At 37.8% G+C, this 61153-nt stretch overlaps 1 protein-coding gene across 1 annotated transcript; it reads right to left on the reverse strand.

Annotated features, from left to right (window-relative positions):
• Positions 1 to 36787: 36787 nt before the first annotated feature.
• LOC113949655 (sodium channel protein type 5 subunit alpha-like) lies at positions 36788 to 60261 on the reverse strand. The gene is made up of 17 exons (XM_027648519.1): positions 60072 to 60261; positions 58490 to 58592; positions 57333 to 57562; positions 57058 to 57210; positions 55546 to 55899; positions 54351 to 54803; positions 52894 to 53013; positions 51245 to 51359; positions 50450 to 50604; positions 47975 to 48148; positions 45383 to 45520; positions 45021 to 45275; positions 44032 to 44085; positions 42930 to 43067; positions 41401 to 41505; positions 40377 to 40641; positions 36788 to 38600 (listed from the first exon to the last, which is right to left on the reverse strand). The coding sequence occupies exons 1-17, from the start codon at positions 60213 to 60215 to the stop codon at positions 37501 to 37503; spliced, it is 4056 nt and encodes a 1351-aa protein (XP_027504320.1). The 5' UTR covers positions 60216 to 60261; the 3' UTR covers positions 36788 to 37500.
• Positions 60262 to 61153: the final 892 nt, after the last annotated feature.

Consider the following 61153-nt stretch of genomic DNA (forward strand, 5'->3'; position numbering starts at 1 on the left):
CAGTTCACATCACTGTTTGACATTGCAATGAAACTCCTAAGACAAGAAACCCCTCCCACTGATCAATAAACAATAACATGGAGTATATATTTAAAATAATATGTTTTTCCTTACCAGATCTCCCTTTCCAGAGTCTTCCATTACTGGTGGAAGCACTAATCCTTCAGAAGACTCTGGATCTTGACTGTGAACCCTGCTGCTTCCTCCTCCCAGCCCCGAAACCACACCATGGTAGTCATCCATGCTAGCCCACTTGCTCTGCACACAGTTCAGAGTAGCGGGGTGAGTACTGTGGCTCATTTGGCTTTGCCAGCTGGAGCGTCTTCCAATCTGTGTGCTCGACAGGGAATGGCACCGGATTTTGTGTCCCCCAGCACTGTGGGTTTCCTTAGCACCGAAATCCATCCTGGAATCAGCTTCTACAGCGGGTGTTTGGAAATTGAACACGCTCCCGTGGCTAAATCTGCGTCTCCCCTGGCTTGCATTGGGACCATACACCAGGCCAAGGAGAGACTAAAAGCCCAGGAAAAGCAATATAGAGAGAACACCATAATATCATACAGAAAATTTGGGGAAGCAGTAAATGTATAGAGATTCATAACATTAACTATCAATCACTGCAAGTTCAAAACTCTTATTTGATTTAGATTTTCTGGAAAGGATTATATTTATATTTTAAAAGGCAGATAATGAAATCCTATCAGCTATAGCAGTTATTTTTGTGGTAAGCTTTATATTTATATTTTAAGCAAGACATTTTAACAGACAATGAGGGTATAAAAACTAGCTTCTAGTAATCATTCACTTTTTTTTGTTTCTCAGTGTTATAGAAAATGTTTTAACTATTACAGTTCTTCTTTCATCCTTCATTTATAACATTTCCTTTCCAAATTAATTTTTGCATCTAATTCTGCTTTATCCCAAAAAATTTTTTATTTTAAAGACCTAAGAGTGATCTGTGCTTGTAATGATATTTGGTTTATGCTTTCAAGCAATTAATTTTAGTATTAAAATTGGAAAAGCTGTAAGAATCTCAGATTCAGACAATAGATTACCAACTTTCGTTGATTGTCTCTGAACTGTGACTTGGGGAATTGTTCTTCTTCTTCATTATCTTCTATCCCCAAGGACTCATTTCTCTTTTTCCTGTTGTTTCTTTCTTTGATTTCTTTGGTAGGCAGAGAAGGGTCTTCAAAGGAGCTAAGTGACAGGATATCAATTCCTTTAATACCCAATGACTGAAATTAAAACAAAAACATGGATGATATTTTTGCTGGGTTCTTTGAATAAAAGCAGAAAGAAAACAATTCTGTGCTCAATATTATTATTTCCTGTTAACAACCTGTGTTTCACAAAGCTCATTAAAAATCTTCCAATATGTGATAAGACTAAAAGAAAGAGCAGAGAATTCCCCCAACATATGGAGCACTGAACAATTTGCTGTTTGCAGTATGTTACATGATCGCATGTACTGGGCCTGCCAGAGGCAAAGTAATCACATTATAGCTCCTATTCCTCCATATGGCAGATTTACTTACAATAAAAATACTCAGTTTGAAAATAGTGTTGTGGAATATACCCCTTCCACAAAAGAAATGCTCAAACAGTATTAAAATTCCATCTTTTCACTGGGGATCCTTCAGACTGTATTCACACCATGGTTGACTTTCCTTCCCATCCTGAACTTAGGACAATGTTTTCAAAACACAGGACTGCCTTGTTCCAGAAGCTTCTAAGCCGTTTAAGTTACCAAGAGACTTTTCATTCAACTACAATAGGTTTTGGCTTAGATGTTAACGCAGTTGATTGGCAGAATTACTGTATAATTCTTTGCTCAGCCATCCACAATGGTGAAATAGAAGAAAAAAAAATTAAAACCAACTGCATTTTCTTTTGGAAGCTGCTGGTTGATGGAATTTTACATTTTCCAGATTTTAAAACACCGTTTTTCTAAAAGTAGCATCAGGCTTTAATGCTCTTTGTCTACAACAAAAGTCATTGTTTCACAGGAAAAATACACAGCTGAACAAGGAATTGTTCTGTAACTGTAGGATTTACTACTTTCAATAAGTTACCACTTGCTCCTGTTTCCATGAAGGATTACTATATACAGCTGTACACAGGGAGCGCTTTTTTTTATGTCTGGAGGGGGCTCTGAGCATCCTGGTCTAGTGGAAAGTTCCCTGTCCAAGGCAGGGGTTTGGAACAAGATGATCTTTAAGGTCCCTTCCAGCCCAAACCACTCTGTGAGTCCATGTTCCCATGTGACCAACAACAGAACACAGAGACTAATGCTCACAAGAGAATAATTTACATACCTCTTGCTCCTTCTGTAATAACTCCATGGCTTCCCGAAATTTCCTTTCCTTTGCCTCTGTTTCAGCAATGGTGGCCTTGTTCTGGTCTTCATATGCCATTGTTACTACAGCCAGAATCAAGTTGACTAGATAGAATGAGCCCAGAAAGATGACCATCATGAAGAAGACTATATACACCTTCCCAGAAGCTCTGAGGGTCTGTAAGTAACACACCCCAGGGATAAACATTATCATAAAAATACCAAATAGTCTTTCAGTGTGTCTCTGAAATTCTTTAGAAGCACTGAGCTTCCTAGACACATGCTTTAGGCAGCTTAACTGGAATTAGACCTTCTTTGGCCCTCCTTCCCCGGCCCTCCTTCCCCCTCTTTCTCCCTTTTCCTGTACCCTCACCTGTGAATCATTGATCCTACACCCCATGACAACAATCAACAAGGCATTTTTATATTTCTGAAGGGGAGTACAAGACCCTTTTAGTGTCTTTTTTTAAGTCCTAAGCCAACAGGGTGACAGAGCTGGGAACACTTCAGCATCACTTTTCTAGGAGTCACAGCTTGTGGGAAGGTAGAGCGAAAGATGTGGGCTCAATGACTTGCAGATACTGCTTTTGTTTGAGGCTTCTTGTCCTCTCTACACATCTTCTGCTTCAACTATTGAAGATCAGTCCTGAACCATGCACAAAGCTGGTACCTGTTGGTACAGACGCTCCCAGTAGTCCTGGGTCATCAGGCGGAATAAGGAAAGAAAAGCCCAACCAAATGTATCAAAGCTGGTGAAACCATAATCAGGATTTGGACCAATTTTACAGCATTTGTAGCCTGGAGGACAGACCCTAGAAGTAATAATAAAAAATTGAGCTCTTTTAGCCATGCAGATTTCAAGAAAAACTTCAACTCATATATGAATTCTGATTATGATTCAGTTCTGCATTTTCATTAGATTGCAAACTACTTTTCTTTTCCAGGTAGTATTGGCTGGAACGTGGGATGGAAAAAATTAGAGTTAGATCACCATCCCAGGACAGATTCCTCATAACCACTCCTCATCCCCTGCCCCTCACTGCAAAGTAGTCACATGTCCCTCCTTGACCAAATCTGCCCTCCAAAATTCGTGTTTTGTTTTTCCAGTTTAACACTCATGAGCCTTCACAGAGAAGAGAGTGCCTGTCCTGTGCCATACCCCAGATCTTTCACATTTTCAGTTCTCTCATACATCCATGGAGAAGGGAAAGGCAGCACTTCTGGAAAGTTTAAAAGGAATTTAGACCTGAAAAAGCCAGTTGCAGGTTCATACTTCCTTTCCTACAAGTATTACATTATCTGACAGTTTACTATACTTTGTTTTCTGTGTTCCTGTTTCTGCATTCAAGGAAAGCTTGGAATTTCTGCTTTGGTTTCACATGACTGAGTAAACATAGAAGCATTGAGGCAGAGAAAACTTCCAAAGAATAAATATTCTTAAGTGCACTTACCCAGCACCAGAACCACACAGCAAAATATCTAAGGGGCCATTTTTCTTGGCAAAATCATCTATAAGAAAAAAAGGGAAAAAATTTAAACGCAAAGCGCTTTCTAGGCTGAATCCTCCATCACTGAATACATAGTGATGAGTAACCAGTGACCTGTAAATGTGTGTGCACACACATAGAGGTTTCCCATGCTCACATTAACTGCACCAGATTGCAGGATGTCCTGGCCTCATTTATAAACATTCATATGGTTATGTACAAATTTCAGACTGGATGCAGTCCTTAAATAGAGAATTTGAAAACACGTTATCATTTTGGTTACATCTCCATGAAGGAAACGGAGAATTGGAGGCATAGGCTCAATTGGTTTGGCTTGGAAGCTCATCTTGTTCCAATCCCCCTGCCATGATCAGAGAGACCTTCTACCAGACCAGGTTACTCCAAGCCCATCCAACCTGGCCTTGAACACTTCCAGGGATGGGGCCTCCACAGCTTCTCTGGGCAACATGTTCCAGTGCCTCACCACTCTTCCTAACATCTAATTTAAATGTTAAACCAATCCATGGTTTGGTAACCATTAACACAAACTCTGGCACAGTTCTGGCCCACAGTGTTTAGTCTTCTCCAGTGCAAACATCACTCAGAGTAGCACAGACCACTTCTGTTTCCAGTGAGCAATAAAAAACAAAGCCCTGTTTTGAGGAGAAACAAAAAGTATTTGGTTGTGTGGATATCCACCACTGCTGAGCCAAACGGCATCTCCTAACCCTGCTCAGCTGAGAAATTAAGATTTCTCCATTAGGATGCTGGAGCTGTGCCATTTGAACTCTTACCCTATTTCTCTTAACATTAGCTACTCTGGTGCCTGAGCTATCCACAGACTCAAAGTAAAAGCTTTAGTGCTAATAGCTAATTATCTCCATTAAGATGTGGGTTTCTTATCCCACATGTAAGGGAGCTCTCATATATTCCTGGTGCTTCTCAAACCTCAGCTGTGCTCATCAGGTAAGTCAGTATGATTCAGAGCCAACAGGAACCATTAGTATCAGCTGAACTCTAGTATGTAAATACTCTACAAAGGAATGAGTCACTATCTAGGATACTTTCCACCCAAATTTTGCTCAGCTATGCTCCTGCCAACTGATAAAAAGGTTTTTAAAGAAGTCAATGATTGAACTTCAGGGAATCATAGCAGCATGTGGAGATGGGAACTTCCCTCAAAATTAGGACTAAAGCAGCCCATAAATATATATATATAAAATTTCATAGAAAACTGGGCTTATAGTGCTGTGCCTCCTAAATCCTATAGGAAAGTCATCTAGCTTGCACTAAACCTGTCTGGGCCTTCCTATTCCTTTTGTTTCATATTCCTTTTGGCATAGAATTTTTGCAAGACAAAGCTTGTGAAGCAATGAGGATTTTTAATTTCTCGAGCTCAACATTCTCCAGGCCATTGCCTCTATACAGCTGCAATAAACTGCATTAAATAAATAATAAAATGTAGATACTTTTGTTGTCTGTTTCTTCAGCATGGAAAATCAGCTTTTTTAGCCAAATTGTCACATCCATGGTCTCTTGTGTGGTGGTCTAGTCACTGCCTGTTTTCTTTTCAAGTTTGCTTTCAATTACGATTTTTACAAAATTCTGTACATGTAAATAACTTTCTTCTTATGTGTGATCTTTTGGTAGGTACAAGAAAAAAGTTTTTCCTCAAAAGTCTTGTCTACAAACACTTTCTTCCCCTGGACTATGAAGTTATTGAAGAAACCCTGTCTGAACAAAACTCCCACACAAAGTGTGTACAAACAGCAATCTTGGGTGGCTTCTCATGTATTTCAACAGTTCCCCTGGGAGAATTCTCATCTCCCTGTGTAACTGCTGCTATGTCTGAACTCGCTTGGGGAGATTTTCTTCAGTGATGAAGCTTTCTTCATATTTCTGGCACAGACATTCATCATTTTGAGTCTATTTTTTTGAATATATTGAGGCTTCTCCTTTAGCACAAGACTCTTCCTTTCTGAATTGCCTCTTACAGTTGTTCCTCTTGAGAATGCTTTGATGTATTTTCAGATCTCTGCTCTACGGTTCCATCACCAGCCTCAGTCAAGGTGTAACCATGAATGATGTATTTGGTATATATCTTGTATAAGACACAAAATAAGATACATATGATGTCAAGAAGAAAGTAATATAACTTTTTAACAAATTCCTCTGTTTCAGGCTGAAGAGTTATTCTCACTGGGCAGGAAAATGAAGACGGACTCTTCAGCATGTAGTAAAAGGTGAACTTTAGGGAATTACAACAGAGAATGAGCTAATGAGTGTTTCAGTTATTGTTATATATTCAGGGAAACAGAGCTGGATGTTACTGGAAAACTTGGGAGTGCTTTTTCCTATAATGAAGGGAAGGAGAGCATTCCTGGATGCCTGCAAGCTGCTCTGGCAATAAAAAAGCCATTACCAGGTAGTTACTCATCAAAATATCAACCAAAACACCAACATAATTCTCAGCAGTGGTTATGCATGCATGCATAGGTGTCTATATTATCATCTAAAAAAGAACTAAGGAAAAAAATTACCTGAATCATTAACAAACATTTCATAGGTTTCCCATGTTTTGTTACCACACTCTGTAGTGTTCTTGATACACTTTTGTCTGAGGTTTCCCTTGAAAAGCTGGAGGCCAATGAGGGCAAAGACACTCAGGCAGAAAACAGTCAGGATCATCACATTAGCAAGTTTCTTAACAGACTGGATAAGTGCCCCTACAATGATCTTGAGTCCTAAAAGGGCAATATAAAAGGGAAAAACAGGATAAAAAACTCACATTTAGATATCATACTTGATTAGAGTTAAGACAATGTATAAAAACCAAAGTACAAAAATTACAGGATAATATGTGGTAAACATATTTACAATAGAAGTATAGTTTGGATGAGAGTGACTAATATGAGAAAAATATTTTTTCCTCATTTCATTGACCCTACAAATTTTCAGAAGTTCGCTTAATCCCTACAAAATATTCATGCAAGGATGAGGAAACAGAGATAGTATAGTTTTCCTTATCCATAAAAAGTGATATGCGTAATTCAATCGCAACACCGGTAGTTTGTGAAGATACTGTAAACTATAATGATTATGACAGAAAGAGAAGACAGAGGCAACTCACTCTGAATTTGTATTTCACTATGAGAAAGAATCCACTGGCTTTATAACTAAGGGAAGTCTGAAAAGGAAGCTGTTTTCCCTGGGATAGAATCACAGAATCGTTAAGGTTGGAAAAGACCTCTAAGATTGAGTTCAACCATTAACTCAGCACTGCCATTTCACCATTAAACCCCGTCCCCAAATGCCACATCCACATGTTTTTTGAACACTTTCAGGGATGGTGATTACACCACTTCCCTGAGAAGCCCATTCCAATGTCTGACTACCTTTTCAGAGAAGAAATTTTTCCTAATATCCAATCTAACCCCCCCTGCCACAGACTGATGATGTGAGATGATTAGCAGTAAAGTCCCTTCAATCTCCAAAGTTACTTCTGTTGAACCATAGCACACAGACCAGCTGAGACAACATTCTGTAAAACTGACATTATAAAGTGTTAACAGTATCTTTAAAAGCATAATGAAAATAAACTACATGCAAGATCATTTCTGATACTTGATTTGTCCTGACTGGGACAGATGAACTGAGACACACTTTGTGTCCAAAAATTCAGCTTTCATGTCTGAAATCCATGAAAGATATAGAGGGGGAAAAAAAAAGAGGGGGAAAAGCCAACATTTTGAATGAAACAAAGAATGAATTGTAACTAGCAGAAAGTAAGATTTCTTACCTGGGACTACTGAAATGGTTTTTAAAGCTCTCAGAACCCTGAAAGTCCGAAGGACTGACACACTTCCCAAGGTACTAAATGCTCCTACATACCTGTAAAGTCCGGATGTGATATGTCAAGTGGTTGAACAGGGTAAACAGGGCAACTATGTTACAGTGGTCATTCTTGAATGTCAATCCTTCCACGTTTCTTCTAAGTTCAAAAAAAACTACATATCCAGGATTTGTCTGAAGATTTATACAATAGAAACCCATTTCTTGATTTTTAGTTTTCATCCAAGTTGGCTCTTGGCTTGTGCACAGCAGGTTTTTTTGCCAGCATCTTAAATCATCCTTCATTTAATATATAAACAAAGATTACTCTCAAAAATATTAATTTCAGGCTTAAGCACTGGCTGAACTGATTTCATCTCCCTTCTGTAGCTGCATTTTACCATTATAAAGACTTGCTAATCACCAGAAAATGAAGCTCAAACTATGATTTTTGGAGATAGAGCTCAAATTTAACCCACTGTCCTGATGTCTATATCCATCATTCTAATTGCAAAGTTATACTTTCATTCATAGGAACAGTACATCTGTATTTATGCCCAGCTATCACATTTCACTGGTCTAAACACATCCTTTCATATCCACTGACCAGCTGGCTTAACTTGCTCTCCCCAGCTCTATTCCCTTCTTGAAAGACTAAAATTTTGTTGTAAAACAGTGAGTGATAAACACGGGGAAAAGTCAATGTTCTAGACAGTTTCAGGTGCAATTCAGAGCCACGGATTGGGTTTTGTACCACAGACAAAGCCCTTTGCACCACAGCAATGAGAACTTCAAACACAGAGAGCCAAGGCACATAATCCATATTTTATATGTTCCCACTTACGCCATAACAATAACGCTGAAGTCCAACCAGTTCCAGGGATCTCGAAGGAAAGTGAATTCATTTAGACAGAATCCTCTTGCCAATATTTTTATCAATGATTCAAAAGTGTAAATGCCAGTGAAAGTAAATCTAGGGAAGGGAGAAAAGGAAAAGAGCAATACTAGCACCTAGCACGGAAGAGACACAGTCAGAATATTTAACGCCTAGGCCAGCAAACTGAGCCAATGCTGGAGAGAAGTAACTCAGTCTGCTGTTGATTTCAGTGTATTCCATCAGTATCTGGCTCATATGGAGTTGGAGACAGTAGCTGACTGCAACCTGGACATATGGAGTTGGAGACAGTAGCTGACTGCAACCTGGATATGGTTTAACCTGCAAGCTTTTAGGCACTCAACAATTTTTTTCCAAACTCTTTCATGTGAGCCTCTGTAATTTCAGAAACACAAAGCTCCCAGCTACTAGCTAAAATGAAGATCAAAAATTTGTATCTTCCTCTGGTTTCAAGCAGCCAAGTGAACGTGTGATACGCGGTGTGTTATTTACTTCAGGCACGCAGCATCCCCTTCTGTGCAGAATATTTGAAACACTTAGAGGAATACAGGAGTAGAGGATTTTCAATTTAAGATGGCAATTATTCTTATTAATGGAAAATTATCAGTAAAAGCTCTTCTGGACTTAACTGAGTGCACTTACAATTTCAAGAAGGCAGTGATCTCCCTACAGGATTCAAAAGGCATTCATTTGGTAGTCAGCAAATGCACTAAGAAATTATATGGATGTAGTGCTTCCCTTTTCATTTGGAAAGAAGTATTCAGAAATTATTGAAATGCTTTTGAATCGTAGTTGATGCCAACAACTTCAACTCTGATTGTAATTCTTCAACTCTGATGTAATCTTTAATTCTCTTATAGGTAAAGAAGTATCTCAGTATCTTCTGGAGATATGTATATCAATACCATGCAAAGTCTTGTTCCTGCTTGCATGAGAATTTGCCATTCCCAGCTGTTTCAGTGTCATGTAACATGAGATAGTAAAAAATAAATTTAGACCTCTTTTTAAAACTAAGTCTTTGGGAATCTTTCTCTTTGTGTTAGGTGTTAGAATTACCAGTGTTCATATTTTAGAAGTTTTTGACAAAGTAAAAAAGTGAGATCTGAAATATTCTTTTTTTTTTAAATTAAAAACATGGGATAATACATTTTAAGAAGGACTACAGAGGTACATATTTTTTGTGTTTTAACACTGCAAGTGTTGGTAACACTCAAGAACTTTGCTTTCTAACAGAGTCCTACAGGCCAAGACCTTCTGATAGAACATTTTATTAGAGAAAACTCAGCATTTCAACATTATTAGAAAGAATTTTTAAAACCAGCAGATTTCCATGTGCTTCATCAGCATCAGTAACAGTGGGAAATGCATCTCGATAGAGAGAAAATAATTACTGAGTAACTTCAGAAAGTGGCATAACAAACTGGAGCAGTAGAACAGATATGAAGCCAGTTCAACAGTGGAACTTAATCTACACTTATTCTCTCCTATAACACCAAAATTATCATAGATATTGAGTTTAAAGACAAAAATGGTCACTCAAATATAATAAAATAAAAATACATACATATAAAGTCCTAACACAAGCGACTTTCCTTTTAATTCTCCCACAAGCTACTTTGAGTGAAGGAGGCAAGACACGTCTCAGTAATTCCATCTAACTATAGAATTAAAAAATATGCATATACATACCCACAGATACTTACTCAACAAACTTGAGTAATTTCGATGGAGATGTAGTCTTTGAGGACTCAGTCAGAGCCATGAATACACAATTGGTTAGAATGGTGCACATGATAAACAAAGTGAATAATGTAAGTCACAGGAGTGAAGGCAAAGAATAAGACATTAGTTCAGAAATGTAACTAGATATTCTATCAGTCTTAGATGTAGTATCCAGGTTTTTCCTTAAAGCACATGTAAGAACAGCATAGAGGGGTATTTGTTAATTTTGAGTTACTACTGTTGCTATTCACGGACTTCTGTACGCTGCTCTAAGCATTGCAAACCTGGTAAAAGGATCCTCAATCACTCCAAGAGTGGGAGGAAGGATGCAATTTTAACCTCATTTTATAGCATAGAAGTTAAAAAACTTGCCCAAGGTCACATAGGTGGAGCCCAAACCTACCCCATGTGTAGACTCCTAAGCTCAAGCACCTGCTTTTGGACCTCTGGAGCTGGACCTCATGCCTTGAGTCCTTTTGGAAATCTGGGAGGTAGAAGCACAAGGGAAAGACCTCTGGCTTTTCCATTATCCATCCTCTCCATCCCCCCCCCAAAAAAATAAAATTCCTGACTTTAGCACTAGGTATGGTTAAACTGTCCCAAGGATCTGGACCCACTGGTGTTGAAATGCCAACATCATCCTATTTCTGGGCAGGGAAAGCCTCAGAGGCATCAATCTTCCAAGGATGTCTGTACACTGCTGCAACAACAACTTCAGACCCATTGCAGCTACCTCAGCACCACAGAGCCAGGAGATTGCTGGAAACCTGAAATCCACACAGCTCCAGGAAACAGCATTTTTGCTCAGGTCTCATTCCCCACTGCCAAACTGGAGCAATGCACTACTGATTTCCATCCTTTAAATTTGATGTCTGAGGTGGGATCTGTATTACCTTTATATCCCAAAGGCATTCCCTACAATAGTATCCATGGAAATATTTAGTTTTACATACCAAAGGTGTACTTTTTGAGTCTTATTTCCCAAAGAAAGTGAGTTTGCATGATTTTTCTTTCTGTGTGTTTTCCTATGACTGCCTGCCTGTCTCAGCCATTTCTCTTAAAACTGATCAATGGCTGATCAGCTTTTGCATATGAGTTGAATTTAATTCCTACATTTGGGTAACCAGTAGATAAGAAAGGGGATAGAGATCTTATTAATCTTCTCTCTGGGAAAGGATCCAGCATAAGATACTTGTTTCTGAGACACCAGGAAATCAATATCAGAGCTCATTCTCAAAACACAAATCTGTAGAAAATCAGGATCATAAGCCAAATATTCACAAAACTATGTGTTTCTAAGTAGCACAAGGGCACCAAACCACTAATAGTATCAGAGGTAATTCATAATTAGAATCAATCTGTAGTGGAGAAAAGGTCAGATTCATTCAATGCTCTAAAATACAGAGGCATAGGATTACGTAGAGTTTTATAATCAAAAAAAAAAACAAAAAAGAGTGAACAAAGCCAATGAAAGGATATGAGTGTACTAAAATTTTAATTGCTGTTCTTCGTATTGGATGGAAGGGACTGAGGATCCACAGGGCACGTGTAGCAGTAAATCTGAAGATTGTTTTCTTTTTGTTTAGCACTATGAAAACCTTTCAAAAAATAAACAAACAATAATTTTTCAATAAGTTGAACAGAGAGCATATTTTTGTGCTATATCCTGTTGTATCAGTCATGAGTAAGAGCTTGAATGCCACTCTAGTATGTTTGGTTAATTGGAAAGACTCTGTACTACTTTGCTATCCTTTCATCAGAAATTGCTGGAAGAGTTAATATCCATTAACTCTCAGGCTGCAAAATATTCCTTACCATGAACTTCTTTTTTACACCTTGGAATTTGCAAAGACCTGTGCACAGAACTAATCTTGCTTATGAGTATTGTCTTGAAATAGAATGAACCTCTCGTTGCGTCAGGATATACAAAGGTGGAAGGAAGAACTGCAGCCTATTTACCATTGTTGACAGTGATCCTCTGGCTTAGACTGTAGAAATCAGTTCAAAGTTTTAAACATTTCTCAAGAAATAAGCAGAATTTCCAATGGATTGGTTCCTATTTCTTTGTTCATTGTTAAAAATTATATTCTCCGATATATCGTGACTAGAATATAGAGTTTGACTAAGTAGTTTTTAAGGATTAATCAGCAATAGTTTGAAAATAATTTTTATATTTAGTTATCATTCATTATACATGTAAATTGAGCATAACCATTGAGATAGAGTGAAACATATTCTTTCAAACTATGGAATTTAAGAAAATGTAAAAAATTAGTATAGTTTCTTGTGGATCTGACTCAAAAGCCACTTTCCTTTCTTTATCCATTTTATTCTTTCTGCTTCCATTCTGATTCAAATGTGAATCAATTTCATATTATTGAATTCTTATAATTCAGAATTAAGCTTTCCCTTTAGAGGTTGCAGCATGTCACTCAGCTGAGCCAGCTGCATGTATTATTTAAGCTAGAAAGGAATGATAGTTTTTCTAAAGGGGTGTAAGCAAAACTTTTTGATAAATCATTTGGATAAACTTTTCTTTTACAATAAATTAAATTAAATTAAATTAAATTAAATTTAATTTAATTTAATTTAATTTATTAGGATTAAAATCCAAGCATTTTGGCTGGCTCTAACCTTATGATCTTTGTAGTAGGGGTCAAGATCTTCCAGTGGTTCCCCAATGAGCTCTGGAGGAGGATTTCCATAGAGAGCTGGTAACTTCTGGAAAGCTTTCAGGTCAAGCTGGGGACGTGGTTTCTCCTCAGGTTTCTGCTCTATAGTGTTTCTTCGACAATTCTTCTTGGCAGCAATTCTCTTTCTGATGGCAGCCAATGATTCCTGAGTGAACTTGCGGAAGTTGTTGGTACCAGGTAGTAAGAATTCAGCCATTTTTCGTTCCTCTCTTCCTGTCACTAATTCTGTCCAAATAACAGAGACAAGTAGAAAGGAAGTAACTTATTAAACAGTCGATTGTCCATGCATGGCTAATAACATCAACTTTCTGAGCCATCAGCTCCTAAAAATAATTTAAAAAAAGATGATCAATATCTTTTTCAGGGAGAAGTCTGTTCATTTTTTTTTTTAATTATATGTAGTGATAGAATGTAAGCAGATTTCTAGAAACTTAAGAGTGTATTTAGAGCACTTCGTTTGAAATACCTGTTCTCCTAAATGTTCTTGAGCTGTTGTTCAGGGAAAAAAACAACAACAAGCAACCCCCCCCCCCCCAAAAAAAAAATATTGGTTTCATCAAATATTTGGAAATGGGATAGTAACCCCCATCAATCTGCCACAACGTCAAATATGTGGAAGCTGTTGGCAACAGGAGGACCAAGGATTACATTAACTAGTGCAGATGTAAATACTCAGGTGGAAAGCCCATCCTGGTGGAGTCAGCACAGGAACAAGCAGAGTCCCAGTGTCAGAAGATTTAATCTGTGACCCCTTGAGTCAGTACTGACTGAGATGGTGGACAGAGATCCTTGATCTGACAAAGTTTATATTTTATGCCAACTTGTCAGAATAAAAAAAAAGCAATATTATACTGGAAAAATACTTTGCATTTTTAATGAAAAAATCTGGTCAGGTTTTTAATAGAATCCATTTGGTAAATGCTACCTGAGTTCGTACTCTGCAAGGAGATTTCTCTAAAATATTTTCTTTGATTGTGACCTCTGGGAAGAAATTGTTGACTCACTAAAGAGTCACGGAGCTACTGAGCCAGTGCAGCCCCACCTGCAGAATGTGCAATGATCCCACCCACTCAAGGACTCTCCCTCGGATGGATCACTGCTGAGTCTGAATGGAGAAGGTCACATTAGAGACACACAGCCAGGTCTTTCCGTCCAGAAGCTGCCACCACCACTTCAAGTGTCCTTCAGAGCTGACTCCATAACTAGTACTCAGAGCTTAATCTTGAAAAGTTCAAGCTGTCCTCCTGCCAGGTAACCTGCTCTTCCACCTTTCCTTTCCAGACACTACACACAACATTCCAGGACAGCGCAGTCTGAGTCAAGAGGCTTTGTTATACTGGAAGCAATTTTACTCCCTGTGTGCTGGCTGTATCTCACCCTGCCATGGAAAACCTTTCCATTTCTCCCCAGATAAAACATGGTTTCAGTTGACCTCACATTGCTGAGCTGCAGGAAACCACTGCTGTGAGAACAAGAGCTGGAGGCCAGTGACAAAGTAACTACAGTGAAATCGCTTCATTTTTGCGGTCTGCCTGCCTCTCCCATTAGAGCAGCACGCAAAATTATGAATATGAAAAATAATGCTTGCTCCCAGCACAAATTAGCGTCATTTCTGGAAGAGAAATATGACATTCAGGGAAGAATACTCATTATTTTACACTTTTCAAGATTCAAGTTAACAGCCTGGAATCTGTGCGTAGTATCAGGGCAAAAATAAAATTGTAGCATCCACTCATAAGTGTTCAAGTCTTCATCTGGACAAAGTGGTGTTTCTTTTGTTTCAGAGTAATTTAAAGGTTGTGGTATCAGTAATGAGAGCTGTGGATGATGCATGAAAAGATGCAATTTCTGTGCAATGCACGGAGGGAATACAATAATTACTTTGCTCTGCTTTGTGCCAAATCATCCAAACACGCCCATCCCTCCTCTTCCATAAAAGTTTACCTGATCTCAAAAGTTCACCATTAAAATTCTGCGGTCATTGCAGATTTCTTTGTGAGTTTCTCTCCCTCCCTTCCATGAAATTGTTTTGCAAATCCCAGAAAAGAAACTTTGATTGTCACACCATTCTCCCTCAAGACTACTAGAAGGCAGAGGAAAATCTAGGAAGACTAGAGGTTGTTGGCTAAAACCAAGGATGGGGAAGTAGAAGGAAGCATGAGGGCACGTAGAGCCTGCAGGTCCTTGGTGAGAGCTGGAGAGAAGGCAGGGGAATCTCTCCTGACGGTTTTATAAATTGCTCCACAGGTGAACAAACATTAAGGAATGGAAATCAAGTCCTGAGCTTGCTACTTCACACGTCAGTAGCAAAATTTCCATTGAGAGCAGCTGCAAGTGATAGAGTGAAAGGCTAAATTACACTTCTCATTCGTGGGGAATTCTGAGCTACTCAGCCTAATGCTGAATAAAATCTAATGATTATTAAAAAGGGAGTAATCCAGAAAAAAAATGTTCTTGATTCATTCAAGCATCTTTAAAAATATCCCCAAAATAATTTCTGTTACTCATAGTCTCAGGGAGGATAGCATACAAAGTACAGGTGAGATGCATTTGGTTTTTTATGTGACCAGGTCTAGATGGAGCAATTTGACTTAAAGAAGAAAAAAATGTTAATGCAAAAGTATTTTTGCCCTTTATGTCACAGAAGAAACAAAATACCATTTTGGCCTTTTCTCAAGAGTTGAAATACCTACTAAATAATGTGCTATTTAATATCTCTTGAAAATTAAAATGTTCTTGTCCTTTGACTGCCTGAACACCAGAAAGCAATAATGAAATCAATATCATTGAAGAGTAATAATATAAATTAAAACCCAAAACCAAATAAAAATTATTTATAATTTGTTCTTTCAGCTGTAAAATGTATTTTGTATGAATAATTTCTCAAATACAAAAATGTGCAGCAAAATAGATCTCCAAAGTAAGGCTGCTTTCTTCTAAATGTGTTTTCCTCTTTAGGAATACTCATTGTGAATAGATTGGGAAACAAGATTATTATCAAATATGTTTTCTCTCCTTTTCTTGCTTTTACAATCACCCCAATTCAATCTCCATTAATGAATAAAAGTTGTCCTCAATTATTTGCTTTTCTGGATTCATGATATTTTACAGAATAAGGTGAAAAACGTTAACTATTATTGTGTTCAGCCTGACCAAGGTAATTAGTATGATCAGAGTGGCCAGGATTACCTCATTATATTTTTTTGGTTCCTTTGGCTTGGCAGATTGCAATTCTCATCTGTTGAAACTGTCCCTTTTATTTAAAAAGGTTTTCATAATATGTACAGAAATTATCTCCTAGGTAACTGGAATAAAAGTTATTTGAATACTGCATGTGAAAATCCTTATCCTAAAGGAACAGCTGAATTTTTGTTATTATTGTCTTCAGTGAAGGTAATTTCTGCATAGTTTTGCATCTTATTCAGAGAAAATATCCAACACCTGGAGGAGCAAAGTTAGGGGCTCTAGACTGATCCAGATGTTTGTATATCCAGTACTTATTTCAGGAGTCAAGAATATCGACATGGACCTTGGAAATCTTCACCAACTGCAGCACCCAAAGTTACTATGGAACATTTGGACTGTGTTGCATCTTTCTACATCTGAATTTCCAGAAGACAAGACAAATCTTTGTAGATATGATTAAGAAAAGTTTTAGTTAACAGCAGTTCAAAGCTTCTCTAGAACTGTTCTATTCTTTCCTCAAAAGCATTTCCACGTTTTGAGGCAGATGATTTAATCAAACCAAACTGACATTTTCTTAATGATCTTTGAGACATGTATGAATAAATTTTGTATAGTAACACATGTAACTTTTTAATCATAGAAAAAATCAGGTTGAACGGGAACTCAGGAGATCTCTCCTTTAACCTGTCCCTCAAAATGGGTCAGTCATGAGGTTAGGGCTTCATCCAGCCAAATCTCCATTGATAGAGTCAGCATAACTTCTTTGAGCAACTGTATTGGCAGTCAATACTTGACTGTCTCAATCTATTTGGACCCCTTGTTTTAATTTATATCCTTTGCCTCTTGTCTTCCCACTATGCACCACTGTAATAATAAAAAATAAAGAAAATATTACATTCACAGAATTGTCAAATGGTTTTTGTTGGAAGGGACTTTAAGATCATCCAATTCCAACCCCCTGCCGTGGGTGGGGACATCTTTCACTACACCAGGTTGCTCAGAGCCCCAGCTAACCTGGCCTTGAACACTTCCAGGGATGGGGCATCCTCAATATCTCTTGCCATCCTGTCCCAGGGCCTCACCACCCTCACAGGGAAGAAATTCTTCCTAATATCCAGTCTAAATCTGCCCTCTTTCAGTTTAAAGCCACTGTCCTATCACTCCATTTCTGTGTCAAAAGTCCCTCTCCAACTGTCTTGTAGCCCCTTTAAGATCCTGGAAGGTGCTCTAAGGTCTCCCTGGAGCTGTTGCTTCTCTAGGACAAACAACCCCAACCCACTCAGCCTGTCATTAACTGGAAAGGTAAAAGGCAACCCCCAAAATGCACGTCATACTTTCTTCAGCCCATTTAGTCTACCTGTCTAGCAGCCTACAAGAAACTTCTCCTAGATCTGATTTACACTATCCAGTGTAGCTCCACTGAGATTGCCTGGGGAGACAGACACTAACCCCTCTTTGCAATCAACAAAACTGTTCACACAGAGGAGCTAATGATGAGTTAACAGAGATTAAGACACATGAAGAGTGCTAAAAATGCAATTGATTTTTCTCATTGCCCATAAAAGAAGACTTAGTGTAAGAGAAATCTCATACTGGGATTTGCAGTTTACAGTTACCAGCAATGGAGAGTGTGAACATTCACAAAACCATTTACAAAGACCTGATAAAGCCACTTAGCATTCATCCAGGAAGGCCCTTTGGGTGGGAATCACCTCACCTCAGGGCCCACATCTTGGAGTTGGACAGCTACATCTCCACGAGCTCTCCTGGTGCCTGCTGAGACCCCTTTCCATATTTATTTCAGGATGAAATGCCAGTTGACTATAATTGATGACCTGGGATGTCTCAAGTGAGATGACATAAATTCAGCTCTTCGCATTCATTACGCCTATTCTTCTCACTGCCTCAACTAATGGACAACTGCTAAACTTCCAAAGATTGGTAATTCTGCATCAGGACTGGGCAAACATCATTAGTCACCAGCAGACTGTGAACACACAGAAATTCTAGGATTGTCTAATATTACATTGTGTCATTAATGACTACTTCCAGCACAAGCCTTCTTAGCAATTAATGAAGCGTTAAGTCACATTTGCTTTTGCCTGATAAGGGGGTACTAATTTTCAGCTACTTTGCTATCATAAATAATTTAAATCTGTGCAGAGATCACTTTCTGTAAGTGCTTGAGCAGTCAATTGACAAGTTGTCAAATGGCCAGTTGCAAGCACTGAGGAAGTGCAGAAACTCCGTGGCAGCACAAGAATGAATTTGAGAGAAAAGAGCTGAAAAGCTTTTAATGACCATTGCTGCAGGAGTTAGGATGAGTTAGATACAATCACCTTGTTATCAGCACAAGCCCATGAACTTTAACTGGTAGCTTTGGTGTGCCCAAGGAAACAAAGCTGTTGGTTTGAACTGAGTAATCACCAAACAGGTATTCCCTACCCATCCCTGCCCCTAAGCACAGTGGGTGCAGAGAACAAAGAAACATTGTTGGGAAACTCCATGATCAAATACCAGGATGCAGGATCATCTCTCCAAACTCTGAGGAACCCAGGGAGTGGAGAAGACCCCAAGGAATGCCCTGGCCCAGGACTATGCGTGGCATGGTTGGAGCTGCCTTACCGGAAAGTCATGTAACTTTTAAAATTGCATATATTTATGATTAAAGTGTGATGATATCTGAGTCCATTGATCCTCCACACTATGGTCTTATAGGGTGACAATTGCACAGAGACCTGAGATAATAAACTCTTTCCTGTGCTGTTACCAGGAAGACTGTCCAGATCCTGGACAGATGACAGGGCAATTAACCTCAGGTGTGGAGAGACAGGTCAGGACTCAGCCCTCTCCCAACTTGAATATAACATGATTGATATAACTTGATTTAGAAGTGCCACACCAAGAAATATCAGCTGGTCTGAGAGCAGATTTAAGAAGTGGACAGTGTGAATTGCACATTTTGCAGCACTGTTAAATGGGGAAGAGGAGGAAGAAAAGGAAAAGGAGAAAGGAAAATTCATGCATTTCACCAAGATTTGCAGGCTGGGTCCTGCCAAAGGGACAACAGTAGAAGGAAGGAGCACTTATGGGAGGCTACACTTGGCTACCAGGAGAGGGAAAAGTTGCAAGTTTTATCCATATACTTTCTATAGTGCCATACTGAGCCATCTGCAGGTCTTATGGATATTTAAGTTTTGCAGAAAACAGGGGAAATCTGAATTGTCTCCACAAGGAGTTAAGGGATAAGAGCTATACTGTCACTGCCTCTACTATGCAAGAGGTTAAGGACATCCATGTAAGAGTTGCTGCAGTTGTTAACTTTTTTTTTTTTTCCACTTGGGATTTTGGGCTTTAAAGGCCAGACTCAAAATATGACAGATTTTTTTGTCTTGCTCCATGTAAGCAGTTTTTCATTTGGTTAATGTGATTAATGGTTCTATAAATTTTCAGCTCACATTAATATGACTTGATTAGAGCAAATGAAAGCTATAGAAACCCAGGGAAATATATATTTTGGATAAAACTTGGGATAAAACACAAGAGAAACATTTTCCCAAGATCATAACAAAAATCAAATGGTCCATAAGATAAAAAACCTGAAAGAAATTCCTCACCTGTAAATAAACAAGAATGAGAAAATTTTTAACATGCAATTTTCAAAAAAACCCAAAAAACACTTATCTTGAGTATACAATCTAAAATTTAACTTTGATTGTCAGAAGTTTAGTGGTTCCATAATTTGATGAAATTTTCAAATTACATGGTCTTTTGACAGTTTTCTACATTGAAATATTTTTCTAAATAAATAAAATGTATCTAATAAGTAGACAGTTCAGTACAAACCATTTGCATTAGGGATGTCATTTAATAGTGTCATTTAGTAATGACATACCCAATGTCATCATTAGGTTCCTCAATTTTCATGATTAACTTCACCATTTGCCCTTTTCATCCTACAGAAAGAAATTCGAATTTCAAAGAACCTTTCTTCATAGATTTGGAAAATAATCCCAGATCAAGTCAAATAATTACAAAGAAATCCAAAATGTAGTACAACAAAAAATGAAAACCTGTGAGTCAAGGAACAGCACCAGCACCACGGGAGGAACCTCCAGAGCAGCTGGTTCTCTTAGGTCTCTGTACTGGTCACCTCCACAGTTTATCATCCTAATAAAACACCTTCATATTACACTTAAAACAGCTTAAACATCAACTCTATTCCACTTAAGATCATTTCTCTAGAGGTTTACCTGTTGTGTCTGTGGTGAGCTGAACACACATGAGCCACTCCTACCAGACAACATCTATTGCAGCTGCATCAAATGCAAACCTGAAATGTTTCATCTCTTCTGCTTCCTCAAAAGCAAAGACACCTTTTTTTGTGAGTTTCAAGGACTGTCATCTTTTCTATTGCCAATTCACCCCAGCAAAATTTATATTCTCATTTGTTAATTTACTTCCTCATCAGTTATTAGTTTATCCTGCCCCACAGTTTATCATTATAAAAGCATTCACCAAACACAGTCCAGCATATTCCACAAATAAAACAGATTTAATTAAACCTTATTGACAAAAAAAAAATTGATCTGTTTTTAAGTTTAAAAAAATAATGTTAATCTAACAATGTTAATCAGAGCAATGTTACTAAGTATAAACCTGTGCAGAAGGTAGTAATGTTAAAAAATTTAAGATTATTGAAATATTTCTGTCTTTACTTTGAAATGAATATTATAACTAAAAAATCTGAACTTTGTATATAAAATGCATATATCTGCAATTTTCATGCACAGAAGAAAAACTTCTTTATATGCCTATTCACTCTTCTAAGATTCTACTTTTGACTCTAGTTGACTTATTTCAGCAAAATAGCAAGTCAATAACATTGAGGAAGCTCCTGTGCAAACATACTGCACTGGAGTAAATAAATATTCACTCCTCCTCACTTCCATTTTTTTACTTGCCAGTCAGGAAAAAAATTGCTGCTCAGGTTTTTAATGTTTGTTAGGCAAATAAAAGGTCACTGAATCCTATAGAAGAGTCTACCACAAACCATCTTTTTTGCTAAGAAGAGAAAGTGCAGTAAACCACAGGACTTACATTATTTTCCATCTCTCTAAGTGAAGGTTCAAGGAGTCACTTCTTTCTGTGCAAAGGAAACATTATCTCAGCCCAGTTATCTCCCAAGAAATAGTTGGAAAAACCTCCTCACTGCCTTTATTATCTCTGTCTCCCCTTTCAGCAAACCCTCACCACTCTGGAGATACTTTTCCTCCAGGAACTGAGCTATTTGTACATGGGGGTGTTGAGGGAGTGTCTACTTAAGCCATCAAAATAACCGATGTGATTACACAAGGTCTCATGGGAAAGGCAGAAACCTCAGTAGGCAAGGCTGGGGAGGCTCCAAGCTGAGCATTTCTTTGCGATCTTGTTTCATCCCTGGATTTCTGAGTTTCTTTCACAGAAAATGAGAAGTGAAACAGAACAAAGTGGATGGAAACATGAAGGAAAATGTGTTTTTAAACCTCACAGTGAGAACTGTCTGAACTACAAGAGATTGTTTATAAAAGGTGCTGGCCTTTATATTTTATTTGAATATTTCAGTTTCAGTTCTCTGCTTTAGTACAGTCCAAAACCATGTGAGGATGAGTCTATAAATTAAACTGAAATACTCTGACTGAAGCTGGATAGAACTCTGGAAAACTGGTCCTTAGTACCTCTCTGTATCTGTGTGTGTATCCATGTGTATGTGTGTGCATGTTTATGCACATATATACAAATAACATGCCAGAGTGTATATACAGTTCATAGATATGGGCTTTTCAGTGTATATATATGATTATTCCAGAGTTGTTCAGCCTGGAGAAGAGAAGGCTTTGGGGAGACCTTAAAGCACCTTCCCGAACCTAAAGGGTCCTACAGGAAGGCTGGAGAGGGACATTTTATGAGGGCCTGGAGTGATAGGACAAGGGGGAATGACTTTAAACTGACAAAGGGCAGGTTTAAATTAGATGTGTTGTAGAAATTCTGCCCTGTGAGAGTGGTGAGGCCCTGGTACAGGTTGACCAGAGAAGCTGTGGCTGCCCCATCCATGGAAGTTTTCGAGGCCAGGTTGGATGGGGCTTGGAGCAATCTGGGATAGGGGAAGTTGTCCCTGCCCATGGCAGAGGGTTGGAACTAGATGACCTTTAAGGTACCTTCCAGCCCAAATGATTATATGATTCTGTGATTTATATTAGTTATATATAGATGCTGATATAGGCAGGGAGTAGGTGACAAACCTGGAAGAGTTCACTCACACCTGAGACCTGCAACTCCTCCCAGGCTGAAGCCACTGTTGGGTAGGATGGGAGAGAGCCTTTGTCTTTGCAGCTATGTCTGCACTCATAGAAAAATGAGACAGGGTTCATTATATGATCCTGAAGCAAAATAAAACAGTAAACATAAAACTAAATTATCTTATCATTCAAAGACAGGGAGGGAAAACAGAAGTCCCACTCTCCAAGGAGGGACTCCTGCAAAACCCTGCCCAGGAGCCCCCTAAAACAACAAAGCTGTCTTCTTTGCATTAGACATTGGTTGTGCAAGAGAAAAAATAGTTATCAGACACCAAAGAGAGAAGTTAAGGCTGGTACAATCATCTCAGGTAATACTTCACTTTCAGGATGTCTAATATTGCACTAGTTAAAAAGAGATGAATCAAAGGAAGGAAAGCCAACTGATCCCTGTGTAGAATATGAGATGATGCCTATCCAGCAAGGGAATGCATTAAAAAATGTTTTGACCCAGAAGATGTGGGTGCAGGATTCTTCCCTGCACTAAATACAGTCAGGATCAATACAATATTTTTTACCCCATCTGCATTTAGTCCTTGGCAGCTTTGAGGTAGAGATTGAGGTAGAAGAGAAAGGCAAGCAGTCCTGCAATATTCTGAGAAAAATCCTGTTTTATCTTCTGTTGAATTTAGGTTGGTTGACAGTTTCATCCCATCTTTAAAGTTGCCTTCTTTCAGAGCACGTAGGGCTGTGAGAAATGGGGGAAAGAATTCATGATGGAATACTGGATCTCTACATTTGATGTGGAAAATTACTGTCTTTTTGCAAAAGCTTTGGTTCATTGGGGTCTAAATTTAATGAATGTCACTGTAGAAAGTTAAACTAAGTCTTGGGTGCTTTGGACAAGTTTGATTTCACTGGAAGACACACATGTGTAATGACCAGGAAGACCATCCACAAATGAAAATAGGAAATCTCATGGCAGGTTAAACAGATAAAAGATTTATTAATCCCTCTAACTTCAGAATTGTCACCACTATCACACTTCAAAGAAATACCACATACAGAAAGTAGCATGTTCAGATCAGTCACATTAATCTCAGACTTCAGGACACAAATTCAATTCATATTATCTCTTGTTCCCTCCAAGCTATCTGTCTGTCATAGGTCCTATATAGATTTTAAACAATCTGACATTAATTTCATGAAGCTTGAGCTGTTTGAAGCTTAGGTATCCATGAAAGTGGGTAAAGGTCACCTCCTTTGTACAAAGGAGGTACCTTGCATTCATATGTAAGGAACAGATGAGTAATAAGGGTACATTTTAAAATATATTTATGTCTCCCAAAGAAATACATGGATGCCAAATAGGTTTTTAAGTACCTGAATGACATTATAATCAGTCTGACTTAAGCTTTCAAACACTTTTAAGAATGCCTTGATGTCTCCAGCATCAGTAACGTAGGCAGATTTCCTGTCCAACTACAGTGCTAATTTCAAATTAAACTTCACCCTAAGTTACTTACATTTCATCCAAAGTTAGAGATGAAAAGCAGACTTGAAAGAGCATCTGGTCTTGGCTTCCTCCCTATTAGTTTTTCCCCTCTGGCTTGGGGTGTAGACAACCTGCAGTTTCTAGAGGGAAGAAGGAGTTATTGTCATCTATGTGTGAAGAAAGCAGGAATGGCATCTCATATTTTCCTCTGACTTTCCAGGTCCTTGTACTAACCCTGAGATGGGCAAGTTACTTGTCAACTGTAGCCCAGACTGAATCAGAGATAAGCTTAGCTCTAGGTAATTAAAACCATCCCAGAGGGTACCCATGAAAAATACAGGAATGTTGAATTACATTAGCAAAAAAAAAAATTCATGTTTAGTTGAAGGTGAGAGAAGCAGCTCACTGGACTCCCCTGACTGTGCTGATGAAATCTCTCCTGAGTATAAACAGTAATTTAGATGTGTCCCATTTAACCTCCTGTTAAATTCTTGGGGAGAAAAATAGACATTCCCTTCTGGACAGGGAAGGGTGAGGAACCTATGGCTTTACTTTTCCTTGCCTTTCAAAAATTAAATCCTCATTTTGCCCACTGTACTCACAGCAGGGCTGTTTGAATCTCCTCTGCTCTATCAGTAGGAAAAGCAAGGAACCTCCTCCCCCAGCAAATTCAAGTCAATGAGAGCAGCTGGAGGGACATAAACCTCAAAATAAAAGAAACTCTAAAACGTAGAAATGCAAATGCTGCCATCACAGAATCTGAACCTTAATAAATGAAGAAGAAAATCAAAAAAAGCATTCTCCATTTGTAAAAAAAAAAAAAAAATATGGAAATAGTCTTTTAAAATCAAGGTATTTAAAGGGAAAATATGGAGAGGTATTAAAAAGCTGAGCAATATCTGCATTTGCAAATTATACAGAAATGGCTTAATGAAAGCAGGCAAATATTTGATATTAATGGATATTTGAGCTTAAGAAAAATTAGTACTTAAAGAAAAGTGAAACATTCATGTGATATATGTTTGCTATTAGAGGAGAAGAATATTCATTAAATATAAAGTACTTTAATCTACAATAAAGCTGGTCAGCTTTAAGTGAGATTCAAATTGCCATTCAATTTTAACCTCCACAGAGTAGCAATAACTTTGAACTAGGAAATGGTTACTTAAAAACAATACAAAATAATTTCATCTCTTAGTAGTTTTAAAAATAACCACCAACTTATTTCTATGTGATTCCTGACAATGCTCTAGTTGGGATGTCTGTACACACCTTTCTGTTAAGACAAATGATGCTATTTTACAGCCTTACCTTGCAAAGTTAGATTGGGAAAAATTATATATCAGATGCAGCAATCAGTATCTCTACAGGTTTCTACACAGATTCCATCCCTACAGTAACAAGGACACATTAGCAAATACAATGGCAGTTTTAACTGAGAGAAAGCAGATGAGTTGCACAAGTGCAATAATTTTTTAATATATTTCTGGAATCTCCAACATCACCAATTTAGTAAGGTTTAATTTCTGGTATTTTCTGGGAAGTTAGATATGATTTGGAAATCTTAACTGGAAATTCCTTTCGCATTTCACTGTCACTTTCTTTTAAGGACACAATGTGGGGTTTCGTTTGGTAACTGATCCTCATTTTTCGTGTCATAAAGATGCATCAATCAGAACCATTTCAGCTGCATGATGTGGGAGAAAGCAGATGAGAACCAAATAGAAAGTGTGTAAAATGTCTAGGGTGTAAAATAGACCTGAATTCTTCATCTAGGAAAGGAAAAGTGTCAGTGTTTTGATATCTTTTCTTCACTGTTGTCTATTACATATTGAAATTCTGTGACAGATTTCAGATGTCCAATGCAGAGTTATGTAGTCATTAATCAAAAGAAACCTTAGACATTCTGAGCAACACACCTATAACTAAAATAATAAATGTCAGCTTTTCAATTGCAAGCATTACGATTTCTAATGCCAACCAGCACAGACTGGAATGAATTAATTTTGCAACTTTGATGCACCTAATATTTCAGTATAAAAATTATAGTTAATCTAGAATTGTTTAACTGACACTGTTTTAAACAGGTAAGTAAAAGACCATATTACCCATCTTATGCTTTTTCTTTCCCCAAAAGTAATCACCAGGATGGTATTTATATAATAAAATTTCCATCATTTGGAGATGTATTGTTGATTTTATTCGGTCAATGAAATTGTGGTATGAAAACAAACCTCCCAAAAGTTGTTTTTCATCTCAGGAGTTACCTGTGCAATGTTCCCGTGACCTTACAGAACTAGAAGCTTTTCAGTGCTTTGATGTGTTTTTTTTTTATAACACTATTAAACACAAAGGAAACTGGTCAAGAGGGGAAACCCTCATAAATTGCTGTTTATGGAATGAGTATTAACGTATGTGGGATTTGTAGCCCAACCTGAAACAGAGGGAATGGTGCTGGAGAGAGCTTCCAGTGATTTATGGAGGCCGTTTAGTGCACAGAGATTAGCTTTTATAGAATAGCTTTTATAATACATTACATTGCTGCTTTATTTTAAAAGAATAGCTGAAGCCGTTTTCTGATCCACATAATAGGGAAGTCTTAAACGGTATAAAGCAGCTAATTGGCATTTTTGTCAAAATAAAGACCTAGTATAAAGGAATCTCATTTCCTTTTATCGGAGAATGAAATTATATTTAAGAAAAAATCATGGTGATGCAAAATTCAGACTCTTTTGAATGGATAATTGGTATTACAGAATAACAGGAAATTGCTTTCTTTGTAAATGTGTATTAAAATCATTCCGTTACATACAGTAATCTTCATCTTTCTAAATGGTCTGATGCACATTTCAGTCAGGAAAATTTGCTTATTATCTACTCAAATGGAAAAATATGGATTGCTCTTTTCTCTCTCCTCAGTGGTCTATCAAAATAATACCAAGAGAATTAGAGCACTGAAGGAAATCACGTTATAAAATTTATGTTCCTAATACTATTTCATCAAGGAGCATTAAGTATATCTAGAGATTTCTCTCACTATTTCAGACACTGGCTATCTGCATGTTGAGAAGCCCTTTTTATCCATTATATCTTTATTTTTATGAAGAAGCAAAGCATAAAAATCTTATTATCTGATGTAAATCAGAGGTAGCTCAAGATAGCTGAAGATGTGACACCCTGGAATTAAGGTCCAGAAAGATCAGAATAAATGATAACCTTCAGGAGCAGCTGATTTTAAGGACCTAAATGCAGAGTACAGTGGATGAGCTATTTAATATATAATAAGATGATTGACTAAAGCATCTGTTTGGCAGAGTATGATGATTAGAGACCTGTATTATTTATCAGACTGGAATAGCTGAAAAGAACTGAGTGTCAAATACTGTCTAGAAAATGAGGTCCTATTTTACAACTACAAAATAGTTGTAAAGGAAGATCTAAACTGAATAATCCCCAACAGCTCCATATGCCAGATGATACCCTTGGGACTACATCCTTTATTCTTTCCACCTTACCTGGAACAGAGGAGCTAGTCACTACCCATTGCCTTCAACAGTTTTTCTGCAGGAATTTTCACTTTTTCCCTTGATAAACTAATTCTACATCTGTTAAATATTTCTGTGAGGTCTTTCTTCAGCATCTCCGCTTCTAACTTTGTGGGTTCCTGTCCAACAATGACCTCACTGTCTCCTGTAGTCTGTGGTAGAAGAGAAATACCCCTACTTCAAGATCATATAGCATTTTTCATAGCATTTTTTTTCTAATTTTTGTACATTTTTAGTTGATCTTTAAACTTCTTGTGTAAGAAGAGTGTGAAAAGAGGCCAAATTCACAGCCAAGGTATCAGTTCATTACCATAAGACTTTCCAATCCAGTATCTCAAGACACTCGAAGAGACCCAGTCCTGCTGATTTGAATTGAGCAGGTTCATTCCAGGTGGGATGTCTAAGTCCTCTAAATGAAGGCCCAAATTCCTGCTCTTTTTCATGGCCTACCATTAAATCTGGGAACAGCATTTGGGGTAGCCACATTAATCATAGGATGACTATACAGGTATTTGCAAATTGAGAAAGTGTTGGGTCCTTTAAGCCAAAAAGCAATTTGATTTGATGATAAATATATGAGAAGGCTTTCTTCCATTACTTGGGTTTGTTTGTTTGTTTGTTTTGAAGTCATGCTCATGTGGAAATTAAGACCTTTTTAAATATCAGTTATCAAGAACTTTCTTGAAAGAACATCAGGAAATGATTAATACAAATATACAGTGAAACCATTCTGTTATTTACACGAAGGAATCTTCCTCCAGCTCTTTAATGGACTAATGCATGCTGGATTGTAATGGGGCTAATTTGCTCAACACCTACTTAAGGAGAAGGCACTGGGGTGCCTGATTTTTCCCCTCTCTTGGGTCTGAAAAAGCAATATATTGCCTGCATGAAAGCATCTGTGACTCTTTGATAGATATGGTGAGCTGCAGCCAAAGCATAATTGGACAGTGCTAAGAGAAGTGTCTGAAATTGCCTCTCATAAGCCAGATTTTAAAAGTCTATCAAATTCAAAAAACAGGATGAAAATAAAATCTAGCATTTGTTTCATCACTCATCCCGCCCTCATCTTTTAAAGCTAAAACTAGAGCTTTGAATCTGTGACAATGGGAAAACACACTGGAAGGCAAAGAGATCTTCTCCTATTGAAATGTGTAATGTTCTGAGCATCTGTGCTTTGTCAGTCACAAGCATTCTGGTGTCAAAATAATATAAAGGCCATAGGAAGTAATAATCTGGAATAACATCATTGTGTCATCCTAATATTTCTTGGAACATGTGGGCTTCATTATCCCTCAGAAGGGAAAGTTCAAGCAACCTGCATCCTGTAGTTGGCACCTGGTGTAAAACATAATGAAAACACAAGCATATTTACACATAAAATTGCATAAATTTGATAGGTTTTTTTCCCAAGTAAATCAAATATCCTGAAGATGGGGCCACATTTTTGCATATTTTATAGACACTTTCATTCTTATTTACTTACAGGAATACAAATGTTTTATAGGTAAATGAAACACACACAACACAAGATTTTTTAGAGGTTGGTTTATTTCTTATGTCTTATCTCCTGTCTTCAGGCTTTTATCATGAAATTTCTTGCAGCACATAAAATATAAAGAAATTAAAGTTGAAAAGGAAAAAAAAAAGATGGGAAAAGGGGAGAGGGAAAGGGGAGGAAGTACTTGTATTTATCTACAAGTTTCATGCAACATTCTACTCAGTTACTGAACTTACTCAGTTCTTCTAACTGGAATAATTTTCGTTTTTCCGTGAAGGAGGTTGACTTTTGACATAAATGGTATTTTCTTTCACAAAAAAAATTATCAATTCACAGTGCCAGAACTGGTGCATTGGGTAGAGATTACTTTCTAAGGTAGCAAAACCTGACATTTTTCACACACAAACACACACACGTGCATGCTTGCACCAAAAAAAAAAAAAAAAACTAAAAAAAAAAAAAAAAAAAAAAAAAAAAAAACAAAAAACGATTTATAGGAACCTTTATAGCAACATTAGTATGTTAAAACTTTTTTTCTGAGGTGTTTGGCCAATCAACACTCTTTGGTTTAAAATTCAAGCAAAATCTAAAGGATAGTGTTAATAGGTGGGTTTCATTACCTCCCACAATCTTAAAATTTACTGGGATTTACGGGAACATGCAAACATACTCTCACTCTTCACTTACAGCACTGGGCAACCGAAGGACTGTCTTTATTTATTATTTGGGGTACATGATATATAATCAAGCGATTCCTGAGTGTTTGGAAAGGTCAAACTTTTACAAGATTTCTGGGGATTTACTTCTCTTCCTGGAGTCTGAGGGCAATTAAAGCCTTTCTTCTCCAGTGAGGTAAAAGACTTGAGAATTCAACTTTGGGTTTAGCAGAACTGACACCAGCAAAAGCCATCAGCATCATAAACCCAGTAAATAACACTATGCTCCTTCACACCATAGAAAGACAGAATAAGACAAAAGCCTTACAAGAAGGATGGAATGACATTTGGTTATGCAGGGAGGCAAGTTTACTAAATCACCTTCAGAAAGCCAGAAATTGTCTCACGAGAAAACGTTATATTACTCCACAGACATTTACAGTGATCCTCTTTGCTTAAATCTGTGAGAGATGGGCACTGTGTAAGCAGTGGCCACAAAGCCAGATTTGAACCTCTGCGTTTTCCAGTGAGAAATGGCTCATTGGAAAGTGTTCACTGCCGTAATATAAGTGGAGTGAAGAGGTGGCACTTGGAAATGAAAGCTTCTGTCAACCAAGCCCGTCGTTTTCCCTTCACTACAGCTGAGTACAATATTCAAATTCAATAATCTGCATCATCAAACTTGGGAATATGGAGATAGATTTCACTGTACTTCTTATATATTATTCATGGCATGCAATGAAACATCATGAAGTTAATTTTATTGCACTGTAATTAAAATACCTGTTTCTGTATACATAGATAAACGTGCAAAATTTAAAACCTTAAATAAAGGTGGCTGTTGTCACTGTCTTTATAATCATTAAGATGAGCGAATAGGTTCTATAATAATAGCTTTTACTTTTGCCATTGCCCCATCTTTAACAAATAGAAAAGCCTTTCTCTAAGTGTTTGCTCATTTGTATTCTTGATTTTGGATAGTTTCAGAAAGAAGAACAACCAGGTTTGGTTTGCAGAGTCCAATAATCTCACGAAATTCTTTCAGATATTCCATGTGTGGAGTGTGTGATGTTTAATGTCAAATTCATTTATTTCAATACATTTGATTTTACATAGGATTTTTGATTAAGCAGAATGATACATAAAATGCTGAAACCTGTGGTGGTACAACTGCTGCCCTCAGGCTGCACTATGACCTCAGAAATGCTTGTTAGGCCTTGATGAACAGCTCCTGGGCTTAGCTCCTCTTGAGTTTATTGGAAACATTGTCTGCTCCCAGGAACTTCTGCTGTCTAATGAGCACCAGATTTTTAACAAACAGCCTTGGAAACTTATTTTTCTTGCCTGAATAACAACCCGAGTGGAACAGCATTTTTGTTATTGAACTTTCAAAGAAAGTTACTGACCCAAATTTTGTTCAGGATGGAAAATGACTAAAGCCAACTCTCTTGCCTCCCTGTAAACAACAGTCCCAAGTGAGATCCTTGGACCACAGCAGGCTGCACCCAGCATTTCCCTCTGAGTGGGACACCTCTTGAGGTTGTGAACTCTCAAGTTAGCTGTACTCAGAGTACTTCACTGAACTAGAGCTGACTTTTTCACAGGTATTCCTTCTGCATACTCCTTAGGTCTGTCTGCATGCCAGTGTAAATATGCTACAGCAAATGTATTATGAATGCTGCTCTCTTACATTCTTGAGTATAATAGATTCCTAAGTAAGTTAGGCCTATAAGTGGGTTACTGTTGTGCTTATAGTGCATTCTAAATATTCTTTTGTTAAATTGTTTAAATTTGGCTATCAATTAAGTTCTGTTAAGTTCAAGTGCTGTTAAAATCTTTGGCCTTAATCTTGGTCAAGGCTGGGGTAAAGTTTGGCAAGAGTGTGCACTCTGAACCTTGTGACTCAATGGGAGAAACTCCCTTATGCCTTTTTATCCTTATGCTTTCCTAGCCTTACCCTTTTTCCACCCCAGACTCCACATAGATCATTTTATGTTGATTTTATTTTTAGACTGATTGGTTTTAGATTTTAGTCTGTTTTTTTTTCTGTGTACTGTAACCACCCAGTAAGCAGTAGAGCAAATCTTGTCAATGAACTTAGCCACACTTTATACTAAACCTCCTTTTGCCAACACCTTTGTTGATGGCTATTTGAGCACCTAAGCCACTCATTCGTGACAAAATCACAATACAAATGTGAGGTCACACTTAGCAAAATACAGCAACTGCAACATAGATTTCAGTCACAATACCTATGTGACCTCCACTGCCCTCTCTGTAATATGATCACCATCATGATGCTGGATGTCCCCAGTCACTGTGAAGAAGTATAGGGGTGAAGCAGCTCAAGTCCATCACCCTTGCTGGAATTCTTCAGCTGGTTGTTCAGTTTTTAAACTCTCTGTTGGGCTGAGCCTTGTATAACCCCCCTCGTACTGTGTCCCTAACTCAAAGAACCATTCTCTTTCAGTGAGCTCAGGGAGAAATACACAACAAACTATCAATATAATCTGTGGATCAATTCAAATGCTGATAGCTGCTTGTCTAAAACTAAGGCCACCCTTCAGTCCCCTTTGTGTTGAGAAACACTGGCTTTGTTTGCAACAGCTTGTGGTCAGTCACATCCTATTTTTCTCCTGAGCTTCATGGCTGCATCACCCTTGCCCATCTCCTCTGAGCCTTTCCCCTTTGTGGAGTTTTATTGTTCAGTCATACAGGAGTACCATATACCTTTAGTCCAGAATAAAAATGTGGTCAATTTAGGAAATTGAGTTGGGCAGTATCAGTATAACAAATAAGTTTCTCTTTTGGCAGCCAGGTATATCTGTGCACATCACCATGAGTATAATGAAAAAATATGAAACAATTACACTGAGATTCCAATTAGACTGAGATGATTTTTTATTTGATATGGTATTTAGCTGAAGGAACTACGTTTTCAGTATTTGTCAGTTTAAGAACATTTTAGGTTGAAACTGTAAGCTGTAGACTGATCAGAACATACAGTGCAGACTTATTTTTAGGTAGAGTACTCTCAAATAAACACCAACTAGTGTCATGAGCAGCAGAATTAGTCAGTTTTTCTTATACCTCTGTGTCTTGTTGGTGGATTCCGAGGTCTATAAGAAAGTGCAGCTTGCACTGACTTTACCTGTGCTTGCACATTAATACTCTTTCTTTCACACCTGGATTTTTTGGGTGTTTGCCATTTGGGTCATTGGCTGTTTGTTAAGGGGTGAGACCCAAACGGAGATAAAGTAGGAGACATCAACTGTTACCCGTCATACTTGATGTTCTCATAGCCATCAGATAATCCATTTTGTGTAGAACTGGCAGACAAAACAATTTATGGGAGGAAGCTGAAGTGGAGTGGACATAATGGACATAAACACAAGTGTTATATTGAATGGGATGTCAGAGAGCCTGAGAAATGAGTGGTAAGCACTACGTATTGTTTAAGGAGGAAGTGTCATTCTCCACAGGTAGAGCGTAGTAGAGTCTTGTTGCTGCTGGGTTTATTAAAACTTTCTGTTATGTCATTGAAATGGGGAAGAATGTTCTATACATGCTGCTCAGGAGTGGGGAAAGCAACAGTTTCAAGTATTTGGATGAGTTTCTGTGCACAGATATTGGAGAATCTGTCCTCTCATATGAGCACAGATTTCTGGCAGCAGCAGTTACAGGTGTCACTAGTAGCAGCAGCAAAAACATACTAAGTGAAGAATAAACAGATGAATTTTTATTTGCCTCATCATGTATGCGTTATTAATTCAGCCATAGGCAAAAAAAAAAGGTAATTGAAGGGTATGAAATTTTGCTGATAAATTCTGCAGAGAATGCTAAGACTGGTAGCACTATTAAAATACTATCTCCAGTTCTACTCTCTTCATTTCAAGAAAGGTATGAGTATATAAAATAAAATTTACAAAAGAGCTGACCTTTCCAGTGACTAATTTAAATAATCTCTGGGGACAAATTCTACCCAACATTTGGGCAGCCAGGTACAGTGGCTGTTGTCTGAAGTCTGATCTATGAATCTCTAACTTCTGAATGCTCCTGCATAAACCCAACTTCCTTGAAACCTGGAGATGAACCTGCCTTGCCCTCAGTCTGCCCAGAACTCCAGCAGCTCTGCATTAAGTCAGCTCTACTGACTATTATCAAAGTCAGTTTGGCCTGTCTAACCTTAACTCCATGGAACTCTGAGGCAGATAACTGCAGCAGATTTGCCCAAAGAGTTTATTTTCCTGAGGGGTTGCCAAAACATGTCTATTGCTCTTTCAAAAGTCTCTGAAGATCAATAAAACCACTTACTAAGTTGATGCCTTGGCATATTTTCCCTGGAATTGGCAGAGCAAAGGGTCTAAACTTGTGGCACTACATTCAGCTCTGACACCAGTCAGTATCTTTATCCATCACCATCTACAGACTTCTTAAAGAAACTCTACATTGCCTCAGCAGTGCCTTTTGGACAATTGTAGCACAAAGAAGCGGCAACAGCTGGATATCACCTTTCTCCTTTCAACCCTGCAATTGCATGCTAAGGCCATTTTAATGCTTAAGAAACAGTAAAGAATTGGTCAGACTTCTAAACTTGCTGTGTGGTGAATTCAGGCACTTTTGTGTGTTGCTGAGGTAAAACAAACACTAAGGATGTGTTAATGCCAGGTACGATTTTGTCCAAACTTGCTGTCCCTACAATGGAAATAAAGTGTTCATCTTTGAAGTAATTCTAATTATGATCCAGGGCAGAGAAGCTGGTGTTGCATTCAAACAAAGAATTTTGAATTGCAAAGATTCATTAGTGTTTAAAAGTCTCTTATATGGCTTTTCCAGTCTTTCCTTCTTTTCCAGTGCGCAAGAACAAAGCATTCTTACCTCTTGTCTAAGAAACATTTGCTTTTACAGTGATATAAAGACAGAAAACCCAAAGACACAGGAGAATATTTTTTCTTCCCCAGTCCTTAAGGTCTATCAAAAGCCAGAACAGTCAGTGAACAAGCACCTACTGAGAACTGTGGCTAACTTGAAAGCCCAGGACAGGAATAAAGAGAGTTTTGAGACTTTTTTTCTAACTTTTTTACAATCAATGTAATACCTTTTTGCTGAAGTGTGCAAGGTTTCTCACCTTTCACCGAAGATTGGCCACATTTTAAACCGCAGTAAATGCTGCCATCTAATGGTACCTGATCACTGAACAAAAGCTGTCGGCTCAGTCCAGCTCTCAAAGAACAAAATAAATAGTTTCACCTCACAAGCATCACTGTGCATGAAAGAACACAAGTCGGACAGGAGCAGGTTTCAAGCAGAGCCACCAAATATCTCTGCATCCCAAATATCTCTGTGCCCAGTGTGGCAGCTCCTGAGTGCAAATTCCTGAGTTATCCTAAGAAGTCTGCAAACCTTCTCCATCAACGTTTTTTTTCTGAACTGCAGCTGGTTCTGGAAGTAATCATAGAATCATTAAGGTTGGAAAAGATCTCCAAGATCATCAAGTCCAACCTTAAATCAAACACCACCATGCCCACTAAGTCACAGTACTAAGTGCCACATCCACTCATTTTTGGAACATTTCCAGGGATGGTGACTGTTGGGAGAGCAGGATTGTGTGAGCAATTTCTCCTGCAGTTTTGTGGGCCTTCCCTTGACATGGCTGGGCACAGACAGTAAAAAAAGCTGCGTAATCATCATGGCTTCAGGCTCTGAAGCTGAAACAAAGAAGCATCTGTGCCAATATTAAGGAGGAGTCCCAAAAGGTAAACGGTCCTCACCTCACGTGAACACCTGTAATAATCCAATTAGAAGTGGTCAGTAAGGTATGTTTACATTGTAGACACTTTCATGTAACCAATAATGTAGAAGAGCGATCACGTGTGGAGGTGTAGTAAAAGTACATAAAGAGTATCTTTTTGTAAATAAAGTGGACATTTTGTGGATCATATTGGTCATGCGCAGTTTGTCCCGAGCCCCTCCACCCACAGGTGACTCCACCAGTTCCCTGGGGAGCTGAAGCTCAACCATAATAAAGCCCATTCAAACCACACTGTATCAGAACTCTTAAGCTCTTTCCTGTGTCTTTGTTTGCCCTGAAATTAACTTAGATTTAACAATATCTGTCATATTTCATAGTATCTAACACAGGAAATGACAGTAAAAATTAAGTAATTACTTTATTATTCCTGCTATTCTTGGCCTCAAAATGTTAAATCTTTTCTGATTCTTTGTAAAAAGTGAAACATTTTCGGTTTTGTTGTTCTAATAGGTAGCTACTTTTGGAAATTTATATTACTGTGGTTCTACCCCTTTAAGAACAGATTATTTCTTGTAACAAATAAAACTGGATATTCCTTACAGACAGAAACATGTTAAGTATCTGAGCTCTTTATTGAAGAATCTAAACTGGTTGTATTGTATTAGTTGTTCTGAATCCACCACAACGCTTCATCTGAACAACCTAAACTGCAAAAGAAATCAGTAAAACATTAATACTCATTGCTCATATTTTCTTTTTCAGAATCAATCAAATAAATGCTTCCTCTACCTTTTATTAAATGTTGCCTCATATTACTAAGATTACTAGGTAATGCTTTCTATGACATTTGAGTGATGATGAAATTTTATGTACAATGATTCTCAAGATTTTCTGGAAGCAATACCCCTTGTATAACATCCTTTGATTTTGGTAGCTATGATTACGACAATTTTCATACACTGAATGATACTAAGAACAAATTATATACAAACTTTATGCACGGGCAACTGAGGATGATCTGTTAAATCCATTTAGGTGCACATATAAAGACACCTCCAAAATTCTTAAGCATAAGCAAATCCACCCAAACATGCTAGGAGGAGGAACATGAAGGAACAAGATTCAGGATGGGAGAGGTTCCAGGCATAGAGAAAAACATGCAGCAATGGACAGGACTTTATTATATGGACCTTACAGTTATTATATGGACTTCATGGTTATTATGTGGTTTCATGGTATCCACACTACACAATGCACAACCTGGGCATGCTTGGGCTTGCCATGAGTTTGCCTGCTCCCTGCTTTCCTGCTCCCCTCTCTGATAGGTTGAAGAAGCTGCAGAGGAGACAGCAACCATTCAGCCTTTCCTTCCCCGGTTCCTCCCACATTCCTCCCCCTTTTACCTGTGTCCATATCCCGATTTGTTCCCCCATTTGTCTGTCTCATGTTCTACCCCACGTTCTAGCGCTTTCCTCGCCTGAACTGATAAAAAATCCCGTGCACGCCTCAATAAAGCATTCCATCTGCACCCCTACCTTGTCTCCAGACCCATCCGTGCTGTGTAATGGCCACATCTCCCCTTCAGATCGGGTAGAGGAGGATGGTCCCAAAACCATAACAATTAGAGGCTGATTATGCTCGAGTGTCCTGAATGAGCTCTATTACAGAAGTGCAGTAATTATTTCATTTTGCTACAATAAAGCCTAGTTGGAAATACTGGTTATCTCTAAAGAGATATTCATTATTCTAGAGCCTTGTGTGTTTATAAATCTGTGCTTACAACTGATCTTTTACAGATTTCTTCTGTAAACACATGAACTAGGACAAAACTGGCAGGTGGAAAAATTAATCCACCTACTCCACTAGCTGAGAAAAAATTCTATGGTTTGATTTTTCTCCAATATTTACGATATAGTTGTTCAGATCTTAATCATTTTAAGGAGAATTTGCAAATTCAAACAACCACAATACTTGAAGGCTGCCATCATTGTTCTAAATTTAGAGTATTATACTCTGGGATTCACATATTGTCTCCATCTGAAAATCAGTGACTTTGCTTTAAATGTCGAAAATGCTCCAGCTTTATGTGTCCAGCTTATTTGTGTCAGCAACAGCATCATAAAGTCAAGGGAGAGATATGGAAGAACCAGGCCGTGATTTATGTGTCTTCCTGCCACTACTTTCATTAAGCATTGATACAATAAGCCTTTGCTTCTCCTGCGTTTCTTCTCCAAAGACAGCACTGGTCTGTCTGTGACAGCTTAAGAAAGATGTATTTTTGAAAGAACGCTGTATCAAATACCTCCTGAAGGCCCTTTGGATAATAACTGCTGATACCTCCTCTTGTTTTCTCTTAAGAGTGGAAGAAACTGGCTTGTCAAAAATTTTAGATGGATTGGCAACCACAGTTTTTTCCTCCGTTAATAATTCAAGACTATCCAAATCTCCAAATTCTCCCAAGACCCTTTTAGTGAAAGCACGCAAGATATCCAAGTGGTGGATCTTATCTCCACTCACTAGAGGGAGGTCCATGGATATGAGCTGGATGCTATTGGGCTTTGGAATGCGCAAGGGTTCTGCCAGAGCATCTGCAAAGTCTGAAAGAGCAGAATAGTCAATAAACTGTGTTGCCAGAGGATCAAATTTTCCCCAGGTCTCATAAAACATATCAAAGTCATCCTCACAAAGAGGATCTGTGCTTTCTTCAGTGGCAACATTGAAGTTCTCTAAAATGACAGCTATGTACATATTTACAACAATGAGAAATGATATAATGACATAGCTTACAAAATAAAAAATACCAAATGCTCTATTTGTGCAATTAATTTTATCTTTCTCTTTTAAAACTAAGTTGGGAGCACATGTACCAGATTCACTTAACAAAGGGACCAGAAGAGTATCCCAGCCAGCTGACGTTGTAATTTGGAAGAGACAGAGAATGCTACCAGAAAAGGTTTGAAAGTTGAAAATGTTATCAATCCCACCTTCCCAGGGAAGACAGGCAAAGTTTGCCATGCCCACAATGGCATAAATAAATGTAATTAGGAAAAGCAAAAGGCCAACATTGACCAGTGCAGGAAGAGACATCAGTAATGCAAAGAGAAGGGTTCGAATTCCTCTCGCTTTTCGAACCAATCTCAGGATTCGGCCAATTCGCACCAAACGAATAGTTCTCAAAAGTGTCGGAGAGACGAATTTTTGGAAGGCTTCAGAAACTCCAATACCTTTGAAGGGAGAAAGAAAACAAAATGTTGTCAAGCCATACTAGTCAAATTTTTTTCTGCATTGTTATATGCTGTGCTTTAGGTGTCAGAAGTATCAATGACCATATTATACCACTTTCCACACAAACATCATCAATACTACACTTGCTTACAGAACAGTTTAGGAAAAGAAAGACAAATCATAATACCTTTCAATATTAGAGAGATATCAAGATTATGCATAGTTTGGAAACTGCATCCTCCCAGTTTTCTCCAATTCATGGCTGGTGAATTTACACATTCATTGCTCAAGTACTAAAAATCCTTTTAGCTCCCTTCAGCTCCTGTGCTGGAAGCTGTGGGGATTGCCTCCTAGCTGCTGTCTGCTGCTTCTTTACAGGCCTGATCACATGCTAAATGTGAGGCTTTGACTAATGCTTGGTACTTGAAGGAGAGCAGAGGAGACCAAGAGGATTATAACGAAAAACTGTCTTTTGGTATTTATCCCCCATTTCACCCCGTTCTTTGACCCTACTAGCAGATTAAGGGTACAGCAGCAATGCAAATGATTACAAACAGAGGGGTTAAGGAGTCATCATTTTCCTGGGTTGCAGGAGACAGCAAAGGGTTACTGTGCTTAGGCACAAAGCAGAGAACTCAGAGCAGTTTTTCTTTCCTGTCCTTTATTCTGTGATATAACCCGAGCCTGAGTGGGAAGCACAGACCAAATAAACTGCACAAGAAACTAGAGCTATCTATGACCCTTTGTAGAGGAAATGATCAGCATCCAGTCTTATTTGAAAAGCTGAAAAAACCCAAGGCAGTTTTAGTGAGACTTTTCACAGTCACAAATAGTGGCCCAGATTAGAATGGTGCTGAGCAATTACATTTTCCTGAGCTTTCTAAATCAGCAATCAGGATCTGCCTCCTTTAAAGTAGGTCCAGGAAAATCTAAATACATCTTTCTCATTTTTCAAGCAAATGTATTTTTAACATGAATTTGCTTTGTGAAAGTAAAACAACTTACTAGGATAATATGGAAACGGGAAGCATAAAACCAGTCTTACAAAAATTTATATACACTAACTTAGAGAAGATGTTAATGAATTAAATTCCTATTCTGTAAATTACTCAATAAAATGCATACTTAAAGAAAAGTAAAAATTGAAAACTCCATTTATCTTTTAGTCCTGTGAAAAAATATAAAGGAAAACAAGGAAGGAATTTATAAGGAATCACTGAGCATATAGTCTTATTTGAAAAGCAAAAAAAACCCAAGCCAATTTTAATGAGACTTTTCACAGGTACAAATAGTGGTCCAGATTTAGAATGTTGCTGAGCAATTACATTTTCCAGAGCTTTCTAAATCAGCAATCAGGATCTGCCTTCTCTAAAGGAGGTCCTGGTGAAATAAATACATCTTTCTCATTTTTCATGCAAATGCATTTTTTACATGAATTTACTTTACTCTGAAAGCAACAGTTACCATGATAACATGTAAACTGAAAGCATAAAAACAGTCAGACAACAATTTAAGAGCAATAACTTAGTGAATTAGATTCCTATACTATTAATTACTCAAAACCCATATATTTTAAGAAAAATAAAAATTGAAAACTCCATTTACCTTTTAGCACTATGCAAAAATATAAACAAAAATACAGAAGGAATTTTGAAGGAATTCATTAGCATATAGTTTAAAAAAGTACAGTGGATCTGGACTTTGTTTATCAAATATATCTAAGTTTGGCTCAATACTGGTAAGACACATTACCTGATTTAGTGATTGGTACTTACTAACTATTGAAAGGACCACAACACTAAGATCAAATAAGTTCCAGCCGCATTTGAAGTAGTGCTGTCTTAAGGCCAGCATTTTTATGATACATTCCACCGTAAATACAGCCACAAAAAAATAGTTGATTTTTTTAAGAATTTCCTTGGTGCCTTCCTGGTTATTTTCTGCCATCATAACAATCATATTTAGGCAGATAAAAATCACAATGATGATGTCAAATGCTTTGTGCTCTACAATATCAAACAGTAATCCCAGGAATGCATTCTGTGGAGAGAAAAAGAACTGCATTTAAATATTTGTCAGTAATTTGTGCTTAGAACAAGAATTTACGGTAATATAATTTTAACAGTAAGCTACTAGAAGCATTTTTAGGGGATTTCTTTAGATCTTCAATGAAAACTCACAGTTCTTGGCTAAGTATATTCAGGTATCAAGCAAGCACATTGGCACTTATATACACACATCAGGAAAACATCCAGAGTACATTGTGATTGCTCTTTCAATAGAAATACTTATTGAAGCAGATATTTTACCATAAGCAATTCAAATGAAAATGTCATAAGCAAGAAAAACTCTGAATAGTTACTATGAAAAGCCAGGCCTGGAATTAAATTTAAGAAACTAAAAGAAGTAAAGTATAAGATTATTTAAAAGCAAATTACTGCCATGGGGCATGTACTGTGCTCTATTCATTCTCAACTGCAATAATCCAATCTAGTGGCAGAAGCAACATCATGCAATTTAAGTGACCAAGGTCATGGTATTCTTATCAAATACTAATTATGAACCTTTATAAACAGGTTGTACATTTGCATAGGTCATAAATAAAATATAAATTTCCCTAATTAACACCCACAAAGAAAGACTCTTTGAAGAAAAAGAGAGTAAAATGTAAATACTACATTGAATAAAGAAGATGAGGGGCTCCAATGCAAAGTTTATTTCCCTGTGCCTGGGCTACTGAGTTCAAATATGGTCACCATCGTTGTATCTTCTGCCATGTTCTATTTAAGATGGTCTCACCAATGGTCTTGGGATGGGTTTTTGAGGTTTCTTGGATCCAAGTTTTTTTAGGGCATTATAGTACTTTTTCTGTTCCTCAGTCAAAAATAGATCTTTTCCACCTAAGTAAAGGGAAAGAATATTGTTGTTCAGCTGCAGTTTAAGCAGTTCCCTAAATGAATTCCAGCAGATTTCTGTAAAAAAGAGTATGTTACAGCTGTCCTGAGTGGAAACTAAGAGGGCACAGAGACAAACTGTGTCTTCACCATTTCTCCTTTTCCCTTTGATCTTTGAATAGACGTACTGGAAAGAGTTGATCTGGGTCTGATCATGGAAGTCTAGTCTAGGCAGTGTTCCCAAGTCAGTTCCCTCAAGTGTGAGAGCCTTTCTGAAGCTTTGCAAATCTATTTCATACTTTAAAAATTACATACGATTCATCAAGAAGGGAAATACTTTCTATTTTTGGGGAAGGTAGAAACAGAAGAGTATTGCTGGACTAGCAGTTAAATAGAGGATGATGGGACCCAGTTCTACAGGAGGTTCCTGACAATTAATTTCTTATTCCCATCTACACCCCCTGTATTACTTATCCCCATCTACACCCTCTGTAGTACTTAGCAATCCCTTTGAACCCAGGATTCAGAAGCCACTCATCAATCCTAAAAGCACTGAGTGATCAGCATTTTGTAGAACAAACACACAACAATGTTCAGTAGGGCATCTGTAATTTCAATCACTCTGGAAAGACCTCTGAAAATTCCATTTGACTTCACTATATGGAATCAGCAGTAAAGAAAGGAAAGAGAATAACTGAAAAAGAAAAAAATGCCAATCACAGCATGTACTAAGAAAAAAGTGTTAGATCCACATAAACTTCCAGTAAATGTTCAGGTTTATGAACTACTTGACCACTGTTGTTTCTATCTGTTTGGATTATTGTAACTGAGACTTTGTTAGAAAAGAAAATTCTTAGAGTGAGGTTGGACTGTTGTTCCACAACCCTCAAATATCCTTTCCCTGTTCAAATGCAGAGAGCAGAAGAATTTCTTGTGGGCTTTATTGCTCTCTCTCTCTACCCAGAGCAGTAACGCTCTGACACTTGGTATATGAGTCAGGCTATGGAAATAAAAAAGGGTTTCTGTAGAGATTCTGTTTTCAAAATGTGAATGTTTATTTGTTTTAAGTCTTCCAAGTGGAATAATTTACTCCATTTTCCTTTCTATTCTGGATAATTTAACATCTAAATGAATCAGGACAGAATTCAACCTGTTTTTGGCTTCTCACTTCTGAAGCTACTCCCTCCTTCCTCCTTCTCCTCTACTCAGAACAAATTAAGGACTTGGCAGGAAAAGAGAATTTACAGGTAAATTGCTAAAAGCCTTGAAGAAAAGGGGACTCCTGTATGCAAAACGTGGCTTAAAGTGTTATTATTTTTAATTTGTCCAGTTAAACAGTTATTTCAAAATGTTAGACATCTACATGTCAAACCAGCATTCATTTAAGCAAATTGGGATTACAGGAGACACTGAGTTAGCTCAAGTAGTACTTATCTTTTTCCTTTGTTGGTTAAAATTGCTGATAACCACTCCAACAAAAAGGTTCAACATGAAGAAAGATCCAAAAATAATGAAAACCACAAAGTATATGTACATGTGTAAGCTTGCTTCAAACTTTGGCTGTTCATTAATCTGTTAAAAAAAAGTCAAAACAGAAAAATAATATTGGTAAAAATGAGATAATCACAGCTTTACCATTTCCAATTTATAAAAAGAGATCCTTTTATTGTCATGAGGGATAAATTATTTCCACACATTTACATCTTAACCTGGATGTAAAAGTAGAACCACTCTCTTGTTCTATCTTCTACTGATTGTAAAGATAGTGACAAACAGAGCTATAGAGACAAATCCAGCTTCAGCCAATTTTTAAGTAATAAAGAACCAGTTCCAATCAGAAGGGATCCTGTGAATGCCCTGATTAAAAACAACAACTCAGACTAAACACAATGGTGACCAGCCATCCTCTGGAATGCTGTCCCAGACAAGAGGCAATTCTAAAGCCCCAGCTCACTAAGATCAGCCCTACAAGGAACAATCATGTTAATCAGCAGCTATTTCACTGCAGTCAAGAGCACAGAGACTGAAGGAGTGAGAAAAATGTAAATTCAATTAAACATAGAGAAGTTAAAACACACTGTCCTGGTAAGAGAGTGAGGAACAGCACATGCAAAGGGGGAAGAAATAGTGAGGATGTCAAATCTAGGGAAGAAAAACTCCTGAAATAACTGCTCTAGCTGCATGCTTTTTCAACTCTCCTGTACACGTTTAAAAAGGAAGAAAATTTGCACAGTCCTTCCAAGAGCTTCTGTATTCTGTTTCCAAAAGAGACTTGCACAAAGCTTGCAACATCTTCTTCTCTGCATTCCTGACATAGCAGGCTTCTGTGTGGTGTCACTCTACTTTGACCAGTTTCTTTTGTCTAAGTTCCAGATATTTGGTACTCCAAGGATTATTGTTTCACTGTGTAGTTTGATGCCTTCAACCACTTGTATTTTTGATTTGATATTGCAAACAAAGCTGAAAAAGTAATGACATGGATGGAAAAGGGAAGAAGAAAAGGGAAAAGAACTAAATTGTCATTTTAGGGACATACCTCACGGGAATCCACTGCTGCATACATAATATCCATCCAGCCTTTAAAGGTTGCCTGAAAAAAAAAGTATTTTTAAGCTTGTTATAGTTTATATATATATATATATATATATATAGCACTAATACAAATGTGTTGATAGTTGTGGAAAATGAGCAATGTGCTATAAAAAATGTGCATCACATTTAAAGATCTGTTGGGAAGGATGATTCACTGGAGTTTAGTTAAAAGAAAAAATACTTCTTGAAAACTAAACAAAAACAAACAAACAAACAAAAATATTTACTAAAACAAAAAAATCATGATTCATGTAAAAAGTGTCTTAATGTTAATTCTTCTTAAAATAAATTTTTTTTGTGAAAAATCGCAGTAAAATTTTGAGCTCAGCTTGCAAATATAATGTAAAAGGATGAAAACAATTTCTGAGAAAACAGCAAACAATTCCTTCCTGCAATTTTTAGCAACTCTCCAGAATCACAGAATACTTTGGAGGATCCAGGGCATAGAACTTCAGCTAAAAAAGATACAGGGATAACAGCCAACTTAAAAATTGCCTTTCTCTCCTTTGTTGTCATGTTAGGGAGCTCAATAAATTAGTATCCCAATCCTTCATGACTTCTACAGGAAAAGAAAAGATAAATAAACTCTGCCCTGATTTTCTTTCTCATCCACTCTGAACGAGAGAAAATGAGAATATTTTTAATTCAGTAACCTGCAGACTATTTCAGGCTTAGTGTGTTAATCAAAATTAAAACAACATTGAAAAGCCATGAAACAGAGTTCTTGATTTTATGAGTTCTTGAGCATATGCTCAAGTGTTACTTAGGAGGAACTGAGCAGGTCACGGTCACCAACAAGGAAAATATATATGGAAGCTAAAATATATCCCCAATTTCACTGGGATAAACAGAAGCATAGAGGTGTCCCATGGTTGGGCTGCTCAACCCATTTCTTGAAGAAAACAAAACTGAGAATGTTTTTATAGAACTCACCACTTGGAGCAGAGCCAAGTATCCTATCCCAACATTATCAAAGTTTACAGGATAATTTGTCCATTTTCCACCATGAGACTCACAATCACTTCTGTTATTAATGAGACTGATATTTTCTTCCTGGAGTATGCACTTTGAAAATCTTTTCCCAAGCCATTTGACTCCTAAAATGTTAAATAGGAGCCAAAAGACAACACAGACGAGCAAAACATTGAAGATTGAGGGGATAGCTCCAAGGAGTGCATTGACAACAACCTGAACAAAATGAATGAAAATAATAGTGAATTTTATGTTGTCATTTTCAAAAACATCTTCAAATGCAGACGTTACAAAATATTCACACCGACCCCCAATATCTTTACCTTTATCCCTTCAAATCTTGACAAAGCTCGTAGAGGCCTCAATGCTTTAAGAGTCCTGAGAGATTTCAGGCCACTCCCAGAGGAACAACGTGCCTTGCCTTCCGTACCAGGATTTAGTCCCCAGGAAACAAATGACAGCTGTGTTCATAGAATTGGAACTGGGATTATTAAATGGTAAACAAAATTTCCCTTGTTTGAGTTAGCAAACAATCATTACCTGAATGGTACAATATCTTTGACCATTAAGTCAAATTAAGAAAATACACATTAAATTCAAAGTTATTGTAATTTTACTTCATTCTTTTCTAATATATATATGTAAAAGGATTTCTTCATTCTAATTTGAAATGGGGGGGTAGTTGTTTTTTGGTTTTGTTCTTTTTTTTAACTGTTCATATATTTTCATGATGTGGGCGTTTTACCCCAAAAATCCAATTTCCAAGCTCCCCCCACATTTTACCTCAACACCAAAGAGAAGTTTTCAGACAGGCACACCTCAGTATGGGGGAAGGGAATTATATACAATTTATTACTATACACAATAAATACTATAGAAACTAAAAAGCAATTATATATACAGCATTAACACAATCTCTACCACCCCTTGGGCCCTCCCACATCAGTTCAGGAGAAGCTTGCAGGGTGATAGTTAAAAGTCTCTCTCTCATTGGGATATCAGGGAAGGGGTCTTCTCTTGCACCCCCACCAGCCCTCAGCTCCTGCTGAGGTCTCCTCCTGGGCTGCAAGGGAAACACTCGCTTCACCAGGTCTTCATCATGAAAAGGTCCAAGGAGTCAGCTTTTGAGTCCTTTCTCCCTGGTTCGTGAAGGTTTCCTTCCCAGAGAGTAAGATGTTCCGTTCTCACTCTCCGGGTTGCAGGCTTCTGGGTCTCGCTCAGTCTTTTACCCCAAATAGTTTTCACCAAAAGTTCTTACTCAGAAAAAGCCTGCAGGTTTGGGTTCCTCTCTTAACTGCTGCACCTTTCGGTTTTTGGCTTCCCTCGTCCAAACCTCGCTAGGGCCTCCCCTGAGCCTCCTTGGTCCATCTCCAATTCCTTCAGCCTGGAGTTCTTCCAGCTTCTGCACAGATCGCAGCTGCTTTCTCTGGGCTCCGGACCACCTTCTTGGCCTGTCTCCTAGCTCAGCTCCAGCACCAAGCCTTAAGTCCACGCCACCGCCTCCCTGGGCAGTGGGGCAAGAAAAAGAGCCCCCTAGTCTTGGCCACGGGTACTCAGTCCAGTTATAAACTGTTCCAAGCTCCCCTCAGCCTAGCCAGGGCAGGGGGGGGGAGGGCCGGGCCCCCTGCATAGGGGGCCAGAGGCCTCTCTCCTCTCACCTCACGGTTACAAGTCTCTCCCTCACAACATACACACACTACTACACACTGTGTCCAGCCCTGGCCAAGCCAGGGCCGTGGGGGCACAGGGGTCCCCTGGATTCAAGGGCCCCTGGCCACTTCTGGGCTTCTCTCTCTCTCTCTCTTAGACACTCTCACACTCTGCCAACAGCTTCTGGCTGTTGTGATATCTAATTTCACATGAGCGAAAGAACACCTGCAATTGGTCTCTCAGGGGAAACTCTCCTAGGACCAAACACTTCTAGCCCTTTGTTGGGGGGGAGGAGGCCGCTTAACCCATGGCACATGGCTTTCCCCTGTTTTGGAGAGCACTGATATTAAGATTAGAAAACTGTAATTGCTGAAGTCATGGTACATATTCTTTATAAATAGCTATAACATTAGACCTTTCTGTTGAAATTTCCTACTACTTCACAACTTTCAATGCTGACTATTCTGAAGCCATCAAACAACTACTCTGATGTTACCATCAGTCCTCTGTTTACATGTCCTTTTTTCTAAATATTTAACTTCAGAATCTTCCCAGTGTGATGTTGACAAGCAGAGATGTTCCACTTTTATATGGCAAGATTATAAAAATTGATATTGTCTGAATTCATAAGAAATATGTAGGAATTGAATACTGCACTTATCTTACTACTGGTGTTTTCAACATGTATCTTTATAAATATGCAAAGGATTGCTGGGATCTCTCTTTTGCAAAACAAAAAGTACTTTCCTACATCTTTAACATTCTGGTAAATGATTTTTCCAACAATACTTTTCAACTCCCTTTACTATCTAAGTTCTTTGCCTTCAAGAAGCAACTCTACGTTTTTTTCTGTTTCTAAATGCCAAAATCACAGAATCATAGAATGGTTTGGGTTGGAAGGGACCTTTAAGATCATCTAGTCCAGAACTGCCAATAGCTTCTCATTTTTCTATTGTTTTAAGTAATTTATTTTAGTTTTGTTTCTGATCCCTAATTGAACTCCTTCTCTCCACTTGAAAAAGTTTTTAGAGCCATCATGGTCCTCAATGATGGTGATACATAATAGAATTTTTTTAAGCAACTTCTCGTTATTGCTGAAAATTTCCATTTAAATTTGCCCTAAGGTCTCTTTAAATTGCAGATTTTTCACCTTTTGGAAACTGTCTATCACACTTGCAGTTATTCATAATCAGAAGTTACATGTAGTTATCCAGATAGAAAATGTCAAAAATCAAAATGTATGACAAGCTGAATATAATACTTACACATACAATGACAAAATCAAGCAAACACCAGGAATCTGTGAAGTAACTGTGCAATCCATAAGCTACCCATTTCAGAAGCATCTCCATCAAAAAGATGTAGGTAAATACTTTGTCGGCATAATCTAGGATCATTTTCACTGTTTTTCTATTCTGCAGGTGAATATCTTCAAATGCCTGGAATTTCAGAATTCAGTTTTAAAACAGGTCAGTAGTTGTATGGAAAATTACTGTTAAATTGCACAAGAATACACAGTTTGTCTTATTACAACCATTTTCATATTAAATTATGGGCAACCCTTAGTTTTATACTTAGAAGTAAAAAATTAAATTTTAAAATAAGTACAATCTCATTTTCAGGTTGTTGAAAAATCACATACTTTCAGGTTTCTATGTTTGACACTTTAAAACATGTCGGAGGATGGGCAATCGTGGCTACCCAAGGTAGTTGATAATTTTGAAGGTGTTGGTCTAAATTCTTCACAATAAATCCTGACTTAAACACATTAACCACTGTCTTTCAGACTCTGACCTTCCAAATGAATCATCTTTAGTCAGCCTGCAGAGTTGTAATACACACATGAAAAAGATATGAACAAACTCCTTATCTGGAACTGTTCATTCCTGGAGTTACAGGTTTTTTCACCTAAACTTGACCTTGAGGTTTTAGGAAAATATTTTATTGATTGCTGCTGTTCACATCAGTGTTTACTTGTGTTTAATGCATTTGCTGCCTTGCTAATTAATTTTAACTTTTTGGTATTGCCAATCTACTCCCAATTCCTTTCACATCTTGCATTATTTCCTCACCAAGCCTCCACTTCTCCCCTACCCACTTCATTGAGGTATTAACAGCAGACCTGATTTGCTCCCCTGCACTTAAGACATGCCTAAAAAAAACGGTCTAAAAGGCCATGGAAAAGGTGAAGGAGGAGCACAGACCACTGAAAAAACATGGAGCAGAGATGCTCCTATGTATAATGCAATAAAACTTATGCACTCCTGTTCTGCAGTGTTAGAAAACAGTGCTACTGCTTCTGGACCTAAGGGGTCTTCCAGTTATGTCACAATTAGGAGAAATGCCTCCAGAGTAGAGCTGTCCCTGTGTCCATGGGACTGTTCATTTGAGTGTGGGTAAATGAGAACTTCTGGCATTCATGTACATAAACCTATTTGCCATTTCTGACCTCTTTTCTTGAGCAAGTTTGATGTGTCCTCTGATTCCCTGCTAAACCTTGGCTACCTTGATCTCCATCTACCAGTCAAACCACCTGTTCATTAGCAGTGATGTTTTTTCAAACTTCGAACTCCTTTTTTTCTAATTTTTAAAGTGTCTACCTACTCTTATTTGCTGCTACCTTAAAAAGTTAGAATCTACTTAAGTTCCTAACTACTCTTCCTTTGCTCTGAACAGTGAGCACTCACCATGGACTTTTCTGTGCATTCTTTCTGTCATCATCATCTCATTTAATTTCCTTTCAAGGCAAGGACACCATGGTGTCCCTTTGTTCTAACTGGTTCAGACAATTCCCTACCAGCATACAACTTTATAAACAAAGAAACACAACCAAACAAAAAACGGACAAGTTCCTTTTTGCAAGAGGACAACAGTATCTTAGAAATGTGAAAGTTCTCATTGCTAAACATCTTCAATGACAAGAAAATGTTGTTGTTTTGTGTAATTTTTGCACCTGGGTACCAATTAGCTTTGTGTTCAACTTAGTCAGAATCTAGAGTACATTAAAGAACAACTCAGTTTCCTTCCTTACTTCAGCTTGGTTCCACATGAATAGACAGGAGCCCTCACAGGAATCCCAGGGATTTCCCTTGGAAACTTTGCCATGGGAATTTTAAAGCAGATAGTTCAAATCTATGGTTCAGTGAACAACCTGAACTTAACGTACACAGAGCAGATTTTATTTGGAAAATTCTGACATTTACCCCATAGATCTCTTTCAGACTATTTGGTTATGTTCCTTCTGCATTATAAAAAACTTCATTTAACAAACTACTTTCAGTTGACAGTGAATATGCTTTCAAATCATAGAAATTCCCTTATTCTTGAGTAGAAATGAATCTGATCAGGGTAGCAACAAAACATTACCTCACGTATCAGTTTACAGCCAACTTCACTTTGAGATTCTGATCATAATGTTTTAAAAATGCTTTAAACATTTAGAGGTGCTATTATTTTATTTGAAAGTGCAAAGTAATTTCAAAAACTGGTTTAGCATTGTAATTAACACACAAGTGCAGGAAGAACTATGTTTCATGAAAAACTACAATTCCATGTAGTTAACTCCATATATTTAAATATCTTAGTGGGGGAAAGCCTTATCAGTGTTAAGGGATACATTTACTACATTCTTATCTCTCCGTGTGGGAAGGAAGGCCAGAGCAGAAAAATCAATTAAATACTATTATTTTCCTTTACTGACAAAAATCGATTCAAAATTAGAGAAATTAAATGCAATTTACCAGTGCTGCACTGCTCAATACTATTACAAATATCATAAAATATTCAAACCCGCTATGGTTAACAATTCTGTAGCAGGTTTTCCTGAAGTTCCACCAACTTCTGCCTGGAAACTTAGTGATATCCACTACACAACATGGGAAACGTTGACCACAATCTGAAAAGAGAAAGAACAGTATATTGGTTCCATGGAAAATGCTGAAACATGAAATCGAAACAGTATAAGACATCTTAAAAAGGGCTTCTACAGACTAGAGAAAGAATGTGCTGTTTCACCTATGAGGTGATGCTGTGGTTGAAATGATCTTAAGCTAAAGAAAAGAAAAAACTTGTATGCAAAATTAATCTCTTATCATAGAGCAACTCGTACATGGGAAAAAGAGAGTTGCTTTTGTGCCCTTTTGCAGGAAGGCTTGTGGGCACAAGAAAAAAAGACTTTACTTCTAAAAAATGCTTATTTTCTACATTTTTCCTTTTTGTTTTAAAAAGAGATTGTACCTTACTAGTGGATTAGTCAATTATTATTTTTACTGATTATTACACTTTTTTGCACTGCAGAGACATTACAACTCCCTGTTCACTGCTTTGCACCAGAAACACTCTCCATGAATCTGTAAAGGCAGCAGGATTGAAGCACGAGAGTCAATGGAGTCTAAGGAGATGGTCAGGTAATCAAAGGCAGATGTCAACACTGGGATGAGCAGGAAAACAGATTCTGCTAATTTGGACATATTCCAAGTGGGTACATTTTAACACTGTTTCATTTGGTGTTAGCACAATACAGAAAAGATTCCTACTTTCTCCAAAGCAGTCCTTAGGCAGGTGTGAGTTTTTAGTCTGGGAAAACCTCTCCGGACCAACAGCTGCATCCACACTGCTGGCTTCAGAAAAGCTGTGAGCAGCACCACATTTCTGCATGGGAGAAGGAGAAAGAGGAGAATTTATTTGCTTTTCATTAAAAAGGTTAAAAAAAAAATAAAAATGAAATTTATCATCGCCCTGCCCCCCTCCCCAAAAGAATTCTGCAGTCTATAAATTACCTTACTGTTGCTGAACCACCAAAATGAAATTACAAATAATAGGACAGAAAAAGTCAATTCCTACTCTTTGTTTCCACGGTTTTAATTTAATAAGTTTCTTGGTTTCTTCTAGCCATCTAAACAGGACATGCAGGGGAAAAAAAAAGACTATACTATACTGCAGATTTGGAGAAAAGTCTGACTTCAGGTGTGCTAGATGCCTGTTGAATGTCCCTGTTCGGCCGCATTTGTGGTACTTGTTTTGGCACAAACTCGAACTACATGAGGTGCGGTTTGAATTAGCTTTGTTACAAAAGAACAGCTGCTTAAATACAATGTTTAAATCGTGATCTCTCAATCACACTAGGGTACTCCACTGCACATGTCAGATAGAGTACTTGGAACTACAAGTCCCAGAATGCTTTGCAGCACTTTTCCTGTAATATGAATCCCTACATTCAAGCCAATCCAATTCTCTTTTCATTTTCAGAGATACAAACCTTGTCTCAAAAGGCTTGAAGATGGGAAGGCCTAGCAGGATAGAAACGTATGTATGGTCTACACACCTCAAAGAATTGTAATTACTGGTAGGTAACCTACACACTTGTAAAACTAAAGACAATAAGGAAAGAAGGTATATGGAAAAAAGAGTAAAGAAATCTATCAACCATAATGTGTAAATGCCCTGAATGGCATGGAAAGGGAAGGTATGAGGATAGGGATAAGAATGGGAAGCCAGAAGAAGCCATGACAGCCATGATGCTCTACACTTGTCTAAGGTCCTAAGGAATCTTCACCATATACAAAAATGCAATTATTTAAATTAATGGGCACTGTAATGTTTTCAATATTATTTTTAAATATAAACACATTTCAATAACATAAACAAAAAATCTGGCAACTGTGCCTAAAACCAGAAAATGCTAATGGGATTTGACTTTTGGGGGTAGTAATCCAGAAAGATGCTGAACTTCCATTTAATTTGCTGGGTCATCAGAGCCATGATTCTCCACCTTTTTCTGATATGGAACATTAGAATGAGATGAGTTCCTATATCAGAAAAAGCATGGTTGCTCAGGGAACCATTTCTAGACAGCACATTTTTGCATCCAGGAATGACAGCAAACAGAATTATCCATAGAAACAAGTAGCATGTATCATGCTTAAAGTCATGGTGTTTCCTGCTTAATTTCTGTTTACTTATTTTGTACAAAATTATACATTAAGTTACACCATTAACCATGGCTATTGATGAGACACAAACCTCCATGCTATTACTGTCTCTAGAGAGATGTGCCACCTCCACAGGTATTATACTTACTACTCTTCAGAAAATCCTAACCTGTCCTGTCATTGCTGAATGAGAGAACAGCTGTGAGAATTTGAATCTCTAGCATATTCCACAAGATGATAAAAGTTACAATTACCTCTTTTTGCTCTTGCTTTTCATGTGTTGCTGTGAAAACATTTATAGTTTCAGGAGTCCCAAAAATCTGACTGAAGCTGCTTGAACTCTGTCGCTGTTCTTTATGCCCTAATCTGCCTCCCTGCAGGAATAATGGAAACTAGTTGATTTTCCACATTTTTCCTTCCTGACAGTCTTTCTTAAAAGTCAAAATTCTTTTACAGAATCTAAAACATCCACAAGAGCTAGAATCATAGAATCAGTGAATCACAGAAGAGTTTGAGTTGGAAGGGACCTTAAAAGTCAACTAGTTCCAACCCTCCTGTCATGGACAGATAATCTTGTATGTTTGTCTTTTTACAGATAATTAAATGATATCTCGAAAATGCTTGTAATAGAATAGTTTCTCCCTCGATTTCAAATACTGTGCTCCTGAGGTTTTACTGTGGAAATTCATCATTCCCAAAGAAGACCTAAGTAATCCAAATCAGTTCTCAGTCCTTTGTCTCCACAAATTCCAAGAAAGATCAGATTCCACTGCAGAAGTTTTTGTCATCAAATGCTTCTGGATAACATATTTGAAATGGTCACAGATGATTCTAAGGTGATCGGCAATTTTTGCTTCTTCGAAAATTTTTCCAAAGATATTTCATTGGCAGTGCTTCCTAATATGACCAAAACCATAGGAAATGGATCCTAGCAGTCCACCTAGACAGGGACCACTGGAGACATTCCAAACCTACCCATATACAGTCCTCTGTAACCTGCTTTAGGTGACCCTGCTTTTGCAGGGAGGTTGGACTGGGTGATCTCCAGAGGTCCCTTCCCACCCAAACAATTCTGTAACTCAGTGAAAAGAGTTCCTATAGCTCCTGTGTCTTATCTGACAGTTCCTCATGGGTGTGACAGACACCTGAAATATCTCAAACAGGCCTATGTACGATCATGACAGGATAAATGTCTAACTCACATGCAGAAAGACTGAGCTTTATCCTGCCCAATGCAAGAAAATCACAAGATATAAAGGGGAATTCAAAGTATCAGAGGTGAAAACGTAATTAAAAAAAAATATTTTTTGAGATGCAGCTTTTCTTTCCATTTTCTTTGGATGCCATGCAACTGCAAAGCAACATATAAGCAGCTGAAGAGGCCTGTGTTAGAAACTATCCAAGTGTAAGACAAAGGAGACAAAAAGAAGGAATGTCTGTCTTCATCAAACCTCGTTTATCAGTTGACAGCAATAGATGGAAATAAAACTGACAAAAGCAGAATTAGGGCTGTCCACAAAGAGAATGGTGAAAAAGTGGATATTCAAAATGTCTTTGGAAAATGAAGACTATTTGGTAGCCCTTGCACTAGAAGAACGAAGAAAGTAAAATGGCAGAAATGACAGAAGGGATAATATTTACTGTTGAGTCTTTGAGATGGCAATTACAGATGTAAGTTACATATTTTGTTTTAAATGTGAATAGTTCTTACCTGTTTTCTGTGTTCTGTTTCTGTGAACACAATGTGCTCATCATCACTTTTGTCGCTGTAACTCTCTGCTGCTTCAATGGGAACACAGGTACTGTGACTGCTGGAAAGATCTTTATATTTCCTTATTATTGAGGAATTCTCTTCATTATGGTAACACTCTATGTCAAAGCAATTGTTGTCTATGTATTTTCTGACATCTGTCATGGCATAATTATTATCCTCTACGTTTTTGCCAGAAATTTCTTCTGAAGTCTTCTTTTTGTCTGTTTTTCTGAGGCTTCCTTTCATTTTTCTACCACAAGGATCCAGAATTCTGTCTTTCAAAGACTTCAGGCCCTGGTGAATCTGTGCAAGGGCAATCTGACATTTAGTCCTTTCTCCAGGTTCCTCTTGTCCTCCTGAGGCATCAGTATTGAATGAACTCAGCAGCAGGGCAATGAACAAGTTGAGCACCTTGAAATAATTAAAGTAAGTTGGAGACACCACTGCTAACAGAAAAGTCACTTCAGAAACCCTCAGTCTTGCTTTCCTCAACCACTGCCATGAAATTATTTACTATTATATTGCAATATTGTTATAGTACGATCTGGCCCCTCCTGGAAGGAATGGCAGGAGAAAAAGGAAGGAAGTGAGAGTTTGGGTATATCAAAAATATTTTCACCTGCTCTGATGTCCATAATGTATGAGGAGATAGATATGTTGAAAAAGAGCAAAGATGAATTTTAATAACACCACCATCCAAAAGGTTCTGGTATAGACCAACAAACCAAGCAGATGAAAAAGATTTTGTCTCCCAGTACATTTACATTCCATCTACTATATGTCATACAAACCAGAAAATCTGGGTCTTGATAATACAAGAACAAGCTGATAAGCATTAAAAGCACTGAACAGTTGGTTATTGGATCCTCCCAACACAAAAGATGAAGACATCAACACATTATCAGAAGCACTGCACTTCCATACTGTGGGTAGAGGGAATAATTTGGCATTGCTTCTATCTCTTGTGTGAGAAAGACAGGGGAAAAGTAAAAAAAAAAAAAAAAAAAAAGATAGAAGAAAAACATGTCAAGTGACATCCAGAAAAGAGAATAGTGTGAATACTCTTGAAATGATAACGTTTCCCTCTGAAAAAATTAGTTGCCAGTGTACCTGGATGCATTCAGTAGGGACTGGGAATCAGCTTAAAACTCACCACCAGGTTTCCTATCACCAGGACTAGCAAGAAAATGGTAATACATTTCTGTTTTCCAGCCACTTCCATACATTCCCACATCATTTCAATCCATTCTCCACATAAGATTCGGAATACAATCAGGACTGAATGATTGAAATCCTTCATATGCCAGCGTAAATCCTTACTGGTGCTTATTTTATGGAATTTTTTTTCATAACTGGTGCCTAAAAACTGCATTCCTACTATAGCAAAAATAAATACAGTGATAGCCAAAACTAGAGTGAGGTTACTCAGAGCACCAAATGAGTTTAGAATTATTCTCATAAGAGTATTTAAGGCTGGCCAGGACTTTGCCAATTTGAAGATCCTGATCTGTAAATAAAACACAAGAGAAAACAGGTAAGGTCAAACACAGCCCAGACAGCACAGCCCACATGAAAACCAGACCCTGCATTTACCATGCTGCTTTTACTGCAGTAATTATTTTTCCCCCAAAGAAAGGCTTTTAATTGTTTTGATGCAAAAGTGCTGTGCTTAAGCTCTGACAGTTAACATTTGTGAGAGCAGAGAAGTATCAAAGAAAGGTTTCAAATTGATTGTGCTAAGTTAGATATGAGAATGTGTCAGTCTAATAATCTTAATAGCAATAAAAAGAACACGAATATAAATATCTTATGAGTACATGGATTAAGGTTATGAAATGACTGAGTTTTGGACTAGATGGAATGTAAAAGACATATTTTTTCACACCTCTCACCAAACAGACTTAAAATAGGAACTGAGAAGCCAGCTGGGACCTGCCCTATGTACCCCCATGAGTAAAATGGAGGGATTTAGTCAAATTAGCATTCAGGGCTGTGAAAATCTCTCTGTCATGATAAACAAGGGGAAACACAATTCAACTGCATTTCTAGGTGTGAGGACTCTGAAATACTATGAAGAATTTGAAGTAATTAATCAATTTAGCATTATAAATATACATGAAACACATAAGCACAAAAGTACTATTATACATAGATGTGTCAGAACGACTCCTCTTTCTCCCTAAAATGGAGGAAAGCACGGAAGAGCCCTCAAGGCCAAGACTGAGCCCTGAGGAAAGCTCCATTATTTTACAAATCTCAGCTCAAAAGGAAAAGCTGTGAAGGAATCGTTGCTATCCTTAAGCTCAGGAAAACACTCAGAAAATATCTGCTCCTGATTGTAGCTCTAAAATGTAGTTGAGCAGTGCCACTGTACAGATCTAACAGAGAACCAGTGAACTCTCTGCTGGGTCAGATCTCCCTGGCAGCACACTGTGCAGGGGATTTGTAGCATCCAACATACACAGTATAATAAACATATTGAAAATATTGTTTTATATTAATTAATATTTTCTTTAATTAAATGTTCATGTTGGCTCACTATTTACTAACAAAGAGAACTGATTTGACAGATTCATCAGTAAAATAATAAGAGGGTATTTCACTGTAATCATTCACAAATCTATACAATACATGTACTTTTAAAAAATAGCAAAGAAATCATTACCGCCCGGAAAGGTGACAGGTTGGTCCCAAAGCTCAGTAGGCCAATCAAAACAACTAAGCTATCAAAAACATTCCACTTGTTCTGAAAATAGTAGTAAGGATCTAGAGCAATGATTTTCAAGATCATTTCTAGTGTAAAAATCAGAGTGAAGACCTGGAAAGACAAAAAAGAAATTCAGAAAAAAGTCACTCAAGAACTCTGTCTCCTTATGGGACTATTCCAGTATAAATACAGGGTTATAACTCCATATTCACCCTAACATAGACCTCACATACCTGATCACTTATAGTAATCATTTCTCTGGTTTCTGGCAACATGCCAGGGTGCTCCATAGCCATGAATAAGGTGTTCAAGATAATGCAAACCATGATAAAGAGTTCAACAAATGGATCCAAAATCACCAATTTCACCTTCTCTTTGACTGCTCTCCAGAATGGACAACAATTCCAAACTAGACACTTTAGAGTAAAACGTTTCCACAATGCAGGACATTTCAATTTTGACTCTAGCAGAGAAAGAGGGAAAGTGGCATATGAATAATCCTGTCTGGAATATCATAGTGTGAAGAAAAAGACAGTCAGAGAAAAGATTGGAAAGAAAAAATGAATCTCATGTGAACAGAATAGCATCATTGAAAAAAACCCTGCTACACAAACTAATCACAGGCTATTGCAGGTCACCATCAACAAATGTCATAATGACAGAAACAGGGGATATTCCCCACCTCTTCATATGTTTATTATTCGTTCCTGTGAGGCTGGGGAGGCCCTGGCACAGGTTGCCCAGAGAAGCTGTGGATGCCCCATCCCTGGGATTGCTCAAGGCCAGGTTGGATGGGACTCTGAGCAACCTGGTCTAGTGGAAGGCGTCCCTGCCCATGGCAAGGGGTAAGAAGAAAATGATCCTTAATGTGCAATCCAACACAAACTGATCCATGATTCTATGATTACACTATTAAAGGATGATAAAGGATCTGCATTAAGGAGAGAAATCACTGTTTCTGGGACAATGACAACCTGTTTCCTGTGAGTTGAACCTGCCCAGCCACAGGTGTCCATAGCTGAGGACAGGGTTATAGGTGAGGTTGGAGGAGAGCTCAGGAGATCTGTAGTGCAACTCCCTTCTCCAAGCAGGGTCAGCCATCAGGTCAGAGACTGCACAACCTGTTCCTCTGAAAATGGGCAACATTTCTGCTTACACACACTTGGAAATTCTCTTCTTTCAATCAAGTTGGTCAGGTATGATTTACCCTTGGTAACTGTGAGTTACAGACACAATTATATGAGATATGAGAATATTTGTTTTCCTGAAATGTACATTTGCAGCATAATTTCCCCTAATGGTTTTAAAATAATGTTGAGTGTTTGAGACAATTTAATCTCTCAGGTCACATTACACAATCCCATAGGAAAAACAGGAAAGAATGACTTACTCGAATTATCTGTCAGAATAGTAGCTGCACTCATTAACCTCTGTCTTCGGAAAGGATCATTAATAGAGTCCACTGACACATCATAGGACAGCAGGATCTTCCTCTTTGGTTAGAAAGACAAGAGAAGATAACATAGCAAGGGAATGTGAAAAACTGGCAATACAAAAATTATGTCCAGCATGAGATAAATATGCCTTTTTAAATAGACATTGAAGGGAAACTTTACTTTGGTGACAATATATAAAACAAAAAATACAACGCTATCAGATCTTTGCTTTAGAAGGCAAAGGGCATTTCATCAAAACCAGTAAATTTCTTCATGAAGTTGTTTCCTTCTGAAAATATTTAATAACAATAATAATGTCATTGTAGAAGAAGCATAGAAACATTAACGTGGCAAGGGAAAAGAATCCTTCCAGACAAAAAGAACACTGGCCATCAGTTTGAATAAACTGTTGCCTTTTTAACAAAGAATTATTGATAATCAAAAATAAACATTTATTAATATGAAAAATAGACATGTAGTTAATAAAAATTATTATTGTTCCAGCACTACCAGGCCTATCTAGATCTCTATTAATACTAAACTGCTTAATACTAGGAATGGCACTACTTTTGTTTTCATTAGAAGCCACAGAATGTTCAGCTCAGCACTCCTGATGTGAGCTCAAGTACAGACAGGCCAACACTTGTATCTTATGGGGATACACTGAATTATTATCAAATATTCAGACACATTAAAACCCACACACTCAGGATTAAGTAGAGAATCATAAAACATGGGCTAAAAAGAATACATGAGACTCTGAGGTAGAGAAAATCAGAAAGAATTCCAGAGAAAGTGAAAACGGGTATATAAGTAAGGATATATCATACCATTACTTCAAACTTTTTTGATATTATGATTTTTGTTAACATATTCTAGAAAGCTGTTATTCAGGGAATGAAACTGATATTCTTGGCCTCAGGGGTTTCATAATAATTATTTCTCTTTGTCATTCTGATATTTTAATGAAAAACTTAGCTGATAGAACTGTCATAGAAGGGACATATCAAATGAATTTGTAATATAGAGCTAAAATGCTCATTTTTCTCTCTGTAGTTTTTCTGAGTCTAAAAGGCTCATTTAGACTATTCTAAATGAAAGTAGGGAGTACATTGTTTGAAGAGTCCTCAGTTGCAGGAGAGACACCAGTAATTGCCACATTTGTTGTAGATTGTATTTATTTGACTAATAAAAGAACTTTATGTCAGAGCATCTCACCCTGTTTGGATTATGCTCTAGGTCTTCCTTTCTATTTTTTTCCTTTTATAATGTGAAAATATTTCAATATGAAATCATAACATGTACTACTGACAGCAACTTCTAGCTTCCCATTCAAGTCCAAATAGTGCTGTCTCCCTCACATCCCAAAATACAATTTTCAGATTGCTTTAAAAAACAAGTTACTCCAATGAACGCAGGAAGGAGGAAAAAAAAAATCAGAGAGGAAAAAATGCAAACAAAGAAAGCTTTTCTGCTCAGTGAATTCTCATATCACACCTAAGTTTAATGAATATATTTTCTATTTTGAATACTTACAAGCTTCTTGTGGCAGTGACCAGGCTGTGAATGAAATATTTGCTCCTCTCTCTCCTGATCATCTAAAACTACATTTTGTCTTAAAATAGGTGTTTCTCTATTAATCTCTTTTCCTTTCCAATTTTTGAAGTCAGCAACTGGCATTTCAGACCCAACCTGCAAGGCCTTACTGCTTTCTGCTGCAGCCACCTCCTGTAAAAGAAAAGGCCAAAGGTCTGTTTATTAACACAAGGTAAATGCCAACACATGGAGGATAATATTAAACTTAATTTTTACTCTATTAAATTATTATGCTGGCTGAATGCTGAGAAACTTGGTAAAATGGTGATGCCTTACACTTTAATGTGCTGCCAGGCAATCCCAAATCTTCATTTGCGAAGCCTAGGCATGATGATGACACCTCAATGATGAAATCGGATACTTGCTAGAGGATATTTGCATGGCCTCTTACAAATCTGACATTTTTGACTGTAAGCAGTAAATCAGAGGTATCTGTTATAAAAAGTTACAAGATACAATAGGTCTCACCAATAATTTTCAACCCATCCTGCTGCCTTGGTTTAGAGCTTCATTTCTGGTGGATGAGAAGCTTGAGATGACCCAGCAGCGTGGGCCTGCAGCCCAGAAATAACTGTGTCCTGGGTTGCATCACGAGAAGCATGGGCAGCAGGTCAAGGGACGTGATTCTCCCTCTCTGCTTCCCTCTCATGAGACCCCACCTGCAGTGCTGTGTCCAGCTCTGGGTCCTCCCAAATATCAGCAGGATATGGACCTGCCTAAGGGCACAGAGATGCTCCGAGGGCTGGAGCACCTCTGCTCTGGAGACAGGCTGAGACAGTTGGGGTCGTTCAGCCTGCAGAAGAGAAGGCTCCAGGGAGACCTTAGAGCCCCTTCCAGTGCCTAAAGGGGCTCCAAGAGAGCTGGAAAGGGACTTTTACAGAAGCAAGTAGTGACATGACAAGGGCTAATGGTTTTAAAGGGAGAGAAGAGAGATTTCAATTAGATGTTATGAATAAATTCTTTCCTGGCAGGGTGGTGAGGCACTGGCATAAGTTGCCCTGAAAACCTCTGGATGCCCCATC

This window comes from Corapipo altera, unplaced genomic scaffold (assembly GCF_003945725.1).
Source record: "Corapipo altera isolate COAL_440 unplaced genomic scaffold, ASM394572v1 47, whole genome shotgun sequence".
Lineage (NCBI taxonomy): Eukaryota > Metazoa > Chordata > Aves > Passeriformes > Pipridae > Corapipo > Corapipo altera.

What these genes read in the sequence shown, in the direction of transcription:
- LOC113949655 (XM_027648519.1), bottom strand. Translation starts at nt 60,215, where the DNA reads ATGCCAGTTGCTGACTTCAAAAATTGGAAAGGAAAAGAGATTAATAGA. An exon ending in AAAAGCAAGAGCAAAAAGAG is followed by an intron (nt 51,360 to 52,893) that starts GTAATTGTAACT and finishes TCTCCCATGCAG; the next exon opens with AAATGTGGTGCTGCTCACAG. An exon ending in AACCCATCCCAAGACCATTG is followed by an intron (nt 40,642 to 41,400) that starts GTGAGACCATCT and finishes TTCTCTCCACAG; the next exon opens with AATGCATTCCTGGGATTACT.